The following is a 72089-nucleotide window of genomic DNA, read 5'->3' as shown; positions in this document are numbered from 1 at the left end:
TTAGGTTTAGCTTGGAGAGCAAGTTTAGTAGGTCTATAAATAGAATCTAGATTATTAGTTTTATTTGAGTGAGAGTCAAGAGGAGTCTCTTCTCCATGTAAGTTTGTTATGTTCGTGAAGTTCGTTTGATTATATGAAAAGAGTCGAGGGTTGTCACCCCAAATATCTTGTGTTTGTTTGTTCACTTGTTTGTTTGTTCGTTTGATCTGATTTTTTGCTTCGTCTGGGTCAACATGGAATATCTTATTCCAAGGTATTAGTAGTGTTTGGATCTGCTTAGTGAATATGATTTTGCCATATAATGCTACAGTGCAGGTTTATTATTTCAAAATCAAGCTCTGTGTATATGATCGAAGATTTGGATAAACTTGATGAAGCTAAAAAGTCAAATGGTATTCACAAACTTAAGGGGCAAGGAATTCTGTAGAAGCTTTGATTATATTCAATTAAATTTATAAATGAATGAAGATTTAGTTTCCTATTTAATATCCAAATCCATCATGTAATCTTAAAAGTATTTTGGGTTTCATAGATTATATCACATTGCCATATTGCAGGTCATTTTAAAATCCTGTCACATCGCACAGATGATTCTACTATTATTTTTTAATTGAAACATATGGAAACATGTCTTAATCTTTAATATCATTTAGAGTATTCTCAATCCGTTCCCTATCTCTATCCCTATAATTACACTAAAAACCACTACATTTCTCTCTCATGCTTAATTAAATAGTATTTTTTATACATTTATCATTACAGTTTTCTCTCTCCTTTACTCACAACCAATCCAACAAATATTAAAAATAAATAGGGAAAACAACGTTTCCCCAAATTTACAAAAAATCACTACATTTCTCTCTCCACCCTATAATTTACACTCACAACCACTCATCACCCCACCCTATAATTTACAAACTTCCCTCACATATTTATAGAGAATAGGATGAGAATGCTCTTAGTAAACTACAATTGAAATCATTGACCACCACAAACGTCAATTCATCAACGCAAATAAAACATAAGTTTAATTAGGTCCTATTAGGGACACCCATCACACATACGCCGCGTATTAGTGGGTTTTCTAGAAAACCCTACCAAATTTGTCTTATTATTATTTTTTTCTTTTTAGTCTTTTCTTTTGTTTATTATTATTGTTATTTATCATTATTATTTATTTATTATTTATTATTAATCAAAATTTGGTAAAGGGCGTTCGTTCCAGGCTTTCATACTTCGACACGGTTAGACCGGCGCCGTCGAATCGTTGGTTCGGCGTACCCGCTCACAGGCACTTGGTTGCTGAAACATACGGGGGTGTGTTATTCAACCTACACAACAGTGACACAGAATCTTATTTCTCGTTGAGAGTCGGTCCTGACTTAATTCCGAATCCAGTGGTTATATGCATCGCTAATTGGGGAGGTGATCACTGGATATATATCAAACTGGAAGGGGATTTCCCAATGCCGACGCTGGACCGTAATTGGGAAAGAAACGCGAAACCAGCAGGGTTTGAATGAGTACAAACAGATAAGCCAGTCTTGGTTCAGGATAGCCCCTACGATACATCTAGATACCTTGTTGTAATAGCATTTGTATCAACGTATATATATAGACACACACACACATATTTATACAAGACAATGTATTAATGTATATATATATATAGATGCACACACACATACATTGAAATTTGTTTGACAATGTTGGTTTAACAATAATACAAATAGCAACGCTTTCTCCTCCCATGCTGTCAATTTTCCCAAATAAAAATAATAATAATAATTGTATGTAATAACAATAATAATAACTAGTAATAATAATAAATAATAACTAACAAATAATAATAACAACTAATAATAATAACTAGGGTTAGGTTATAATAGAAAGTATAGTTTTTGTAGGAAGGATAATAAGTAATCTTATCCGTTGATTTTGAACATGAAGGGTTGAGATTAGTTTAGGGGGAAATCAAGTGTGAAAGAGGGGCGGGGAGGGGGGGGGGGGGGGGGCATACAAGGAATAACACATTTGTTGACTTTCTCTCTCCACATGCAAGGCACATGCCAAATTCCTCCATCATTTTTAAACGTCCATAACTTTTTATTACGACGTTTTTATTGAAAAACAAATTCACCATAATAACGAGTGTCTTTTTATCTTTTATATGAGTATCATATTGTAATATAAAAATTAAAAAAACAATTAGTGGGTTTTTTTTACAAATTGTGTTTTACCATATTGTGTTTTATAAAATTGTGTTATACAACAATATTTTTCATTGTGTTTTCTTTTCATAGTGTTTTTTACATTGTGTCATACAATTGTGTTTTTATCATTGTGATTTTTTTTTTCATAGTGTTTTTTTCCATCGTGTTTTTCATAGTGTTTTCCATTGTGTTTTTTGGACTTTTCCGGTGAGGTGGTGGCGGTGGGTGACGATTGTGGTGGCGGTGGGCGGTGGAGTGGTGGTAGGTTGTTGGAGATGAGTGAAGATGTAATTGGGTTTTATGTAAGTGGATTTTTGAAATTAATGTAAGTAGGTTTTGAGATTAAAGTTGGTGGGTTTTGATATTAAATTGTTAGACTAAAATACTCTCCTTCTTAGCCTTCTTAGGAAAATCAAACTTCTTATTTGAACCTAACCCATAATAACTAATAATAATAAATAATAACTAATAATAATAATAATAATAACAACAAATAATAAATAATGAGTTGGAGTATATTAGGCTCAAATTTTCAACTTACTCGATATGAACCAAGTGTACTCATCACTTAAACAAGACAAAACTATCAGGTTTTCACGTACTTACAGCGGTTCTTAATATTATTATTCAACACCGAACCTACAAAACCCCCATCTAAACATAAAAATAATACTAAACTTATGCTTAAGCTTAGTGACAACGTATGTGTTGAAGTGAAGACAACTATGATTGGTGGTGGTGGCTGATGGTCAAGACAGTTGGAGTTTGAAGAAATCGAGAGGAGTTTCGAGATGCGATAACGAAAGCAGCCAAGAAATTGAAAGTTCGTTTTGGCAATGTCAATTTTCCCAAATAAACCCTGCAACTGATTCAAGATACCGATATCGAAAGAAGCCAATAAATTGAAAGTTCGTTTGGAAATGTCAATTTTTCCAAATAAGTCCTGCAACTGAACGTCCTTTGTCAAATTTTGAATAATAATAAATAATAAATAAATAAATAATATTAATAATAATAATGATAAATAACAATAATAATAACAAAAGAAAAGAAGAAAAAAAGCAAAAAAACATAGTAACACAAATTTGGTGGGTTTTTTTAGAAAAACCCATCAATACGCCGCGTATAGCTCTATACGCGACGTATTAGTTAGTTTTTAGCAATTTAGAGGATGGCCGTAGAAAACCCTTTTAATTACTCTAAATATGTTAGAATATGTGTTTTCAACAGTTGGCAGGGGTATGGATTTGAACAATATAATGATTTTTTAATTATATTATTTAAAAAAAAAACTTTTTAGTATGAGTTCTAAATCTGATTTTCCATTTATCATAACCTTATATCGCAGTTCATTGTTATCTTCCATCGATAGAATCATTCCGTTCAATTGTTGTATCGTAACAATAATTTTCTCATAAATTTGTTTTCCTCAAATTTATTCTAATTACATAAAACTTATTTTTTATGTCAAATAATCCTTATATATATATATATATATATATAGGCAAAGTATAGAATGAAAACCCACTTGAGTTTTGAAAACCCGCGAAAACCCTATGTAACATCATTTTTTTTGTTTTATGTAATATATGTTGTAACATTTAATACAAAACATCAAAACATAAAAAAAAATTTGTTTTGCTATTTTTTAACATTTTTTTACTAATTTTTTATATGTTTTTAGAAGAGAGAAAAAGTTATATTTATGTTAACATTTTTTATTAACTTTAATTGTGGACCACAAGATTTAATTCTTAATTAAAAACATGTGGTTGAGAATGAGTTTCTAGAGTTTTCACAACTCAAGTGGGTTTTTATTTTAACCTAACCCTATATATATATATAGGGGTGGGTTATAGTAAAAATATATAGTTTTCTAAGAAGAGTAAGAATAGATCTAGGCCCTTGGATCTAGGATCTAGTGGTTGAGATTAGTAGTTTCCAAAATACCAAATAGTTTCCTAGGATTTAGGATTTAGTCCACATAGTTCTCTAAATAGGCTAACATAGTTTCCTAACTTTAAATTTCATGTACTTCCTACTCTTCCTACAAAATTATTTATTTTTATTTTAACCCTTTTCTATATATATATATATTATTTAGTTTATTTCAGAAGTTTTTTTAGAGCGATAAGTGCGAGAAATAAATCCAACCAATCACAATTTTTTCTTTTCTTTACCATTTTTTTTATTACAAGGGTATATTAGTAAAAAATGTTTTTTTATATTTTTGAAAAGTAGCAATATGTTACAGATTACTTTTTTTATATATAATTTATCAATTTTTCCAAATTACGTTTCAAATTTTGATAGCCTTCAACCAAATTCTAACAAATCCCCTTTTATCGATCATTCAATTAAACCCACATATTTCAATTCAATTGTGTAGCTTTATCCCCAATTAAAACAATATATTTGATCATAAAAAATCCAATTTCGTTTATTCTATTTGCACAGATTGACTAAATTTTCACATATACTTTAATTTAGTGGAGTTCATTCTTCTAAGTTCTCCATTAAATATCACAGCATGTTAAATACTAACAATATACATTATAACCATACACACTATGTACATGGGTTGTAAATTCAATCATAATCTTAGATACTTGAATTATAAAAAACTTGTTTTACCAACTAAGGAAAGAAATTTGGTACATGTAAACTAAAATACATAACACACATATTACAAAATACAAATTACAATATCAGAATTCTAACTAATTACATTAATAAAAGAATAATCCCAAATCCACAAAAGAGTTTGTGCTAAAACGTTGTATAAATGTTCCTGTGGTTTAATGAAGCACATCAAAAGTTTAAAAATATCGTAATTATCAAACAAATTTTAACATATAACAATTGTAAACATCAACCAAATTTATATATGTAAAATGGTAAATACCAAACTACAAACTCATATTTTAAATTCATCAAGTTAACCAAAAAACTTTCAAACAATCTAGTATAGAAATTCATAAAAAGGTCACAAACATTTTACCAACTAGTTTTACCTTATAACAAAATATAATGCTAAAAAAACGAGTTAAAGCCATCAAACTAATATCTTATTAGTTGACTGCTCATAGTTCAACCAAACATTCATTTTAGACGCTAAAACCTCCTTAACATGTGATCTTTCCATGCTTAAATTTGAAAGTATAGTCTTGGCCGCAAAATATACTCTTAAATCATATCGTATGCTTTTAGACGTCATCCTTCAACTTCCGTTTAATAGGATTTTTTTAGCAAAGCCTCCTCTCTTTTTGTTAGGAAGACTTTTCGAATATGCCAAATGTCTTTTATTCTGTTTTTTAAAACAAAAAATAATAATAATAATAATAAACACCTAACATAAACAAGTCACGATATCAAACACCGCTGCACAAAAAAGTCAACCATAAACGCTGATAAACATGTTATATACTATCCTATATATACCTACACAACTATTCCATTTCCTCACCCTTCCTACACTTATATTCTACCATTCCTACATACTACATAGTAACAAAACATATACACAAGCTATATCCAATATCTACATAAATTTAAAATACATTACCTAGATTCCTACATAAATTTTAACATCCCTACAAACGATAAAACCAATATACAAAATACAACATACATGCATCCATGACCAACAAGATAAGTTCACATCTTTTGCAATATGATAATAATATTTACATACTTTTCATGCATACATTAAATAGTCCTACACAGCAACAAAACACATACATACTTTTCATGCATACATTAGATAGTCCTACACAGCAACAAAACACATACACAAATCTAATAGATTCCTACATAAATTTAGCATCCCTACACATGGACCGAGCATCAGAACCATGACTAGTTAATATGTATATTGCATACTCCTACACAACAACAAAACAAATACACACAATCTAACAGATTCATACATAAATTTTGGCATCCGTACACAAGGACTGAACACCATAACCACATCAAATTAATACACATATTGCGTAATCCTACACAGCAGCAAAACACATACACATAATCTAACATATTCGTACATAAATTTTAGCATCCCTACACATGGACGAACATCAGAACCACAACCAATTAACACATATATGGCATAATCCTACACAGCAGCAAAACAGTTACACATAATCTATAATATTTCTACATACACTTTAACATACATACACATGGACTGTACATCACAACCACAACAATTACATCTTTTAGATCACCTATATAACATCTTTTAGATTACCTATATATTAAATATTAAATTTTAATAGTCATATAGTAAACACTCTTTACACAAAAATAGATTCCCCACCATAACCTACAACTCCAGTAAACCCTCATCCATAAAAGCTGATACTGTTTATATTAGCGTATCTAATTTACCTACCCAATTTACAGATAATCCCTACACAGCCAACAAACATACCCATACATATCATATCGTTACATTAACTATACATTGTCGGCTCTTGTAGATAATCCTACAAACCCTACACATATATGATTACAATACCATAAATTATTACATTAAATAGTGTAGCCGGATGAAAACCTAAGATTTTTCCCCTGATTCCTTTTTTTTTAAAATCCCTAGTTTTTCCCCAAATAATTAAATTCAACAACAGAGTTTATATTTTGATTATGAATTTGGTATATTGATTCCTAAAACACATATGTATTGAGTTATAACAAAAAGAAAAGGAAAATGAAAAAAATAACACTATACTAACCTTTGTATACATACGCAATTACTGAATCGGAGATTAAGATTCTAATGATTCTGGAAATCTATTGGATTGGTGATTGAAGATTTGTAGAATTTAAATATTGTTGTTGATGGTGGGAGAACTGATATGGAAATCGATTAGTGAGGATGTTGAAGAGAATTAATTAGGGCATAAAAGGAGGAACCGGTTATGTACGCTTTAATTGGTTAAGCCTACACCAAAAGACTAATCTATCCTTTTTACTTAAAAACATGTTAAAATATTGTGTTGGTAATTACACATATGCCACTTCTAATATACATCATTGGTTACATATAATCAATGATCAAGATTTACTTCTCGCACTTCTCGCTATAATTTCACTTCTCGCATGAACCATCCTCTGTATATATACATATATATATATATATATATATATAGGGGATGGTTTAGGCAAGAAGCCATCTTAGTGTGGGAAGCGTGAGAAATCAATATGAACAACTAGTTTATTATATATTTTAAATATTTAAAAATAAATTAAAAGGTTTTAATAGCAAAACCTTCTCTTTTCAATTAATACAACTAATAAGTACGTTCATTTCTCTTTTCAATTAGCATAACTAATCAAACTAAAATATTTAAAAATATATATATAAAGAATTCAATTATTTTGTAAACATTTCACTTATCTCTTGATTTTTATACTACACAAATACAATTATTCATACACTACAATTTCTTTTATCCCAATATATCAACATGTGATTTATATTTATAACCATTAACACATATTTTTTTCTCAATTAATATATTTACATAAACTAATAGATATTTACAATATGATGAATAATACAAAATAAATATCTTACATATTCTTGTATTATAATATAACAAAAAAATATTCAACCTACAATCCTACACAACCACATGCAACCTACACACACACACACAGATATATATATATATAAGCTACATATAAAATACATATATCCTACACATGTGTGTATTAAATATATAATAAAAATATACACCCTACACAAAAGCATAAACCTACATTTGTATTTCAGCATCGACAATTATATATAATCTACACAAAACTGCACAAAAGCTACACATGTGTATTTAGTATTAACAAACATTTGGATGTATTTTAAAATACACATGTATATGTTATATATTTTTTTGTGTAGCTTATATATATTTATTGATGTTGAAATTCATATGAATGCTAGATTTTTGTGTACATCATATGTTTTTTGTACAAAAACACAAGTGTAGGTTTTAAGTTTTTGCATATGTTGCATATTTTTGCTAAAATTTAATGTCCACATGTAGGATATATGTACTTTTGTGTAGTTTATATAATTATTCATGTTGAATTCTATATGTAGATTGCATGTTTTTATATATGTTATACGATTTTTTTGCTTAAAACTAGTGTAGGTTTTATGATTTATGTAACTAATATATTTTATTTTTGATATTTAATGGACGCATACATATGATATATATTTTTTGTTTATTCATCACAATGGTTTTGTAGTTATGTCAGCTAAGAAAACAAAATGTACCGATGACTATTAAAAAAATTACGCATTATATTGAATTGGAAAATTTGTTTTTAGATAGAAAGAAATGGTAGTATATGAATAAATTGTATATGTGTAGAATACAAATCAAGAAGTAAGAGAAATAAAATATAAAATAGATGAATTCTTTATATTTCTTAAAATATATTAATTTGATTAGTTATGTTAATTGGAGAGAGAAATTAATGGTTTTATTAGTTGTATTAATTGAAGTGAGAAGGTTTTAATGTTGCCATTAAAATATTTTCATTTATTTCTAAACATTTAAAACCTATAATAAACTAGTAGTTTATATTGATTTCTCGTAATAAGATCACTTCTCGTATGAAATTAAGTCTCTCTCTCTCTCTCTCTCTATACACACACACACACACACTTTTTTATATTTTATTAAATTATGTAAACGCATATCTTAAATTGACGATTTTGCTAATTTCCACCCTTGTGTACACGGGTCACTAAAGGGCGATACTTGCACCGTTAAATGAGGTTGTGTAAGACATTAATGAACGATTTTTGGTGTTCTTGTAGGGTGAAGAAATCATGGTTGTAAGAAGCGTGCCTAGGTGTCGATTACTCAACGAGAAATCCCCGAGTATTTCCCGCCTAGGCCGAGTACTCGTAACTCCTCAGTTAACGGAGCTGATAGCACCTAGCGACTTCTGCAACCATGGAAGAAATTAAGTACCTAAGTTCTGATAGTATTGATCTGACAGTGTTGGTGAAGATTTTGTTCCAACTTTGTAATCCCCGGATTTTGAACGGCTTAAAAATGTCTTGAATGCCAAACCATAAATTGGTTCTTAAAGTTGGTGTGCCAATAATGTTACTGAAGAATATTGACCAGAAGAACGGTATGTGCAATGGAACTAGACTTCCAGTTATTAATTTGGGCAGGAGTGTTATCAAAACAAAAGTAATTTTAGGTAATACTATCAGTTATCGCATTTATATTACTCGTAGTGGTCTAACGCCTTCAGATAAGAAACTTCTGTTTAAGTTCAAAAGAAGACAGTTTCCTATTTCAATTTGTTTTACAATGACCATTAACAAAAGTCAAGGCCATCTCGAACCAGAGTGGGAATATATTTGAGAGACTCGGTTTTTTACATATGGTCAACTATATGTGACTTTATCAAGAGTCAAGAGTAGAGAAGGTGTTAAAATGCTTATTTTGGATAACAAAGGTAAAGTTACAAATAAGACAACAAATATAGTGTATAAAGAAATATTTAGTAGTTTGTGAATTTTATATTTTAAACTTATAAACTATGTTTGTAAACATTGTACTATGTATCTTCTTTATTTTGTAGTTTATATTCTTCAGTAATTTCATTTTGTATGAACATTAATTGCAAGTAAATATCATGTTGTTGTCTCAGGAAATATATTGAAAATATGTTGTTGTTTGTATATGTGTTTATTGGATGATTTCTATAATACCACCTGTGCTGTACACGGGTCAATAACCTAGTGATCACTGAAGCATTAAACTTCATGTGTCTTTCAATTTATTCAAATAAAATTTCAATATTGTCCCCTCATCTTTACTAAACTTTTGTTAATTTAAAGAATAATTACAACTATGACTCTTAGTCTATTACCCATATATTATTTAGTCTCTTACCCATATATTATTTTTATTTTAATTTTTAACCCAACTTTCTCCCACATTTTTTAAACGATCATAACTTTTCATAAACTTATAATTTTCTAAAAAAATTGCACCATAAAAATGAATATTTTATTCTCTTTAATTTGAGTATGATATTACTATTGTTTTTTATGTTAAAAGAATAGCATTTAACATAGGGTGTTTGCGTTATGGTTTTGATGGTTTTTAAAATTAAACCATGTGCAACGGTTTTATGTCCTTGAAAACCAAAATTAAACCATTGAAAATTGAAACGGCTGGTCAGAAGTTAAAGAAAAAAACAAACTCCGAAGTCAAACTATTGACTGGTTTGAACTGTTTCAAGGTTTTAAACCAACCAATTAACACCCATAAACTTGTTACGCAATTACCAAGGTCTGTGTTACCTGGTGCATCGCGCGGGCACCCGTTTGGTATACAATATATGAGCATAGGGAATATATGCGACCCTCGTACATTTTTATATTGTAAATGGCTATTGTGAATACGATAATGCAAACATAGGAAAGGCTTGTGACCCTGATACGTGTTTACATATAATTGGCTCTATGTGACATGTGGAATGATGATGATGACGAGGACGATGATGGTGATGATGATGACGACCATCGTCTAAAGGTACTGTATGGTCTTTCGCAATGTCTAGAATGTATGAGTGAGCAGAGGAAATTAGGCATGTGACCGTTATACGTGTTCACTATGCGTAGGTAAACATAGGGAATGCATGTGATCTTTGTAGGTGTCTACTATAATTAGATATGTCGGATATGAGATATGATGAACGCATATGTTAAACGATGCATGCTAATATGATGTTACGGTTATGAATGTGGTTATGTTACAACATGATCTGATACGATATGGTAGCATAAATTACGTTTAATACTATGACCTTTGAAACTAGAACTCACTTAGTATAGTGGACTTATAATTTGCACATTAGGTTGATTGAACATATGTTTAGCTAGTGAGGAGTGCGTTGGCAAACCATCCGAGCTAGAGATTGGCATCCATTTATGCTGTTTCTAATGAACTTTGATTGCGTTTTAAAGACTATGTGTTATGTTTAATGTTTTGAGACTTTCTATAAATTCCACTGCTTACGTTTTAATTAAATTCTCAAGTATGAGAACTGTGTCTCATGATTAAATTCAATGAAAAAACGTCTCATGATTAAATTAAACGAAAAAACTTCCCTACTTGCGGCATTTCAAAATTTGTATACTTATATAGCATAATAGATTTGCTTACTCATGAGCCTAGTAAAACTTGGTGTGACATCCGTCAATTTTTCATTTCGAAAACAAAACTGTTCTTAATTTTTTGATGCACTTAGGATCCTCATTTATCATTTAAGCGATGAATTTTATGCCAATTATTTATGGTTGTGGTTTATTTTTATTATTTATAATGCCTCATGTGGTACGAACTCGACTCAATCGTTAATCCGTCATCTCATGCCTCAAACACATTTAATTAAAGTCGAAGGACCAATATTGCAAAATTTCAATAATTAATGAAACTACCAATCCTTAGTGACATGAGAGGAATTTATCTTTAGCCCTTCACGACGCACGAAGGAATAGCAGATACGCGAAAAATCTTTTATTCGACGCAGGTCTTCCGTTTGACCTATTTAACACCAAAATTGATATACGACGATTTCATATAGTATCCATAACTGGACCTCGTATAATATTCATAGCTAGACCTCATATAGTATCCTTAACTGAACCTCGTATAGTATCCATAGTTGGGACACATATAGCAAGTTAGAAGGTTTTGCCACCTAACTTACCATGTCACATGTAGGACCCGAAGGTCATACACAATTCTACACATTCACAACCTTACGCATATATAATATATACATACTTTCTATAATAACATTCACGTATCGCTAATTAAAGCAATAAAAATGCATTTAACTAACATATAAGTATGCACACAACCCCGAAAATAATTAACAGTGGAGAAAGAGGCTAGAACTCACCGGGATCCTGATGCGTTAAGCCTTAATTGTATTCCCCTACTTGAACTGACCAGGCTAGCTGTTTTAAACATACAACCATTAATTAACTGATCTACGAAATAACCTGGACTAATTGATTAGTTAACTAAATTAACTAACCGAGCTAATCGGAGTTAAGTAATTTATTAAATGCGATTAACTAATTACTCACCTAAACTAGCTTAATCGAGCTAACTAGCTTCATTGAGCTAACTGGGTAATTACATTAACTAGGTCAACTGAGTAAACCCCTTAAGCTAACTTCCATAATCGGTCAAACATGAATTTGACCATGATCTGACCGTTCGAGTTAAAGTCCAATATTACACTATAAGGGTTTTTGCGAACAGTGAAGGCTATTCATATAACCCAACGCACTTGTAACATCATAAAAATTTCGATTCAAATTTGGTAACTTACGAAAGATGTGGAACCCAAAATATTTTCAAAATATGTAATAGAGAATGTGAAATAAGGAAGTGAGTTTATCCCACATTGGTGAAATAAGAAATTAAATTTGTCCCATACTAAATAAAGAAGAAAGTAGAGTTATCCCACATTGGTGTAAAAAGAAAAATGCATTTGTTCACATTGATAAAAGAAAAAACTTATGAGCTCCTTATAAAGAGAATGGATCACAAGATGATATTCTTGTAAGATATTACACTTGGTGGTCTTAGCGGCCTGGGGGGGGGGGGGGCATCTGCCACTCACGCGCACGGGCCCGGGCGATGGCGCAATGTGGCACTTTGACGGAGCACTTTGCACTTCGCACACTCACATATAGAAGGACCAAAAATAAAAATTTATTTATCTGTACTCATATTGCTTTGTATTGATGCATCAACATATGAATTGTAGATTTTCACTATATTACATATCTTAAACTTATGTTTACTCACCAACTACTTGTTAGTTGATTCATTATTTTTATGCATGCTACAAGTACGTTTGATTGATAGTTGCACAAGTGAAGATCATATAGATGGACCTTTAGGTTTTCATAATAAAAGAATTTAGTTGTTTTGTTTGCCATGTTTTGTATATTTATTTTAATTTCTTTGCATGTGACAAATTATGAAATGAGATAAATTAATTACTATCACTTAAACAGTGTCATTGTGCTTTGAACAATTAATGTTACACCCCGATATATAATCCCTCTTTAGTCAGGGTGTGACACTTGGTATGTAAAAGTTGGGCTCGACCTAGTGCTAAAATTTAGGCTCTAGCTTGAGCTCTTCTAAGATCGACACGAGTCAAACGGCTTGATTCGCTTACAAAACAGACTGTGAGTGCTCGTGAACCCTCATTCGTGATTTATAGCAACTTAACACTTGTACATTGAAGGTATTTATACCACTCACTATATCAGATTGAATTATAACGAAATATACGGTTTGACTTTTATGACAAAAGATTGCTTAATATTTTGATTATTTTCAGACCAAGACTTTCAATTAATTTTTTTTTCAAGTAAATTTTTTTATCCTAATTATGCTGGTTAATTTAACATTGCAAGGTAGTGATTATATCGAAACAAAAGGTAAGCGAGCAACAATCTGTGCCGTTACTTCTTTTTGAATTGCAAAACCCAATCTTTTAAAAATGATATTCGTTAATTTTGAAGTCATAACATTATTATGGATGAACTGTTGAAAAATCATGATGATGTCTATTATTAATTAATGTGAAAAATCACATGGGTCTATTATTAAAAGCCATGATCTTGTCTCGTGGTAATTGTACGTGGGTGTGGCACCTCGATCTCACTATGAAACAAATGCAACTTTTAGTCAAATTATGTGTCTAACTGTCTATCATGAGCAGCAGGCATCATGCATTTTTATCGGCTATTTTTGAATCCACGATTACTAAGCCGATAAATAAGTAAACATTACTACAAGTTGCATGCTAAATTATAGCTAATTAAAATTAAAGAAAATGAGTTGCTAGTTGTTTGTTTTAGTTGCTTTTATTGTCTACAAATATATATATTCCAACTTTTCTTATTATGAAACCCAAAATAATAATCATAAAGCACGAATTGAATAAACACTTCAACAAAATAATAATTTAGCGAGGATGAGTTTGGTACAGTACCTGTATCTGTACTCGTATCTGTACCCGATTGCACCTGCACTGAAAATCAATCAAACGTGTACCAATACCGGTACCGAATTTTTCGGTATGGTACGAGTACGGGTGTTTTGGTACGGTACCCGTTTTTGTACCTTTTTGCCTTTTTATTTCCAAATCTTCGACGATCTTGAAACCAGTCCGGCCGGTACGAGTAATAAATAACCTGAATTAGTCTGGGTACCAGTAGAGTAGATCTATGTTACGGATACCAAATTAGTACAGGTACCAATGGTCTCCGATATAGTAATCAGATAGTATTGAAGAACGCTTATCCAGTTCCCGACTTTAAGTGATATGCCTGTTTCTTTGACTCTTGGATGTTATATTATTTAATATTGAAGAAACGTTTGACGCTTTTTCAATAATAATAATAATAATATGAGTAGAGTATTTCCTTTATATATTAAACATGAAGAATCACAATTAAATCCTTACACATTCGAAACAGATACAAAATACCAAACGTACTGTATCATACTCGTATTCGTACCCGATTGTACCTGCATCGAAATTCAACAAAAACGAGTATCTATATCTGTACCAAATAAGCTAAATTGGTACAGGTACTAACAGATAGTAATGTAAAAAGGTATATTTATGTGAAACGTTTTCAAATCTTCTTATTGGGCGCAATTTGAGTATTTTTAAAAGATTGATGTTTTCTGAAGCCACAACTGATCGACTAGAAATGTTTTTGTGTTCATGAGGTTCCTTTTTATGGAATATTACTTCTTTTTTCTTTTTTTTTTCTCTTCGGGTATGTTTGACAAAACTAGCTGGTGGCTATTAGTTGGAAGCTGGTGGCTGGTAGCTGGAAACTGATAACTGTATCTTTTTAGATATATTTAGGTGTTTGGCAGAGTAACCGGAGTTTTTAATAAAACTAGTTGGGCGCCCACGCAATGCGGCCGAGTGCGCGCGCAACCTGACATCAACCGCCTAATCAGTGTCGGTATGTGATTCACTTGATGATAGTGCACACATAACCTGAATACAGACGCGTAATTTGTGCAAAGGTAGTAAGCAACCGGTGGCGAAAATCAAGAAACAAAACTGAAATATACAGTAATTTCAAATAGATAATTTTTTAAACCAACCTCTTTTGACCTGAAACTCTTTCCGACCCGGCACCGTTTTAATCTAAAACATGTTATGCCTGGCCCCTTTCGACTCAAAACCGTACCGACACGATCCAAACTAAATTAACCCTTTTTGTGTCGACTCGTTCCGCCCCTAATTTGGTCTTACACGTGACTCGAGCTCGTCTGACTCGACTTGTTGTCAATCATAACCGGTAATTACGTAGTATACTAATTTTTTAAAGTTAATAAAATAATAGCAATATGATACTCAAATTGAAGAGAATAAAATGCTCTTTTTTATGAAGTAATTTGTTCAAAAAGTATTAATGTGTGAAAAAATTATAGTCTTTTAAAAAGTCATGGGGCAGTTAGTTTTGAATAAGGGTAATATATGTAACTATTATAAAAATTAACAAACGTTGATAAAAGTTCAAGTACCAAAATTGTAAATTTAATTGTAAAAGCTTCTAGCTTTTCTAAAACGCTACTACTAGTGTTTAAACATGAAGCTTTTTCTCCAAAGTTAAAAGCTTGAAGCTTCTTCCATCAAATAAAGTTTTTTTATTGAATATGAATTTTTTCTTAAAAGCTTGAAGCTAGAAGCTTCTAAAAGCTCTTTGCTAAACATACCCTTCGGATAACTCATATACTTTCTAATTGTATTCTCAAATCTATAATAACTTTGTTAATTACTAAACTTGACCGTGAATCTTACGGCTAGTTTTTTTTTTGCAGCACACTCTCACCAACTTGTTAGTGAATCTCACGTAACTATATAACCAATTTTTATGAAAGTAAAACCTTAATCTAGGTTGCTAGTTTGTAAACTCTAATTATTTTGTTGTAGTGTCCGCATTTTGAAAATGATTAAATAAAATAAAGTAAGTTTTATTTAATTAAATGTCGTGTGCCGTTATTTAATTCTATTAAATAATAATAGTATGAAAGCATACGTATAGGGTTGTTCGTGGACTTAAGGATGATTGTGGGCCTAAAGCCTATGGGTCTAGAGTATTTAAGTCTTAAACATTTAAACATTTCTAAAACCCTAATTATTCTCATTTCATTATCATCAGACACACAAACATACTCAACCTCTGCTCACACACACAAACATTCTTTCTTCTTATTCAAGATATAAGGGTTAACAGTTGATTTCCTATTCATTCATCAAGAAAGGCTCATCTAGGAATTTCTAAGTGAATCAAGATCTAAAGGAACCAACTCTATAAGGTATGTTATTTGGTTAAAGATTTATCTTTTTGCTCATCTTCATCCCATTCAATAGTTATAAAGTAGTAATGAACAAACAAGTCTTATAAGTTGAAAATGAAACGAATCTATATACCCGACTTAAATGAACTTTATTCGAACCAAGTAAGAGAGTTTGGATTTTGGTTTAAATAAGTTGACCAAATATAGATATTAAGTTCGGCTCGAGCGAGGTTATAAGACCCGATTCAAGTTAGATCAACTAAGAAGCAAGGGGCTTCGACTTGGATTTGGTTCGAACGGAAAATGAGAGGCTCAGCTGGAATGTTGGTTTGAGTGGGGAAGGCAAGACTCGACTCAAAAGGAGTCGAGTGGAATTGAAAGAGGAACTCGATCATTTGAGTCGACCGATAAACATGAAGACTCGATCCAAAATTTCCATCGAATGGACTTGTGAGACTCGACCCACAGTCGAGTCGAGTGGGAGAGTGAACTCGACTCAAATTCGATTTGAGTGCGATCTTTAGGCTCGATTACAATCGAGTCGAACGAGGGATCAGAAGTCGATCCAAATTTGAACAGAAGGGACTGTAGGAGGTCGACTTGATTGGTTTAAAGGGCATATGGGGATCGGCTCAAACTTCATTCGAGTGAGATTAGGGATGCTCGACTCAAATTGTGATTTAAATAAAAACATAAACCCAACCCGATCCCTATTTAAATGAGATCACGGAACTCAACCCGATTGTATCTAAATGGAACTTAGAACTCGATTTAAAATAAGATCAAGACGAAACCTTATACTCAACCCGAAACCCGACTCGCTAAGGAACCATAACTTATAGAGGCCTTTTTCATAATTTATAAAGATCGGTCTTGCTAAACTTACAAGATCGGATTCGTTAAAGTTACAAGCCGCTAAGGAAACGCTAACTATAAAGATCGGTTCCTTAAATAATAAAGTTAGGTTCATTAAACTAATAAAGATCAATTTCGTTAAAGTTATAAGTTCAGATCGCTAACTTGGGAATATTATAAGATATTTAAAATAAAGAATTAATATTGTAAATCATTAAACAGTTAGCCGTGCTCAATTGAAGGAGGGTATTACGATTAACTCGGAGAGGAACCGACTACATGTGAGTTCTAGCCCCTTTTCTGTGTTATGTTTTCGGGGCTGTGTGCATATTACTACGTGTTAGTTAATACACTTACCTTGAGTCGTAAGTGTATATTTGATGAATATTTGTGAATGTACGTTGAACGGTATAAAAAGATTAACGAGTATGCACGTAGATATGTATATATATATACACACACACACACATACATATATATAATAAAAGATATGTCACGAACGTATGGTTGTATGGTCGTAAAACGAGACATGTATGGTTTTATGATATCCGAGGTATGTAGGGTGCCGGACCCTTATAATATCTGAGGTATGTAGGTCGAAATGCTCTTTAAAACATAGAGGTAATTTGTAAGTATAGAAGTAATAAGTAAGATGGTATAAATTATGAAAGAATGTATGAATGTGTGTATGTATGTATGTATGAATGATAGATGAGCAGGTAAGCATTTAATATGTATCTCCGGACGCGTATTAACAAGTAAGTGAATGAATTGTATGTTAACTGATTGACTAGAACTCATTCAGCGTAGCTGACTTTTAGTATACATGCAGTTGAGTAGGAGGAGACAGATAGCTTGAGGAGGGACACGTGGCAATAAAGTGAAGACTGGCATCGATAGAAAGAAGATTTACGTATCGTTTATGTTTAATCGTTATGACTTTTGTTACTTTGTTTAAGACATGTGCTTGATGAGTTGTATGAATGCCTGACTTTTACGTTCCGCGAATGGTTTTAATTAACTTTGATTCTAGAACTATGTTAATGAGTAAATCCAACATGTCCAATTGTAGGGCCACCAGAATCGAGGCCTTACAAAATGTAAGTTTTATTGTAGTCTATTAAAGAGTGCCAACTAGTTAAAGGTTTATTTATATTATACATAAAAAAAGCCTTTCTAATATTTTAAAAGAAAGTATGGAGTGGCCCGTTTATAAGTCAATGGTAAGCGAAGCCCAAAGTTCGAATACTTTTCTTGAGCGAGGCCGGTACCACTCAACCCGGACCTCATTCAATTGCTTTCACGTGAATGTGCTACTTTTTTTCAATAACAAAGTGGTGAGCCATCGGTTTATACTTTGTACTGTTGTTTGTGTTAGATCATTCACATCTCATCCACTATATTTTGTTGTTAAGATTTTTATAATATAGAGAGTGGTTTAATATGTTGAGAGTTTGGGGAGAGACAAAATGAGTGAATTTTCTGTATGTTTGAAAACTTTCTATAGCATCCTATAAATTTTAAAGATATTTTGAAAATAGTTATGAGTAAAAGAGCGAGAAAATATAATGATAAAGGTATAAAAAAATATTATTTAATTAAAAGAAAAGGAAAAAATATAGTAACTTTTAATATACTTTTAAATTTGAAAATATGAGAAGGGATAAAAATGTTCTTTTAAAGTTAGTTGTTTGGAGGTTGATGGTTTAATTTCCACCGTGAATATTCTATTTAAATATATGTATAACTAGATTTTATCCCCCGTATTATGGTGGTTGTTTTAGATTATTCGTTTTTAATATTTATATATGTATATTTGGATTTTAATTTTAATTATTGTAAGAAAGTTAATAATTAATATACTTGAGGTTTGATGATAAAATGGTTTCACAAATAAATGATATGTTATAATCCGGTTTAAAAGCTATATGGGTTTGGTGATAATCCATTATCCGTTTATTTTCCTTATTATAAAATTCTTTCTTAATTATAAATAATATCTTTTATTAAATAAAATAGGATATTAATTTTTAGTATATCCCTATTTTATAGGATATTCATATCAAATATTTTATGAGATTAATTTTTAATATAATGAGATGTTATAACCTTTTTAAGAGCTATCTGGGTTTGGTGAGACCTCTACCTGTGAATTCGGATCAAATGTGTGAGAAACCTTTATTTACAAATAAAACAATCTGATGGCTTAAGAGAATGGTTGTTTACATTTTTCGTTTTTTAATATTTATTTTTTGGATTTTAATTTTTTTATTGTAAGAAAGTAATAATATACCTTGATGATGAAAAGTTTTATAAATAAATGATATGTTATAACCCGTTTAAAAGCTATTTAAATTTGGTGACCCATGACCCCCCACTTATAATTTTTACAATAAATTGTTTATTAATTATAAATAATATTTTTTTCTTTTTAAATTGGATATTAAATTTTAGTATACCCCTATTTTATAGAATTTTCATATCAAATAATTGGTAAGATTAATTTTAATTTAATAAGATGTTATAACCCGTTTAAGAGTTATCTGGTTTTGGTAAGACCCATACCCATGAATTTGGGTTAAATCAATGAGAGGCCTCTATTTAAAAATCAAGCAATCTGGTGGCTTCCATAAATGGTGGGAGCGACCAAATTACGATAGATAGGATTTTAGGGGTTTCGTTTATATATATTATAGATAGATATATATAGATTTTATATACATGAATTTTTAATTTAAACATGACATCAGCCAACTTAAAAGTTTACATTCTACCTTAACCTTATAGAACGAAATTTTACAACAGGGAATGTGACTGGGATTAGCATTACCTGACCCTAAGACAGCCCATTGCCATCCCTAATCTACATCTTTTGTCTAAAATGAAACTTAAACCCTCCCCATTTATGAAGGAACACTTTCTTTCAACAACTTTGTAAAAACCTAGACAAATCTCACATCGATTATGGATATGAGAGATTCTCGGTTCATAAGCAATGGTGGATTTAGTAGTAAAGTTGAGAGGTAGTGTGGGCTAAAAATATCTTGTTTAGGAGTAGTCAATACATAAACAAGGAAGAAAAAAATTGCACTAAAAATATACCACGTCAAGCAGGGCCGCTGACTTTCAAGGAGGGCATGGTTATTGATGACTCAACGACCTTCGACAAGACACCCTACTAGGCCCATTTTTTTTTAAATTATATATATTTTTATGAAAAACAATATGTATAGTTAATTTTTAAACTCAATTACACAACCACTAGCTTGTTCTAGTGGCAAAGAGGTATGATTTTCAATCAACCAAAATGTTGTGGTTTATAGTTTCACTTGATACATGTTTTAGCCTATTTATACAAAAAAGTGTTTACACAACCAAATCATAATCACGTAAACCCGATTAAAAATTAAATTGTTTAAAAACAACTAAAACCCTTTTACTTAAGGCTCAAATTTTTTTCGTCTCCGGCCCAGAAAATTTTAACAATTTTCAAAAACGGCCTCAACGTAAAAGAAATTGAGTAGTGAATGTTACTCTCGGTCTATGAGAGACCAGCCTTTGATAAGCTCCGCCTCAAAAAGGATGCAAAACGTGCTAGTATTAGTTTTACTGAAGTCATAAACATTAAAATATATATATAATCATATGATTAACAGGTTCAATACCAATATCTAAAACTATTTCTTTGTTTGCATCCATAGCTTTTTCAAATCCCTCATCTTTATACTTTTTAAAAAAACAAATAAGTTCATTTAGTTGTTTTATAGCATCATCAATACACATATATTTTGCTTGTAAGTTTTTACTAACTATATTAATAGCAAACAAAATGTCATACCAAATAACCATAGCTAATAAAAATTCAAAATTTTCAAAATGTTCGTAGCTAAATTTTTAGCATCACCATTAGTTTTAAGATCACCACTATCCTCATATAACTTCAATAATATTTCTCTTAACTGCGAAGCTTGAAACCTAATTACTTTAACACTATCTAATCGACTTTCCTAGCGTGTTTGTGATAATGGTTTAAGAGTTAAATTTTTTACATTATCTTGTAAAATTTTCCATCTTTTAGGGGATGACGAGAACAAAGAATAAACACGTTGTATTACACCAAAAAAATCCTCAACATTGTTACAAGAGATAGCCATATCAGAAATTACTAAATTTAAACTATGACAACCACATGGTGTGTAAAATGCTCTAGGTTAATATCTAACAATCGTTTTTGCACGCCTTGATTGTTAATATCTAACAATCGTTTTTCCCTTCATATTTTATCCATTATCATAACCTTGTCCTCTAATATCATTTACATCAAGTCCTAAATTATTAATTTATTCAATAATAGCATTGAAAAGGCCTTTACCGGTTGTATCATCTGCTATTAAAAATTCTAAAAAATATTCATTAACTTGAATTGGAGTTGAAGAAACATCTACACATCGTAAGACAATGGACATTTGTTCTTTGTGACTTATATCAGGGGTACAATCAAGTATAATTGAAAAGTATTTAGCTTCCTTAATTTTTTTTAATAATTTTAGTTATTATTTCATTTGCTAACAAATAAATCAGTTCGTTTTGCATTTTGTGCCCAAGGTAATGATTATAAATTTCATTATCTTTTATATGTCGAATATGCTCTTGCATTACTGGATCAAATTCTGCAATCATCTCAATAATAGCTAAAAAATTACGGTTGTTTTCCTGATAAATTTTTTCATTTTTCCCACGAAATGCTATATATTTTTTTTACCAAAACTCTTTACAACAGTAAGTATTCTTATTAGTACATTTCTCCAATGTTCTTTATCTTTATCTATTCGATCTTGAGTTTGTTTATCAATTGTTTTATTTTTCGCCAATCTTGTCTCTAAATCCATCCATGTTCTCATATTGATAATATGCACATTAATTATTTCATGTTCTTTTAATTTAGTACTAAGATTTCACCAATTGTTACTACTTTCGGATGCTAATTTACCTGTGCATTGATTAACATCGAATAATTTGCAACAAAAACAAAATGCTCTATCTAGTTCAATAGAATAAACCAACCATTTTCTTTCTATTTTTTCTCCATTCAGTAACTTTCGCATATAAAGAGAAGTATTGAAACTTCTTGAATATTCATCTTTTGTAAATTTGTAATCATAAATTTTAACTGGGCCTTTTTCTACAAGTAGATCCCTTAAATTACTATTCATATTATTCCATTGACTTGGGTCAACAATATTTGGAGGTTTATTAGCTTGATTCTCATTTGGAAATTGATCATCATTTATAGGTTCATAATCACTTGTTTGCTCATCAATTGTAGGTTCTGTTGGAATCGGTCTGCCCAAGACACATATTATAATTGATGTGGCTAGTACGTTATGATCCAAGTTGGGTCATACCCAATAACAAGCTAGACAAACACCAACCATATTTGTTTATATATGATATGATCATAAGTAAATAAATATTGACACTTATGTTATTTGAAAAGTGTTTCTAAATACAATGTACTTGTGAAATAAATAAATCATATGGATGATTTATACTTTGAGAGAGAGCATTCCATAGTGTTACTTAAGATGGTTAAGTAACAATATGTGAAAAATGTTACCTAGCATGTTGCCTATATTGTGTTATATTTATAACACAATATAAGTTTTATAACACAATATAAGTTATTAAACACAATGTAAGTTATATAACACAATATATGTTATATAACACAATATATTTTATTATTATTTCAAATATTAGTGGGTACATGCAAGGGTTTCCATTGGGCATCTTGGGTGGTGTCTTTTATGACCTCCCAACTCTCTCTCTCTCTCTTTGGAGAATAACACAATACACAAGACATAAAGAAAACTCTTCCTCTCTTGGAGATTTTCGGCCAAGGGAAGGAACCACAAGGAGGAAGATTTCAAGTGTAAAAATCCTAGCTAAGAGTCGTATTGTCGGAGGCTTGGGGTATGCTAGCTTGAGGAGCTTCCATATTCAAGTTCTTGCCCTTCATTCTTCATCTCCTTCATCCGGGTTTTGTTTACTTGAAAGGTAGTTCAACATGCATGTGCTTGTATGTATGTTTTCGTATTTGGATCCGGGCTTGGGTTTGCATGTGTAAAATTGGTTTTATTCATATCAAATTAACAAGATTTAAAACTTATCTCCGCTGCGTTTTTTTTCATAAAAGTAAGGTTTTATGACTTTGATAATCTTGTTAAAACCCAACAATAGCATCAAGAGCCGCTTATACGGATGCATGCTTCATTAGAACCAAAAATTTTCAGGTTTATGGTGGGTTTTACCATTTGGCCGAAAATTTTAGGGGTTTTGGTTACCCCTTGGTTTTTCAAGATTGTACTTTACATGCATGTGGTAATTTTGAAAAATTAAGTCATATGGATGATTGTTTATTTTGTTTGGACAAAACCCGAAACTTTCAGTTTGCCTATAATATGGCTGAAAGTTTTAAGGGGAAAGGGGAACCATTTTTGGTCATTGTGTTATTGCATATATGGATGTGTAATAGATGTTCATAACCTAGCCATGGCCTTATGTTTGGTTGAATGATTGTGTTGTGGTTGTTTGTTTATTCAAGTGGTTGTTTGTTCATTCAATATGGTTGTAATATTTTTTTTGGGTTGTGTAATCTATTTATTCATTCATTTGGTTTGTAATAATAAGTAGATGAGTTGCATTTTCTTTACTATAGAAAAATGTATTAGGATATATTTTTTATAAAGGAAGATGCAAGGAAAGAAACCCAAATAAAGTCATGGAAACCACAACACGGAGCGAACACTTGGATCATTTGGATGCGGGATCAAGTGGGAGTTCACCGACACAAGTTTATGTTCTTTTGGGTCCCTTAGGAGAGACTTTCTGGCACACTTGTTTCGGTCAACAAGTGTAGTCAATATTAGGTGGCTATGGTTATGAGCTTATGGTTGTGTGTTTTATGCTTGTGTGGTTGATTTACTTTCGTTTATGTTATTGCAATACGGATTGTTGACAACTTAAAATCAATAACTAGCATAAAATTGGTTCCCTAGAAATCGTTAGGTAATAAAATTGGTTTTATTAAAGGCTAATGATTTCATAATAAAATGGGTTTTATTAATAGGAACTTTGAAAATAGGTTTATCAACTAAGTACCATACATTTGAATGCATGCAAATGCAAGGTACATAAAATTGTTTTCCAATCTAGAATTTAGAAAACGAAAATCCCCTTTATAAAATAAGTCAAACACCATCCTTTTATACAGCACTCGAATCACTAGGGAACTCGATATGGGATAAAGGTCACCTAACCACATTGAAGGAAACTTGTGACTTTGAGGTAGGTTTACCATATTTGTGGGATAAAGGTCACCTAACCACTTGTATGTGTAAACTCACACGTGTGTGTAAGTAGGACAACTTAAATTGGAAACCATATGAATAGGGTCACCGAAGCATGGCGTACAATGGTGTTGATGGGATTAAACATGCCAACTAAACATAAGATGTTTAACCGATCCCATAAAACTAGAAGTTGCAAAGGGTTGCAATCATCAAACGTTGACTACCTTGTTAATTTAAATAGTAGGATAAAGGTCGCCTAACTACTATTTGAATGTAACGTTGGGTTCTAGATTTTAATCATTAAGTGTCTAGAAGACATAAAGGGTATTAACGATTAAAATTAATTATTGATATCGCAAATACTAAAATTGAGCTTTGTTAAATTTGTAGATGGTCGCAATCAACAATCCACATAACACTATTATCCCACCCGTTCATAACCTATCACTAAGAGCTATACTCGATAAGGACCGTCTAAACTATAACAACTTTATGGATTGGTATCGAAACTTGAGAATCATTCTCAAGCAAGAAAAGAAATCCTACGTTTTAGAGGATCCTATTCCCGATGAACCTAGCATTGACGAAGCCGATGACTATAACGATTGGGTAAAACAAAATGAAGATTCAGTGCAAGTTTCTTGCCTTATGTTGGGAACTATGATTCCCGAAATTCAAAAGGATTTTGAACTTCATGGGGCATACGATATGATCACCCAACTTAAGGAAATGTTCCTTACACAAGTTAGGGTGGAACGCTTCGAAACGGTTCGAGCGCTTCATGCATGTCGTATGGAAGAAACCCAATCGGTTTCCTCTTATGTGCTTAAGATGAAAAGCCACATTAATCGTCTCGAACGCTTAAATTGTCCCGTCTCAAAAGAGTTAGCCACAGATTTGATCCTGAATGTCCTAACCAAAAAGTTTGAGACTTATGTTATGAATTATAACATAAATGGATGGGACAAAAGCATTGGTGAGCTTCACCCAATGCTTAAGATGGCCGAGACGGGAATGGGTAAGAGGGTTTAATCTGTTCTCACGATCAGTGAAGGAGGAAATAGAAACAGGCATCACCCGGAACCCAAGGCAAATGTTGCCAAAGGTAAGGGACAAGTCAAGGGTAAGTTCAAGGGAAAGGCAAAAGCGGAACCACCCAAACCAAAAGAAAAGAAGCTAAAGGTTAGCGCGGAAGACCCATGCTTTGGTTGTGGGGAGACAAAATGAAGATTCAGTGCAAGTTTCTTGCCTTATGTTGGGAACTATGATTCCCGAAATTCAAAAGGATTTTGAACTTCATGGGGCATACGATATGATCACCCAACTTAAGGAAATGTTCCTTACACAAGTTAGGGTGGAACGCTTCGAAACGGTTCGAGCGCTTCATGCATGTCGTATGGAAGAAACCCAATCGGTTTCCTCTTATGTGCTTAAGATGAAAAGCCACATTAATCGTCTCGAACGCTTAAATTGTCCCGTCTCAAAAGAGTTAGCCACAGATTTGATCCTGAATGTCCTAACCAAAAAGTTTGAGACTTATGTTATGAATTATAACATAAATGGATGGGACAAAAGCATTGGTGAGCTTCACCCAATGCTTAAGATGGCCGAGACGGGAATGGGTAAGAGGGTTTAATCTGTTCTCACGATCAGTGAAGGAGGAAATAGAAACAGGCATCACCCGGAACCCAAGGCAAATGTTGCCAAAGGTAAGGGACAAGTCAAGGGTAAGTTCAAGGGAAAGGCAAAAGCGGAACCACCCAAACCAAAAGAAAAGAAGCTAAAGGTTAGCGCGGAAGACCCATGCTTTGGTTGTGGGGAGATAGGGCATTGGATGAGGAATTGTCCAGCCTATCTAAAAGAGTTGAAAGCTAAGAGGGATGCGGGGCAAACCTCGGGTATAACTTTCATGATTCATATTGATCTTAATATTGTTTCTTCTAACACATGGGTATTGGATACCGGATGTGAAACTCATATTTGCAATTTGTTGCAGGGGTTCAAAGGAAGTAATCAATATAAGAAAGGAGATACAAGTCTCTTCATGAGCAACGAAGCAAAGGTTGTTGTCGAAGCCCGAGGAGACTATATTTTGAAGCTTCCAAATGGTTTGGGAGTTATTTTGAATAACATTCTATATGATCCTAGTTTGACTAGGAATATAATCTCCGTTTCTTTGTTAAGACAATATGGTTATGATTTTAAATTTGTGGATGATTGTATTTGTGTTTTCATGAATGATGTCTTTTATTTTAAAGCGATGCCGTCTAATGGCATTTATGAATTAGTTCATGATAACACATCTTATGATAACACGTTGTACCAATCAAGCACCAAGAGACTCAAAATGGATTTGAGTAAGACTTATCTTTGGCATTGTCGCCTTGGTCATATAAACAAAGATCGCATACACACACTTCAAAAGAATGGTCTTTTGGAATCAAGTGAAGATGATTCATTTGATAAATGTGAGTCTTGTTTACTTGGAAAGATGACCGAGGAACCCTTTAGTGGAACAAACGAAAGGGCAAGAGACTTACTAGGTATCATACATTCGGATGTATGTGGTCCTTTTAAGGCAATGACAAGGAATGGTGAAAGATACTTCATTACCTTTATTGACGACTATAGTCGTTATGGGTATGTGTACTTGTTAAGACACAAAGATGAAGCTTTTGAAATGTTCAAAGTCTTCCAAAATGAAGTACAAAATCAACTCAATAAAACCATAAAGGTACTTCGTTCGAATAGAGGAAGTGAATACCTTAGTGATGCTTTCCAAGATCATCTTAGAAGTTGTGGGATCATCTCACAACTTACTCCGCCCGGAACACCACAACACAATGGTGTGTCTGAGAGGAGGAATCGAACTCTATTGGATATGGTTTGATCTATGATGGCTAGAAGCACATTGCCTCTATCATTTTGGGGTTTCGCTTTGCTCTCCGTGGCCCGTATTCTAAATATGACCCCAACCAAGAAATTAGACAAGACTCCTTTTGAAGTATGGCATGGAAGGGCTCCATCGTTATCATATTTAAAGGTATGGGGTTGTGAGGCTTATGTCAAGAACAACACCCAAAACAAACTTGCAAGTCGATCCACTAAGTGTATCTTTGTAGGATATCCCAAAGACTCTATGGGATATTATTTCTACAACCCAACCGAACAAAAGGTTACTGCCAAGGTTCATAGATATTTATGGGATATAAATATTTGACTGACCCCCTCTCAAATATTACTACATGGAATCTTTGTGATTGATCATAAGTAAATTTGAGTAAAGGAGAATATCATAGTATCCTCCGACCTGAGATACATATTGGGTCTTGATATTCACCAGATATTATACTTTGACTTAGTTCTTCGCTACTCTGAAACATGACAGTACATAAGTCTAAGATCAGGTATGGTACAAGGTGATTGTGAGAGACATATGTAGTCAAAAGGGGATTTGTCCCTCTTATTCGTTGAGAGTAGGATGTCTAAGGCCTGCTAAGTTAAATCAGCAGAGAATGATCACTCTGTGTCTATGGATTTAACATAACATCTGAGACAAAAGGATAAATGATAGTTTCACCTAAATCATTTCAAGTAAGGGACTTGAAGGGGATGATGTTATTGAATGGCACTTCGTCATGCGTATTAGGGGTGGTAAACCGTAGTTTGGCGGTATTTGCTACTTGCATCAATCTTCTATGTATCTTGTGCAAGTGGAAGATTGTTAGAATCGGTCTACCTAAGACACATATTATAATTGATTTGGCTAGTACGTTATGATCCAAGTCGGGTCATACCCAATAACAAGCTAGACAAACACTAACCATATTTGTTTATATATGATATAATCATAAGTAAATGAATATTGACACTTATGTTATTTGGAAAGGGTTTCTAAATACAATGTACTTGTGAAATGAATAAATCATATGGATGGTTTATACTTTGAGAGAGAGCATTCCATAGTGTTACTTAAGATAGTTAAATAACAATATGTGAAAAATGTTACCTAGCATGTTGCCTATATTGTGTTATATTTATAAAAAAATATAAGTTTTATAACACAATGTAAGTTATATAACACAATATATTTTATTATTATTTCAAATAGTAGTGGGTATATGCAAGGGTTTCTATTGGGCATCTTGGGTGGTGTCTTTTATGACCTCCCAACTCTCCCTGTCTTTGGAGAATAACACAATACACAAGACATAAAAAAAACTCTTCCTCTCTTTTCTCTCTTGGATATTTTCGGCCAAGGGAAGGAACCACAAGGAAGAAGATTTCAAGTGTAAAAATCCTAGATAAGAGGTGTATTGTCGGAGGCTTGGGGTATGCTAGCTTGAGGAGCTTCCATATTCAAGTTCTTGCCCTTCATTCTTCGTCTCCTTCATCCGGGTTTTGTTTACTTGAAAGGTAGTTCAACATGTATGAACTTATAGTGACATGCATGTGCTTGTAAGTATGTTTTTCGTATTTGGATCCGGGCTTGGGTTTTGCATGTGTAAAATCGGTTTTACTCATATCAAATTAACAAGATTTAAAACTTATTTCCGCTGCGTTTTTTTCATAAAAGCAAGGTTTCATGACTTTGATAATCTTGTTAAAACCCAATAGGTTCATTATTTATAGGTTGTTCTTGTTCGTCATTTGTAAGTTCAACATTTTTAGGTTCGTTATTTGTAGGTTGTTCGTCATCTATAAATTCGTTATTTATAGGATGATCGCCATTTGTAGGCTCATTGTTAGTAGTTTTTTGTGGATATGAAAAACTTAAAAATGTCTCCTTTTTGTGATTCAATTAAAGCCTCTCTTTTAAGTCTTTTTTGCATAACCAGATTCGTAAGTTCGGCTTCGATGTGACATTGAAACAAGTAGCAAATAACAATGGGCAAGGATTCAAGTAGGCAGATTCTAAATTTCTAAACTCTAATACAATTGTGCAAAAATTTAATTAGGGTGGATTCTAAATTTCTAATACAATTGGGCAAGAATTCAATTTGGGCAAATTATAAACTGCCAAATTAGTATATAGACAAAGGCATATGCTAATGATAAACTAACCTCAAATTGGCAGATTCTAATAGCAATTTAGTAAATCCACTTGAAGTCTTGAACCAGCAATCAAAATAAAAAAACTGCACAGTGCACAATTGAACCGTATGCAGCAGATAACACTCAGCCTCGGAACCAAAAATTGAAACCAAAATTTGCAATTGCCAGCTCAACCACTAATTAAAAATAGAAGAGTCCTGAGAATCAGAGAATCCTATTGTTGTATAAACTAGAAAAAGAAACTTACTTGGTATATAAAGATGAACATGAAGGAAATAGATGATTGATAGTATAGAGCTGTTAGAGATTAATGTTAGTGCATAATGTCAGTAGTTCATAGTCTAGTGTCTGTAATCGAGTCTGTAATGTTAATTATGTATTTATTGTGTTAGGCGAAGTTACTGATAAGTTCGCTTATCAGTCAAACTTGTTAGACAAGCGAAGTTAGCAACAACTTCTCCTGAACATATCAGGCGAAGTTGTCGTGTATTTATATGCTAGGTCACGGATTGTTTAGGGTTGGTTAAGTTATCGTATACAGACGTGTGTGAGTCGAGAGACGTGAGAACCAGAGAGTATTGAGTCTGTATTCAGTGATTATATCACGTGTTCGGTTATAATATAACGTGTGTTCGTTTATTCATATCGTGTGTTTGTTTAATTCGTGTTCTACGCTCGTAACGACCTACGCAGGGATTCCGCACCTGTGTAGATCGAGATATCCTGTGCAGATCCATCCAGGGAACCTACAATTGGTATTAGAGCTTATGGATATGAGGTCGACTGAAATGGCCACGGAATACGTATATTATGGATATGAGGTCGACTGAAATGGCCACGGAAGAATCATGCCTTATGACAAAAGCGAGCGAATCGGAGTCCGAATTGTGGCATAGGAGAATGGGGCACATTCATCTTCGGAAGATGAACCACATTGTCAAGAATGGACTTGTGCTGGGCGTTCCCTTGAAAAGTTTCAACTTTGAAGACAAATGTCTAGCGTGCAAGAAGGGAAAGCAGCACAAGAAATCCCATCACACCAAGAAGGTCAATTCTATTGTCAGTACTCTAGAATTGCTTCACATGGATCTCTTCGGTTCCGTGAATGCAAAAAGTCTAGGAGGTACTTCTTATTGCTTGGTGATCACTGATGATTACTCACGATATTCGTGGGTATATTTCCTGAAATCAAAAGATGAAACGGCTCAGATGGTGAAGAATTTGATTACCAAAGTTGAGAACGTTATGGATAAAAGGGTTAAGTTCATCAGGAGTGACAATGGAACGGAGTTCAAGAATTTTGAGATGGAGATCTTCTGCCTTCAGAAAGGGATTGAACACCAGTACAGCGCTCCGTATACTCCGCAACAGAATGGAGTGACTGAAAGGAATAATAGAACGTTAATTGAAGGAGCCAGAACTATGCTGGCTGATTCGAAGCTTCCTGTGGTGTTTTGGGCTGAAGCTGTTGCTACAGCCTGCTATATCCTTAATAGAGTCTTAACTGTTAAAAGACTTAATAAAACGTGTTATGAGCTTATGCATGGGAGGAAGCCCAACTTGAGTGGTCTTGAACCATTCGGGTCCCCTTGTCCGATTTTAAAGATAAATTCTAAATTTGGTGAAGTAGCCGATGAAGGAATCTTAGTCGGTTATGTTGTTGGGACTCCCAACAGACGTGTCTTTAATACATCGACCAGCAAGGTTGAGGTGGTGTGTAACACCGATATCACAAGTTACAAACCGCCAAAACCAAGCAACGGACCTGCTGAGTTTTTCGACTATGATAGACTTTTTAAGTCTTTTAACATACCGTATTTGGATAGTGCAGAAGAAGAAGAAAGGGTTGCTACGAAGATGATCCTTGATGAGGAAGAAAATCTGTTCCGACCACGAGAATTCATAAAGATCACCCTTTGGAGAATGTGATTGGTGATGTGTCCTCAGGTGTACAAACAAGACGTAGCTTGAATGAGCACACCTGTGTTTACACAAGCATTAAGGAGACAGGCATAATCAACGAATGCTTGTACACCTGCTTTATCAGCCAGATTGAACCAAAGAATTATCAAATGACTCTGAAGGACAGCTCGTGGGTCGAAGCAATGCAAGAAGAGCTGGCTCAATTCAAGAAAATGGAAGTTTGGACTTTGGTTGAAAAACCAAAGAATGTGCATGCGATAGGCACAAAATGGGTTTTTAAGTGCAAGAGAGATGAGAAAGGGATTATTATAAGAAACAAGGCAAGGCTAGTCGTTTAAGGTTTTAATCAACAAGAGGGGATTGATTATAATGAAGTGTTCGACCCTGTGGCAAGATTGGAAGCCATTAGATTGTTTTTGGCATTTGCTGCTTATAAGAAGATGAAGGTATTTCAGTTAGACGTGAAGAGTGCGTTCTTAAATGGTAAAGTCGATGAGGTTGTGTATGTTGAGCAACCTCAGGGTTTTCCTGACCCAGACTTTCCAGACCACGTGTACAAGTTAAGCAAGGCGTTGTATGGACTACATCAGGCACCTCGTGCCTGGTACTCAACTTTATCAGATTACTTGCTTGAAAATGGGTTTGAAAGAGGGAAGATAGATAGCACGTTGTTCTTCAAGAGAGAAGGAAGCGACTTCCTGCTGGTGCAAGTCTACGTGGATGACATTATCTTTGCTGCATCAAAAGTCTCCATGTGTCAGGAGTTTGAAGCCGTCATGAAGAAAAGGTTTGAAATGAGTGCTATGGGTGAACTAACTTTCTTTTTAGGATTGCAGGTTGATCAGAAGAAGGATGGGATGTTCATTCATCAGACCAAGTATGTCCATGATGTGCTCAAACGTTTCAAGATGGAGGACATCACTCCATTCGATACTCCAATCTGTGTCAACCATAAATTGGGTGCTGAGACAGACAATGACGCAGATGTGCACCCAACTCAGTATCGGGCTATTATAGGTTCTTTAATGTACTTAACTGCTTCTAGGCCTGATATTATGTTTGCAGTTTGTCTTTGTGCTCGTTTTCAGGCAAACCCAAAGGAATCTCACATGAAGGGTGTGAAGAGGATCTTGCGGTATCTCAAAGGCAAACCAAAGCTGGGGTTGTGGTACGCAAAAGGAGGAGACTTGGAGTTGGTCACTTACACAGATTCTGATTATGGAGGGTGCAATCAGAGTCGGAAGTCAACTACTGGAGGATATCAGTTTCTAGGAGGCAGATTAGTGTCCTGGCAATGCAAGAAGCAGACATCAGTCGCCATTTCAACATGTGAGGCAGAATACATGGCAGCATCCAACTGCTGCTCCTAGGTTCTGTGGATTCAACAACAGTTACGCGACTATGGTCTGAATTTCTCACTTACTCCAATTTGTATTGATAACACTGCTGCGATCTCAGTAACTAACAATCCCGTTAAGCACAGTAAAACTAAACATATTGACATACGTCATCATTTTATACGGGATTGTGCTGAGAAGAAACTGATTAAGCTCGAAAAGGTTGATACGCTAGATAATTTCGCTGATTTATTTACTAAAGCGTTTGACAAATCAAGATTTCAAAACCTTGTTGAGCTGAACGGGATGATCAATCCCGAGTAACCATGCTTTTTATCTTCGTTTAAAAAAAAAAAAAACGTCACTATCGCTTAAAACTATGTCGGTTACCTCAGTTTGATGGACATATCTTTGGATATGTTTGGTCCTCATTTCTACCTGTAGAATATGAGGATTGCCATTAACCAGACGACTGAAAGTAACCGGGGCGGTTTATGATGTGTTTTCATTCTTTCGCTGAAAATTAGTCAATCATACTTAGTTAGAAGGACACATACTAGTATGTGGTCGGTCCAGTTGATCCATTGGATCTTCAGGATTGCCGTTTACCTGAAGACTTTGACTTGATCGGGGCGATTGAAGTTAAATATTTTTAAGGGAAATGAAATTATTTTTCAAGTCTACTACTTCGTAAGAAGTTCGTTTGCTATGTTTAACAGAAAATTGATCCAACCTTGGAAAATGATACATATACTGATTCTGTGTGCTTAACTAGTGAAGTTATTAGGCTTAAAAGGCTTTAGAACAGTCATTGTATGTCATGGTAGCTTTTTATGGTGCGTAAAAGTAGATGTGATACAAACTAAATCTACTCGATTTTACGTGGAAACTCCTTAAGAGTTTTGCATGTCTTCATATATATCTTTCCGAATGATAGGCAGAAAAGCGATTACCCAGTCATACACGAGCCCGTAAGTGTTCTGATTCCCGTAAAGATAGTGTGTGAAGAAACTGCAGTGATCCAGATTCGGGACTTGCAGTTGTTTACTACTCTGAAGTCTATGTAAATGTTTATTCAAAAAAAAAAAAAAAAAAACCTTATGAGTTATTGAAACATTCTAGAGCTAACAATGTCAAGACTTCTCAATCATGGAGTAAGAAAGAGAACGGGAAGCAGATGAAGAGTACTTACAAACTTAATCAGACACTATGGGTTGAGGTCAATTCGGGGTGACTTGGGGAAAGCCAAATACGCTTTGAGAATAGATAGAAGGCATCATAATCTCTGAGTTGTTGCCCACTTAAATTTTGAGGCATAATTGAACCTAACTCGTATCACAGAAACGATGAAAACCATTTTAAGTTATTTACTATACTTACAACCTGTTTCTTTATGTCATAATACAGCTAAACACGGATCTATGTGACAGTCACGTAATTAGTATGATTCCTGTTCGGATCTTTTCTAAAACGTAGTAGTCCCTGTCGAGACTGAAATTTGATCCCTTGTACTTTAATTTTTAAAAGTTTTTCGTACTTAGGTAGTTTTATGATTTTATAACTGGTTACTTGGTCTTGATTGTATCTTTTAACTCTTTAAAGGAAGTTTTTAAAAGTTAATTGCAAAATGTTCAAAGTATAAGGTTTGGTTTTGTAAATAATAGGCGAAGTTGTTAAACAGGCAAACTTGTGCATAACTTCGCCTAGGCGAAGTTATCCTTAACTTCGCCTGTATAATCTCTGACCCTATATAAAGAATTTTTAAGGTCAAACTTTTCATAATTTTCAAAATCAGCGAACTTATCTCCTTAAACCCTAAGCGAACTTCTCGATCACTTTCGCGAAGTTATCTGTCGATTCGTCTGTGTTTATCTTTCTTCGATTTCAATCTGTATTCAAGGTGTGTATTATCGATACATCGTATAATCACTGTCTATTGATGTTAATCGATGGGTGTTTTTCGACTGTGTCGTGACCTCGGTCGGTTTGATATATTATACCCGACTTTCAAACAACTTCTAACGTAGTCGTTATCATGTTTATCATCTTGATATCCTTAAAATCATGTATTAAAGAGTCCACAATCATCCGAAACATCAAATTTCCTCGTATGAACGTCAAACTGTCTGACGATTCAGATTCAGGCGAACTTACAGTTTGGGCGAAGTTATCCGTAACTTCGCCTGAGGTTTAACTTCGCCTGATAATCAATTTTGCAACAGTATATGAGGCGATGTTGTGGTGAGGCGAAGTTATCATTAGCTTCGCCTGGACCTTTTTACTTATTAGTTATTAGACGAACTTAAAAATGAAGCGAAGTTGTTCCCAACTTCGCCCTACCTTTAACTTCGCCTATACAGACTCTATCACAACTTCGCTCATGGTAACAAGCGAACTTGTGTTATGCCTTAACGTTTATCTAACTTGGTTAGTTTGTTGCAGATATGGCTGCTGTGGCTGGTGCTGGAGGTGCTGGTGGCGATGATGGAGGAGATAATGAGAGACAATTCTTTCCGGGTCACAATATGTATATCACACTTGACCCAGACGCGAGTGGAGTGGATGATTACCGCGAAATCATCACATTTCTGCTTCGCTCGCGGATATTCCACGCCATTACGACAACTCTGCCGATTTCCTTGCCCAACATTGAGGATTTCTGGAAGACGGTGGAATATGACTGCCGCGTCGACCCCCCGGTGATGCGTGCAACGGTGAATGGTCAGGATGTTCAATTCTCGTCTGAACAAATCCGGGTGGCTCTGCAGTTCGGAGAGGAGACTAGGGATGATCCGACTGAGTTTGTTGCTCCTTTCCGTGATGGAGCGTTTCTCCGAATGGGCTATTCTGGTCCATTAGGCGATACTCAGAGAAGGAAAGGTTTCTTGCTCGATCAGTGGCGCTTCCTCATGCACGTAATGATTGTCTGCATGTCAGGGAGGAAGGCGGGCACTGACGGGATGGGCGCGACCTTGCAGTCGGCGATGACTGCTCTGACTTATAACAAGCGTTACAGCTTGAGTCAGATGGTCTTCTATGAGATTGATCGACAGCGAAGGGCGATGGGGCGTTAGAGATTCATCATGTATCCAAGATTTCTCCAAATGATCTTGAATCATGTTGCTCCCACGTTGCCTCAACGTCGCCCTATCAGATACGTGGAGAGTGTGAACAAGCGTATCTTTGCTCAATGTAGAACTTCGAGTGCTAGAAGCAAACCTGAACTGCGTCCTAGGCATACTCCACTGTTTGGGTATTTAATCAACCCGGAGTATGTTCCTGCTAATGGGGACGAGTTTAGGGATCCTCAACCACAACAGGCGGGAGCACCTCAAGCTGTACCTGTTGCGCCTGTTGTGTCAGCTGAAGAAGAAGTAGACCTTGACGCTGCTTTTGGCTGCCAAGGATTCTTTGACATGGATCGTATGCATCCAGCAGAAGAGATTCAGGTCTCGGCTGCAAGAGTTTCAACTGTGGAAGTGACTAGGGCAGCTACAACGGTGGCTGACTCAGATTTTGATGATGTAATTGATGAGGCAAGAAGGATGTTGGTGACACAAGAAAGAACGGTTGGGAAAAGGAAGAGAACTGCTGATGATGATATTGAGGCAGACTATGAAGAAGAAGTTCAGCAGTTGATTCGCAGATCTAGAAGAGAACGGGCAGGTATGGGTCCAGGAGCTAGAGAGACTTCAAGGATAGTACGTTTTGCTCCACTCGCCTTGTCCGGTATGACTCTTATTCCTTCTTCACTTCCATTTACAAGTTCAAGCGCCACCGATGTACCCGTGGTGGCTACAACATCATCTGTTGGCATCCCATCTATCACACTCCAGCTGATGACTCCTGATATTGTATCGTTGCGGCCTCCAACGCTTACTCCGTCGGAGGTTGTTGCACAGGTTATTGAGTCGACAGTGGTTCACACTGCAGGGTTGTCGGTCACGATACCACATGCGGTTACGTCCACAACTACTTCTGATGTCCCGGTTACATTTGAAATCCCACCTCAGTTCACTCAAGATTTATCACATATGAGGTTCGATTTCGATGCAACCTTATCAGACTCGGAAAGAATAGCGGCACTTGAACGGGTCGTGGCTGAGCAATCAAGGATAAATCTTATCCAGACCCAGGCTATTCAGCGCCTAGTAGCAGAAAATCAACTACAGTCGTCCCTCCTGGTTGAACATGGAAAAATTATAGATGCTATGAAGGAGTTCTTGGCATCTCAGGGGGAGACGAGCTGTAAAGGCGACGAGCTCAGGACAAAGAAGAAGAATGATAGAGACGATGATCCCAATGCATCGAAAGGTGCAGGTGGTGAGTTGCCAAGAACTACTCAAGCTCTTGGGACTTCCACAGCTCAGGGGGAGTCTGCAGGTGCAGCTGGTGGTGATGAGGTGGTGTTGGTAGATGACGAGGAGATGGGAGATGATGTGATCGATGCCTTGAAGGAGTTGGATGATGATATGTTAGATGTTGATGATATGTGTGATGATGATGTGCTGCCATTAGAAGAAATTGAGAAGATTGGTGCACAGATAGTGATAGAAGATGATGTTGAAGAAGGTGAAATTGTAGAGGAGAATGTTGAACACGAGCTTCCAACCGTTGAGAAGTCGAATGTATGTGAAGATACAGTAGTTGATGAAACAGAATGGGAGGAGCAGCCTAGATGGAAGGAAGGCTATGCTCATTGGTTTATCAAAACGAAGAAGCCAGTGGTACCTACAATGTTCAAGAAAAGCTATAATATTAAAGGGTACGCTGAGTCAAAGAAAGGCATTATCTGTTGGTTATATGATGAACAGCTAAAAGTGTTCGTGGTGAAAAGATATGATGGGATCCAATACTTTAAGAGGACGTTGAGATCTCTAAATACCTTACCTGAGTGTGAGGTAAAGGATTTGGCCAGATTGGGGTTGATTAATAGAAGTGATGATAATATGGCCAGAGTTATTGGGAAGATCGTGTGGAAAGAAAGTATTAAAGAAAAGAAGTTTGAGTTATTAAAGCCACAGAAAGGAAAGCTAGTGGAAGATAAGGAAAGAGGAATGAGAGCAGATGGCAAGCCATGGATGGTGATGAAGTACAAATCGATCCGATGCATTAAGGAGGTTCCAATGAAGACTATGCCTCAAGATGTGTTGAAGAATCTTAAGTGGTGGTATGTGGATTGCCAGACTGCTGAAGCCGTGATGGAAGACGAAGATGAACAAGAAGTGCTAAGAGTGTATGATCCGATGCATCTTGTTAATTTATCGAAAGCTGATCTGCAGGTGTTAAATGAAAAGAAGATATTTTATATTCCTGCTTGGAAAGACGAAGCAAGGAAATATCAGCGAGTAGTCACAGTATGCGTGAGAGAAGGAGTACATGCATGAAGACAAAGAGATTGAAGATTACAAGACAAGTGCTTAAAGATAAAGATATGAAGCTACTGCCAAGGGGGAGTCTGTTGGTGCATAATGTCAGTAGTTCATAGTCTAGTGTCTGTAATCGAGTCTGTAATGTTAATTATGTATTTATTGTGTTAGGCGAAGTTACTGACAAGTTCGCTTATCAGGCGAACTTGTTAGACAAGCGAAGTTAGCAACAACTTCGCCTGAACATATCAGGCGAAGTTGTCGTGTATTTATATGCCAGGTCACGGATTGTTTAGGGTTGGTTAAGTTATCGTATACAGACGTGTGTGAGTCGAGAGACGTGAGAACCAGAGAGTATTGAGTCTGTATTCAGTGATTATATCATGTGTTCGGTTATAATATAACGTGTGTTCGTTTATTCGTATCGTGTGTTTGTTTGATTCGTGTTCTACGCTCGTAACGACCTACGCAGGGATTCCGCACATGTGTAGATCGAGATATCCTGTGCAGATCCATCCAGGGAACCTACAATTAATGATGATTTCCGTTTTCCAATCCATAAATATCATGATCGGTGATAGCCGATTAAGTTCCTCCAATCTTGTTGAGGTGTTTCCATCTCGTCTTCTCAATTCCGATCTTCTAGCAAGCAGCGAACGGCAAAAAAGAAAAAAAACCCTAAAACCTAATATAATTTGGGGGGGGGGGCTCTATATTTTTGAAAGCTAAAGCCCTAACTTGGCCCAAGATACCTATTGGGCCGCCTTGTTATAATTTAAGTGGGGTTTAAATTTTAAAGTTTAATTGAAATATTGAAATTGGATTACTTTTGTAATTCAAATGAGGTTTAGACTGCTAGAGGTTAATTGAAGCTGAATCAGATCCACATAAACTTACATACATTTGCATAGTTACTATTTCAAGGCCATATTTGATATTTCTTTTTCAAAAAATTGAATTGAAGTAAAAGGTCAACTTTTAGGTTGAATCGGTCAATTGTTACTGTGTGGTAGCCTAAAAAATCAAAGATGCGTTGTATAGGTGAGTTTTTAACATTGACATAAATGCCACCAAATTTAGGGATCTAAATGGGTTTGAGTTAGCGTCGAGTTAAAAAAAACTTAGCTGATAAAAGCCTTCTAAGCAGAGGTTGACATGAAGGTGACAAAAGAATGAAACGGGCCAATGGCATCTGAGTAACATGGGATAGGAACTCTATTGTTGGATAGGGACTTTTTTTAGTCTTAACATGGGTTATAAAACAATTTTGGTGTTTACTTAAAATCATTTTGTGACAACTCATGTTATATTGCGCGGGTTAGTTTTCCTTATGTAATTGTTGGATGTTTCTGGAAATGTTTACGGTTTTCTTTCTTTGTCACTCACCTGCGTAACGTGCGGATACTAAATACTAGTTCTGATTACAATCTCAAGGAATTTAGTACACCAAACAACCTGTACGAAAAAAAATTAAAAATAACAATATCAAACTTTTAAATTTAACACTTTAATTATTATTTTTTGAAATCTAAATACAAATGCTTTCAAATCTTGCAAGGACTTAACTTATCAACTCATTTATTAAATAGGTTATATATTTAGGTTATAGACCATTTATTAAAGAATTCATGTTTTAACGGCTTGCTTAATAGTTGTTTTAACGGACCTAAAACCTATTTATATTTAAGTTTTATCATGTTTCACATCGTGTGGTCATAATGTTCTTTATAATTATAGATGTCTGATTTAACTTTAATTATATGTTAATTCTGGAGTTTGGTTTCTCTCATCTCTCAAATTTGCACCAAAATCTAACGAGACTCACAAGTTTATTCTTGGAATCAAAATGATTATATGTCAATTCTAGAATTTGGCTCTTGTTTTTTATGTTTTTGATGATTACGGTGATGATGTTAATGCTACTAGTGAATAGTGATGGGGTTCATGTTCGTAATGTTTTAAAAAACCTTTATTAAACCATTTTTTTATTTTCGTCGATTTCATTAACGTTTTCGAGCACTAGTTAAAAAACCTTTTTGAAAACTTTTTATTTGTAACGGTTCTCACAAAAAATTTTTACTCGATCAATAAGGGGGTGTCATATTGAAAATAAAGAGTTTTTTATTTATTTATGAAGATTTACTAAATTAAAAAACAAAAAAATATAATGAAAAGGAATTATTTTGATTTGTTGAGAGCCTACCATTTCTCTTTCTCTCCCCTTCCTCACCTCGAGTTCACTAACCCCCTTTCTCTCTCTCACCCCTCCCTCATTTTGAGTTAACTGACCTAATTTCTTCATGGAGATTTATGAAGCATGCATTGGTGGCGGTGTACCTGAACGGGTTTAACCTACCCGAATCAAAGCCGAATTGCACCCCTATCACCCTAAGGCCACTAGAGTCCCTTTTGTATTGAAATTTTCCTTGACACACACACAGTGGCGGAGCCGCCCTATGTTACCGGGTTCCCGAAGCTGGTCTTTTTTCGGTTTTATATATAACCTATAGTATCGAGCCATTAAGCGAACCCATTCTTTTTCGACGAGTGAACCTAGTATCTTTCTAAAAAAAGTATTCGAACCCATTAGTTATGAAATTTTAGTTAAAATTTTTAGTAATGAATATATTTTTTATAAAAAATAAAAAAAAATTTAGAAAATACTAACAGACATTATAAATGGGACAATAATAACCCATATATAGATTATACAAAAAGATCTAAATTATTCATAAAATTGTCCAGTAAACCCAACCCAATTAGAATTCTTAAACATAATACCTAAGTGAAATTAAATAAAAAAGCAAAAACAACATTCATCGCCTCAGCGGCCGATAAAAATAAGTTTCCATTGACCAAACGACCATCGCCTCGTCGCCTTTACCAGTTCGCCTCAAGGCTTCAATCATCGCCTTACCTGCCTCACTTCAACCAGATGATAGTGGTCGGTTGACTGACTCTTTCTTTGATGAGCCTTCAATCGATCTAGACCTCAAGATGAATCTTTCTTTGATTTTTACGTAATTAGATGGGTGACGACTATATATATATATATATATATATAATGTGTGTATTTGTTATATTGAAAATGAGTTCTTTTTTGAGTCGGATTGAAGATGCTGTGAATCGTTTCCAAAGCATGAATATGCGTAGAAAACAATTATAATATGTAATATTTTTTTTTATTAAATATGACTTTGGATCCGACCTGTTGGGGCCCAAAAACTTTGAAGCCAGAAAAAAATCAAGCACCAAAAAATGCCGAATCCACAGAAAAAAGTTTCTGGCTTCACTACTGCACTACATGTACTATAGACACTTTGTCAAATGTAGTCATAACTAAACTAATCGATATCTAATGCATTGTAGTGCATTTTCAAATGCAGTGTGCGTATGGCTACGTAATATAGTGCATGCAAAACTAAGATTGTGTAAGTATTAGTTAGCTTATATAAAGTGTAGGCGAAACAATAAAATATAGATTTGTCTCGATATATTATAGGGTTCACATAATAGGACATAATCCTAATAATTTTAAGTGTCACAAATATTATAATAGGACATTCATAAATTAATTAGTAGATTTTCTTGATATTTTATAGGGTTCACATAATATAAATAATAATTTTATGTGTCACAAATACTATAATAGGGCATTCATAAATTAATTATGAAATTTCAAAAGTTACACCTAGTTATAAGGAGACATTCATAAATTAATTGTGAAATTCCAAAGACCACCTAAATTATAAGATTTGTTGGTACAAAGTATCAGACATGACAAGGACCAGCCCAAATATTTTAATGGCCTAAGCAAGAAAGATAATTGTAGGCCTTTTTCAAAAAATTGTATACATTCATTTATTTATTTATTTATTTTTGTTTTCCAAATTTATGATTGGTTGCCTTTTTCGTACATAAAACTATAAAATCTAGAACTGAATATAATTTTTAAAATGAGTGTGGTATGTTATATATGTGTTGTGAAGAAAATAAGAAACAAATTAAAAATAACAGCTCAATGATATATTCAAACACTACTGATGGGAAATAGAAATGAGAAAAAAAAGTGCCACATAAAAGAATTGAACACTGGTGGGAAATAGAAATGAGAAAAAAAGTGCCAGATAAAAGAATCGAACAGTGGTAGGAAATAGAAATGAGAAAAAAAAAAGTGTCACATAAAAGAATCAAACACTGGTGTGAAAGGAGGAGGAGATTAAACAGAAGTGTTTTAACCACTAAATCAATGGATCAAATTACTTAATAACTCAATTATATACCTTTTATTATATGTTTTTCTCTACACATAAATATATAAATTCTTCAAGGGGTTACTCTATTGAATAGTAACAAAGTTTTGAAAAATGGCTACTCTATTGAAGAGTAACAAAATTTTGAAATTTTTTTAATCAGGTCACTCATAAAATATTTTATTCTAGTCAGGTAACTAAAGTTTATTTTTTATTTCAGTCCTAGATATTATGTTTGTTTATTTATTTTTAAATATATTAATATTGCATAATCTTTTTTAAAAAATTGAAAAAAATAGTAAAAGTTGAGAAAAATAATTTTAAATTACGAAAAATTGCAAAAAAAAAAACGAAAGAACAGAAAAACTGAAAAATTGCAAAAAGAATACGAAAAATCATGAAATATCACAATATAATGAATATGTTCATATTTTTTTTTGTTTTTCTGTATTGAAGCAATTAATAATTCTAATATTAAATATTTTAATATCACATAATTAAAAAATTGGTGGTTTCTTATGAAAAAACCGTAACATAAATTCTTTTACCTTTTCTTTTGCCATTTCTCGCATTTTAAAAATTATTTTTCTCAATTTTAAAAAAAATATTTTGCAATGTCAAACTATTTAAAAATTAAAAAGAAAACTAGATAACCTACCATCCATGTAAAATATCTAGGATTGGAACAAAAAAGAAATTTTAGTGACCTAATTTGAACAAAATATTTTATAAGTGACTTAACTGAAACAATTTCAAAACTTGATTACAATTATATAAAGTAACATCATTCTTAAATAGGATGTCTTATTTTATTTTTAATGCCTAAATCCCTAGCTTCACTTTCTATAATTATTGGCCGCCCTGATCATGGCTTGTATCATGGTTCAGAGTTCCTTAAAATATCAGCAACCTTGAGTTACACTTACACCTCTCAAACAAATTGGTCATACATAGTATCTTTCTAGTCACGCTATGATATATTTGGAGATCGAGCTGAATGTAATATTGGTTTAACAATCAAGTGGCTTCCATCTCTTTGATAACGAAAGGTTAAAAGCTACAGCATGTTATGACAACTAAATTGGGCCACCGGCAGTGAAAAAGTGTTAGAGTAATGATGTAAATCAAAAGAGTGCTTTGGTGTCTATTTCTCCAACATGCATGAAATAAGTGATCTTCAATCTAACACGTGTTCTCAGAACTACATTCTTTTGTCAATTTAACTTGTCAAAGAGAAGGCACAAATATAAATACAAAAGAAAGCCATCAAATTCCTTTCGGTCTAAATCTAGTCTAGAAAACACAACTTAAATTATATGTATTATGATTCCTTAATCATCGTGATATGATTGAAAGGCATTAAGTTAATGCTCTTTAAAGGTATTTCGTCACATAAGCACCTATAATGAATTATTCATGTTCCTTAACGTTCATTTAATCATTGCTATTTTAAGCGACATATGACAACATTAAAGAAATGCTTAATTATGCACCTTCACGTCCCGGTAATACTCGGGGGCTGGTGTAGGGCTTTACCCTCCCCTATACAATGCCCATTTAATGCCTGTTACGCATAGGCTAATATATATAATTAACGAATACTTATTAAATTACCTATATCTAACATTTTATGTTTTGTTTAAAAAAATAATATTATAATATTGTTTAAAAATGCTGACTATGATAAAATGTAAGGCGACTTACGGATCTATGAGAATAATAAAGCCAGCGCGCGAGGCGACTTACGGATCTATGAGAATAATAAAGCCTGCGCGCGAGGCGACTTACGAGCTATGAGAATAATAAAGCCTGCGCGCGGGGCGACTTACGAGCTGTAAAAATAACGAAGCTTGCGCGCGAGGCGACTTACGAGCTGCGAGAATAATAAAAGCCTGCGCGCGAGGCGACTTACGGATCTATGAGAATAATAAAGCCTGTGCGCGGGGCGACTTACGAGCTGTAAAAATAACGAAGCTTGCGCGCGAGGCGACTTACGAGCTATAATATGATGATAATGACTGGCCCACAAGGGCCTCTCCTGCGCAGGATGACTATCCCGGCTTGTCTTCAAAATAATAATGAAGGCACAAATGGCCAGATAATAATAATGATGTCATAGGTGCTTGTGCGGCTCGTAGTCAAGTCTTTAAGCTTGGCGCGTGGCCTATGGGTTTATGAGGATTCCCAACCTTTAAGTTTGGCATGTAGCCATGTGGGATATTATGAGGATTCCCAACCTTTAAGTATGGCGCGTAGCCATGTGGGATATTATGAGGATTCCCAACCTTTAAGTATGGCGCGTAGCCTATGGGTTTATGAGGATTCCCAACCTTTAAGTATGGCGCGTAGCCACGTGGGATATTATGAGGATCCCCAACCTTTAAGAATGGCGCGTAGCCATGTGGGATATTATGAGGATTCCCAACCTTTAAGTATGGTGCGTAGCCATATGGGATATTATGAGGATTCCCAACCTTTAAGTATGGCGTGTAGCCATATGGGATATTATGAGGATTCCCAACCTTTAAGTATGGCGCGTAGCCATATGGGATATTATGAGGATTCCCAACCTTTAAGTATGGCGTGTAGCCATATGGGATATTATGAGGATTCCCAACCTTTAAGTATGGCGCGTAGCGGGATATTATGAGGATTCCCAACCTTTAAGTATGGCGCGCAGCCATATGAGTACAATCATGGTTGTTATTATCCTGATCTGGATTACTGTTCATTTGTTGTGTCGCTTACGCGCGGCCTGCGCAAGGTCTCCTTTATTCTCACGCGCAGATGTGGTGCGTGAGCGTGCATTGATGCGTGAGCATCTGATATGCATGAGCATACGTGAAGCCCAATAACATATGTGATGCATGAGCACATGAGATGCGTGAGCATGTGTGGTATGCGTGAGCAGGCGTAATGCGTGAGCATATACGCGAGAGCATGCGTAATGCGTGAGCATATGTGATGCGTGAGCATGCGCGATGCGTGGAGTAATCGCCGGGATCGCGCACGCGACCCGCTGTGGCGTGAAGTAATCGCCGGGAGCGCGCACGCAACCCACTGTGGCGTAGAGTCATCGCCGGGAGCGCGCATGCGACCCGCTGTGGCGTAGAGTAATCGCCGGGAGCGCGCATGCGGCCCGCTGTGGCGCGCATGATCTAGAGATTTTGAGTATCCACATCAGGTAGGTTTTATGTAAAACCAAAAGATCTGATAGGATTTATAGATCCATGAATATGAAGTGTGACTGTTGTTCAAACGAACCCAGATCTGAAAAAATCGTAACTAGATTTGGTATATTTCACTTAGAAAAAACACAGATCTAAGGGCTTTCCCCAAAAGTTCGGTGGTATTTCTTCCTGTGTATTTCTAGATCCGGAAGTATTTTTTAGATCTAAGGATTTTTGGATTTCCATAGAACATATCTGAAAGAAGAAACCGTAGACCCGAGATATTGATGAACAGATCGGAGGGCCGAGATGAGAAGCGAAGAGTGGTTCATTGCCGTCCCACGGATGGCGCCAATGTCGAAGCACGAGATGAATCTGACCTGATCCATGACGATCTTTCCACGGATTTCGAGATGAACGAACCACGTTTTGATCTTCTTCTCCGGCTGCTTGGGATCTGCAATGGCTTTTTGGGGGTGTGGAGGTGACCGCTAAGAAATCTCGAGGATCTCTTGTTTACAGACACAAAAATATGGTGGTGGCTCTTATTGAGAATGACCAACCCCTAATAAGGAGGTGGAGACCTCCTTATATAGGGAGCCTCATGGCCACTATCATGGTACCCTAATGGGCCTAGCCCAGTTAGGGTTACCTGGACAAAACCCCCTCAGCCCAATAACATTGTATTAGTCCATATAATAAAATAAGCCAAACATAATAAATTTAGGGTCGTAAAACCGGGTTTGGTACCATACCCCTACACTTGAGTTACACCTCTCAAACAAATTGGTCATACATAGTATCTTTCTCGTCACGCTATGATATATTTGGAGATCGAGCTGAATGTAATATTGGTTTAACAATCAAGTGGCTTCCATCTCTTTGATAACGAAAGGTTAAAAGCTACAACATGTTATGACAACTAAATTGGGCCACCGGCAGTGAAAAAGTGTCGAGTAATGATGTAAATCAAAAGAGTGCTTTGGTGTCTATTTCTCCAACATGCATGAAATAAGTGATCTTCAATCTAACACGTGTTCTCAGAGCTACATTCTTTTGTCAATTTAACTTGTCAAAGAGAAGGCACAAATATAAATACAAAAGAAAGCCATCAAATTCCTTTCGGTCTAAATCTAGTCTAGAAAACACAACTTAAATTATATGTATTATGATTCCTTAATCATCGTGATATGATTGAAAGGCATTAAGTTAATGCTCTTTAAAGGTATTTCGTCACATAAGCACCTATAATGAATTATTCATGTTCCTTAACGTTTATTTAATCATTGCTATTTTAAGCGACATATGACAACATTAAAGAAATGCTTAATTATGCACCTTCACGTCCCGGTAATACTCGGGGGCTGGTGTAGGGCTTTACCCTCCCCTATACAATGCCCATTTAATGCCTGTTACGCATAGGCTAATATATATAATTAACGAATACTTATTAAATTACCTATATCTAACATTTTATGTTTTGTTTAAAAAAATAATATTATAATATTGTTTAAAAATGCTGACTATGATAAAATGTAAGGAGTTAGAGCATATTATGCAACGAATTAGATAAAACATGATGAATAAAAGTTTGCTAACGCTCCTGTTTAACAGGATTCCTTTCAAATAGATTCTGTGTCTAGTCATGTTTTGTTAATCACACTGAACAACAGGAGTACTTTTTTACATTGACCCGTGAGTTTACACAGTGATGTTGTGTTTTCTGTATTAAATCTTATGATGCAGTTTCGGAAGCGATCAATGGCTTGAGAGACTCATGATTAATCAAAAGACGATAAATTGAACCGAAGTTCCAAGAACAATGTTCTTATAATAATAAACTTAATTAAAAACTTAGAAACTAAACAACCAGGATCCCTACTTATGCTAAACAAGGAAACAATAAACTAGGAAATGAGATAAACGTAAATAATAAAAGATATTAAAAATCAAAATTCACATATGGAGATAATTCTGTGTCATACTCCCCGTCTTCGAAAAAACTCTTCCTCGAGTTTTGCTTTAGGATCACATAGCCACCTGGATCGAAAGGAACATCAACGCGCTCCTTATTTATTAACTTCATCACATGCCCCAACAATTCAACTTTGCAAAACGCCTTGCGCGACTCCTAATTTGAACAAAATATTTTATAAGTGACTTAACTGAAACAATTTCAAAACTTGATTACAATTATATAAAGTAACATCATTCTTAAATAGGAGGTCTTATTTTATTTTTAATGCCTAAATCCCTAGCTTCACTTTCTATAATTATTGGCCGCCCTGATCATGGCTTGTATCATGGTTCAGAGTTCCTTAAAATATCAGCAACCTTGATGTCGAAGCACGAGATGAATCTGACCTGATCCATGACGATGTTTCCACGGATTTCGAGATGAACGAACCACGTTTTGATCTTCTTCTGCTGCTTGGGATCTGCAATGGCTTTTTGGGGGTGTGGAGGTGACCGCTAAGAAATCTCGAGGATCTCTTGTTTACAGACACACAAATATGGTGGTGGCTCTTATTGAGAATGACCAACCCCTAATAAGGAGGTGGAGACCTCCTTATATAGGGAGCCTCATGGCCACCATCATGGTACCCTAATGGGCCTAGCCCAGAGGGTTACCTCCACAAAACCCCCTCAGCCCAATAACATTGTATTAGTCCATATAATAAAATAAGCCAAACATAATAAATTTAGGGTCGTAAAACCGGGTTTGGTACCATACCCCTACAAGCCCCCCAATTCCAGCGTTGCTCCTAGGTGCGCAAGCGTTTAGGTGGAGCGCTGGACTTTATGAGGTGTGTTAGGACATGAGGCGGTTCTTTCCCTTTTCTTCGGCCTTATCTTTATTGTCTTTGAGTTTTGGGAGGTTTTCCTCATGATGGTGACGAGCTGTAAAAATAATGAAGCTTGCGCGCGAGGCGACTTACGAGCTATAGAATAATAAAGCTTGCGCGCGAGGCGACTTACGAGTTATAGAATAATAAAGCCTGAGCGCGAGGCGACTTACGGGTCTGTGAGAATAATAAAGCCTGCGCGTGAGGCGACTTACGGGCTATGAGAATAATAAAGCCTGCGCGCGGGGCGACTTACGAGCTGTAAAAATAACGAAGCTTGCGCGCGAGGCGACTTACGAGCTGCGAGAATAATAAAAGCCAGCGCGCGAGGCGACTTACGGATCTATGAGAATAATAAAGCCTGCGCGCGAGGCGACTTACGAGCTATGAGAATAATAAAGCCTGCGCGCGGGGCGACTTACGAGCTGTAAAAATAACGAAGCTTGCGCGCGAGGCGACTTACGAGCTGCGAGAATAATAAAAGCCTGCGCGCGAGGCGACTTACGGATCTATGAGAATAATAAAGCTTGTGCGCGGGGCGACTTACGGGCTGTAAAAATAACGAAGCTTGCGCGCGAGGCGACTTACGAGCTATAATATGATGATAATGACTGGCCCACAAGGGCCTCTCCAGCGCAGGATGACTATCCCGGCTTGTCTTCAAAATAATAATGAAGGCACAAATGGCCAGATAATAATAATGATGTCATAGGTGCTTGTGCGGCTCGTAGTCAAGTCTTTAAGCTTGGCGCGTGGCCTATGGGTTTATGAGGATTCCCAACCTTTAAGTTTGGCATGTAGCCATGTGGGATATTATGAGGATTCCCTACCTTTAAGTATGGCGCGTAGCCATGTGGGATATTATGAGGATTCCCAACCTTTAAGTATGGCGCGTAGCCTATGGGTTTATGAGGATTCCCAACCTTTAAGTATGGCGCGTAGCCACGTGGGATATTATGAGGATCCCCAACCTTTAAGTATGGCGCGTAGCCATGTGGGATATTATGAGGATTCCCAACCTTTAAGTATGGTGCGTAGCCATATGGGATATTATGAGGATTCCCAACCTTTAAGTATGGTGCGTAGCCATATGGGATATTATGAGGATTCCCAACCTTTAAGTATGGCGCGTAGCCATATGGGATATTATGAGGATTCCCAACCTTTAAGTATGGCGCGTAGCCATATGGGATATTATGAGGATTCCCAACCTTTAAGTATGGCGCGCAGCCATATGAGTACAATCATGGTTGTTCTTATCCTGATCTGGATTACTGTTCATTTGTTGTGTCGCTTACGCGCGGCCTGCGCAAGGTCTCCTTTATTCTCACGCGCAGATGTGGTGCGTGAGCGTGCATTGATGCGTGAGCATCTGATATGCATGAGCATACGTGAAGCCCAATAACATATGTGATGCATGAGCACATGAGATGCGTGAGCATGTGTGGTAGGCGTGAGCATGCGTAATGCGTGAGCATATGTGATACGCGAGAGCATGCGTAATGCGTGAGCATATGTGATGCGTGAGCATACGTGGTATGCGTGAGCATGCGCGATGCGTGGAGTAATCGCCGGGATCGCGCACGCGACCCGCTGTGGCGTGAAGTAATCGCCGGGAGCGCGCACGCGACCCACTGTGGCGTAGAGTCATCGCCGGGAGCGCGCATGCGACCCGCTGTGGCGTAGAGTAATCGCCGGGAGCGCGCATGCGGCCCGCTGTGGCGCGCATGATCTAGAGATTTTGAGTATCCACATCAGGTAGGTTTTATGTAAAACCAAAAGATCTGATAGGATTTATAGATCCATGAATATGAAGTGTGACTGTTGTTCAAACGAACCCAGATCTGAAAAAATCGTAACTAGATTTGGTATATTTCACTTAGAAAAAACACAGATCTAAGGGCTTTCCCCAAAAGTTCGGTGGTATTTCTTCCTGTGTATTTCTAGATCCGGAAGTATTTTTTAGATCTAAGGATTTTTGGATTTCCATAGAACATATCTGAAAGAAGAAACCGTAGACCCGAGATATTGATGAACAGATCGGAGGGCCGAGATGAGAAGCGAATAGTGGTTCATTGCCGTCCCACGGATGGCGCCAATGTCGAAGCACGAGATGAATCTGACCTGATCCATGACGATGTTTCCACGGATTTCGAGATGAACGAACCACGTTTTGATCTTCTTCTCCGGCTACTTGGGATCTGCAATGGCTTTTTGGGGGTGTGGAGGTGACCGCTAAGAAATCTCGAGGATCTCTTGTTTACAGACACAAAAATATGGTGGTGGCTCTTATTGAGAATGACCAACCCCTAATAAGGAGGTGGAGACCTCCTTATATAGGGAGCCTCATGGCCACCATCATGGTACCCTAATGGGCCTAGCCCAGTTAGGGTTACCTGGACAAAACCCCCTCAGCCCAATAACATTGTATTAGTCCATATAATAAAATAAGCCAAACATAATAAATTTAGGGTCGTAAAACCGGGTTTGGTACCATACCCCTACACTTGAGTTACACCTCTCAAACAAATTGGTCATACATAGTATCTTTCTCGTCACGCTATGATATATTTGGAGATCGAGCTGAATGTAATATTGGTTTAACAATCAAGTGGCTTCCATCTCTTTGATAACGAAAGGTTAAAAGCTACAACATGTTATGACAACTAAATTGGGCCACCGGCAGTGAAAAAGTGTCGAGTAATGATGTAAATCAAAAGAGTGCTTTGGTGTCTATTTCTCCAACATGCATGAAATAAGTGATCTTCAATCTAACACGTGTTCTCAGAGCTACATTCTTTTGTCAATTTAACTTGTCAAAGAGAAGGCACAAATATAAATACAAAAGAAAGCCATCAAATTCCTTTCGGTCTAAATCTAGTCTAGAAAACACAACTTAAATTATATGTATTATGATTCCTTAATCATCGTGATATGATTGAAAGGCATTAAGTTAATGCTCTTTAAAGGTATTTCGTCACATAAGCACCTATAATGAATTATTCATGTTCCTTAACGTTTATTTAATCATTGCTATTTTAAGCGACATATGACAACATTAAAGAAATGCTTAATTATGCACCTTCACGTCCCGGTAATACTCGGGGGCTGGTGTAGGGCTTTACCCTCCCCTATACAATGCCCATTTAATGCCTGTTACGCATAGGCTAATATATATAATTAACGAATACTTATTAAATTACCTATATCTAACATTTTATGTTTTGTTTAAAAAAATAATATTATAATATTGTTTAAAAATGCTGACTATGATAAAATGTAAGGAGTTAGAGCATATTATGCAACGAATTAGATAAAACATGATGAATAAAAGTTTGCTAACGCTGCTGTTTAACAGGATTCCTTTAAAATAGATTCTGTGTCTAGTCATGTTTTGTTAATCACACTGAACAACAGGAGTACTTTTTTACATTGACCCGTGAGTTTACACAGTGATGTTGTGTTTTCTGTATTAAATCTTATGATGCAGTTTCGGAAGCGATCAATGGCTTGAGAGACTCATGATTAATCAAAAGACGATAAATTGAACCGAAGTTCCAAGAACAATGTTCTTATAATAATAAACTTAATTAAAAACTTAGAAACTAAACAACCAGGATCCCTACTTATGCTAAACAAGGAAACAATAAACTAGGAAATGAGATAAACGTAAATAATAAAAGATATTAAAAATCAAAATTCACATATGGAGATAATTCTGTGTCATACTCCCCGTCTTCGAAAAAACTCTTCCTCGAGTTTTGCTTTAGGATCACATAGCCACCTGGATCGAAAGGAACATCAACGCGCTCCTTATTTATTAACTTCATCACATGCCCCAACAATTCAACTTTGCAAAACGCCTTGCGCGACTCTGAGCGTATAATGTAGCATTAGAACGGTTCCTGTTTGCTCTCGACTTTACCCTCTCAACTAATTGAAATCCTCCGACATACTTTCCTTCGTTTGAATATTTTTTCCATCTTGAAAGTCCATAATTATCAGTTGATTAGGCTATCACCATTAAATTGAAATCCCGACAATTGAGGGTCAATAAACGAACCCATATCTTTTGGTGAAAAATATGGACTGTCAATGAGGGCAGCCGGAATATCAGTCCCCACCGTGGGGATTACCCCGAACAGAGTTTGAGACCCAATAGCAGTTGCTGCACCGTCTAGAACCACTGATGGAACACCACCATCAGCCGCCATACGAGTTGACGTACCACCGTTAATGGCTGTTTCTCTCCTTAAAACCGCATATATCGGTTCGTCTTCTTGAATAGTAATTCCGCTAATAACCTTTTGAACAGACGAATATTCTCCTCATCGAAATCACTTCCGCCTTCATCAAACTTAGGCTCATCTTGCGACTCGCCTTCGGTATATGTCGGCTCATAGAACTGTTGTGGATGACGGCTAAACGAATGCTCCTCTCCGTCGTTACCTTCGTCCCTGACGACGGTGCTCGACTTTGTTTTTGTCTTGCGCATCTCCCTTTGTAACTCCAGATAACAAACTCGTTTTTGTAGTCGTTCGATCTTTTTAAGATCCCGCGGGTTGGGATGGATTCCACTGCTGCCTCTTGCGGCGACTCTGCTAGTAGAATATCAATCTCTACCGGGGGCACGTGAATCAAACATAATTCTGTCGTTGCCTCTGGCGGCGAATCTACGAGCAAGAAAGTATTCATCATCACGTCGAGCCATTTGAGAACCAAAAGCTCTAATACCAACTGATGCAGTTTCGGAAGCGATTAATGGCTTGAGAGACTCATGATTAATCAAAAGACGATAAATTGAACTGAAGTTCCAAGAACAACGTTCTTATAATAATAAACTTAATCAAAAACTTAGAAACTAAACAACCAGGATCCCTACTTATACTAAACATAGAAACGAGATAAACGTAAATAACAAAAGATATTAAAAATCAAAATTCACATATAAAGATAATTCTGCATCATTTTACCAAGGGAAGTGAGAGAAATGGTGTTAATTAGGTGCTTGATCCGTAACTATAAGAAACCATATGGATGGTCCTCATTGTTCGCTTACATGTAACGTGATGTTGAGTTTTACTTCTGTTTAAGGCTCGTGTGGGGTCAGCATGAGGGAAGGAGAAGCTGAGACCAAATTCTAAATGGGTTGGGTTAAATTAATTTTTTATTTCTTGTTGGCTAAGGTTCTGTTTGTTTTTGCTTAAAAGGTCTACAAGGGATTACGTCTACGGGGCGCAGACATAAGATTCTGAAGACTGTCTGTTTTTTTTAGAAAAAAAAGATCTGAAAAATGCTTTTATGATCTGAAAAAGTAAGTTATTGCTCAACTTTTTCACGCTTCTTCACACTTCTTCACATCCTATCAACACCCAATGTCCAACACCACCACCACCCACCGTACGCCACCACCATCATCGTCCACCACCACCCACCGTCCGCCACCACCACCACCATCCACCACCAACACCACCCACCAACACCACTGTCCACCACCACCACCACCCACCGTCGGCCACAACCACCGTCCACTACCACCATCCATCGTCCGCCACCCACCACCACCACCACCCACCGTCACCGACCACCACCACCGTCCATCACCACCACCACCCATCGTCGCCCACAATCATCGTCCACTACCACCACCCACGACCCACTTTCCACCACCACCCACTGTCGGCCTCCACCACCGTCCACCACCCACCACAACTGTCCATCACCACCACCCACCGTCCGCCACCACCACCACCCACCATCACCGTCCATTACCACCCCTACCGTCCACACCCACCACAACTGTCCATCACCATCACCCACCGTTCACCGCCACCGTTCACCGCCTACTGCAATCGTCCATCACTAATCGTCCAGCACCACCCACTTCCACAGTTCGTACGCCACCACCAATTATTTTAGAAGTCTACAGACGTTAAATAAATTCTATCTAATGTGATATGTATGATAGGCAACTAATTTTCAACTTATTTAGACGATATCCAGTTTATAAAACAAACAATGTTATATTTTCATATTGCAAACCTTCAGACCACATATTCAGTTGCAGACATGAAATCAGCTTGCAGACAGTTTTTGTCTTCAAAAACAAATAATACCTAAGACGGCGAATCTCAAGAACGACATTCACTCCAATGTGAGGAGGATGTAGCATCCTGAAACTTTCGAACCAAATTTGACAGCATAATAAAGATGAGGTATCAAAAATATTCTCAAGATAAATAATGGAAAAAATTAAGGAAATAAAAGCATTCCATATTGAAGAAATAGATTCATCCCACATTGGAAGAGAAAAGAAAGTGGAATCATTCCACATAAGTATAAATATGAAAGAGAAATTCTTCTCACATTGTTAAATTACAAAACTTAGGAGCTATTTATAAGGAAAAGAGTTTCCATAATAATATTCTTATATGAAAAGATGCACCGGTGGTCCTAGCGGAAGGAGTGAAGCACCCGATGTATACGTGCACGGGCATGGGCACTGGCTCAGGCGAAATATGGTGCTTTGATGGCGCACTTCGCACTTCGCACGCTGGCATCGTCGCAAGCCGCTTGAGAGTTGCCTTAGTATTTTTGGAAAGTTAAAGGATTAAAAATGAAAATTCAGATATTTTAACACAACGCACTATGCGGTGGGCTTAACCAACGAACCATCGCACTAGGCAATGGAACTGGGAAAAGACCGAGACAGGGGCAGTGTCGCGCTACGCGAGGACCGACCCATCACTCCATCGTGATACATGACGAGGGCTAGATGACGCGTGTCCCACCACCTGGCGACATGTGGAACGTGTGGCAGGCCGCGTGTCAACACGTGGCAGCCTATTGTGATAATGAGTCAGTGCTACACGATGGCCCATGAAAAAGGCCATCACGATATGTGATGGGTCACGAAATTTGCCTATAAAGGAAGGGGATCGCAGCATGTTCATTTTTCACACACCAAAACACCTTTAGTCACACACACACACTAAACCTCGGGAAGTGTGTTGAGATATATAGTACATGCTAAACCCCGAAGTTCTGATGGTTTAAGCTTTAGAACGCGATATAAAGTAGACGTGCTGCCTGATCAGTCTTAGGCATTTAACTCCCAATACCCGTGTAAGGTAGGGGTTCCAATTAAGTATTATTTTATTATTATTAATGGTTTAGACCATAGTTCAGGGTATAGCCGGAATCTTGATTACATTTAAGCATAATATTACTTTTCATAAGCAGAGGTTATAGTCAAAATATTGTTTCTTCATGATTAAGAAGAGTAAGCTTTTACATACAAGAGTCAAAATGGTATTTTCTTTATGATTAAGAAATATATTATTCATGTACAAAGGTTATAGTTAAAATTAATGTTTCTTTTTGAAGAAGGAACCCAATATAGATGTTTCTTCACGAAGTAGAAACGTAACATTAATTGGAAAATAAACAATAGGACTAAAGGTCCAAATGTTTTACTTAAACAAATAAATTATCAAGGTTTAAAGCTATACAAAACAGACAAAAGGTTTGAAGCTAGATCAATTGATATAGATATTTATAGAAAGGTTATTCCCGTACTATAGGTTCGAGATAACGATCAGAAGCAGAAATCAGTAACATAAACTGATCATAAACAGAAAGGTGAATACGCCCTAAACTTTTACAAACTCTTTAAGAGCAAAATATTTGCATAGGATCTTTGAATCCTTAAAACCTTGTGCTACAATAATAAGAATCGAACACTCTGATTAATAGTATACATGTGTCTGGATCCATTCATACGTGGTGACTCAGCATTTTCCTAAGGCTATGCAAATCATTAACATGTCTCTGGAAGCTTTATGAGGAATGATTTGTGTATATGATTAATTGTACATGTACTTAGGGTAATTTTATCCCAATTGAGTTGGATACTTAATGAGTTGTCACAAAGGTATTATTGTTGATTTCACCATGGTATTGAAAAGATTTTACAACAGAGTCAGCGTCATTCCAGCTGTGTGCTGACGTATTTTCCAACCCATTTAACAGGGAATCAAAAAGGTTAGATCAGAAAACAAGACATGATAGAAGATTGGAGATATAGTCATTAGATGCTATCTGATGGTTTAAATACTTTTTGCAGAATATTATAATCATATTTTCAAAGACATGTATTTTAAATTATCAAACAGCTATTTAAATCCCGAGTTTTCAATATAATAATATTTTATTTAAAGACTTCAGCTAAAATAACTTAACTCCGATACATTTACAGAACCGGTACCAGCTAACGGGGTGTCAAGCCTTGGCCCTAAGTTAAGGTATGACACTAAATTGCTTAAGTTGATTGAGTTTCTAATATTTCAATTCTACCCAAAGTTGATATGCTACATCTATTTTCATTATTCCAATATAATTAAAATTTAGGTTAGTTTTGCATTATATACAAAGAATGTTTCACTTCTTTCCAAAAGTGAGTGCTACATTCATGTCTGACGTAACTAACATGTGCCTAATTAAAATAATTGTTTCAAGTTCTGCTCAAAGGTGATTTGTCATAATTATTTTACACGCATACTTAAATGATTTCAATTCTACCCAAAGGTGATCTATCTTTATTTAAGTAGAACGTTTAATTAACTTAGTCTATTAGTTTGATGTCAATAATAGGCATATCACGTCTTTAAAGAAATATGATGATCCTCACATTAATGATCATTCATTAATCTTACGATCATATTTTAATCTGCCTTACTTTAATACCTCATATCATTACTCTCTGTAACTCTTTTTAATAAATTAGCATCTCATCCAAGTCATCCACTCTAATTTCAAAACCCAATATAAGTTTTGTTTCATAAAGAGTTTCAATAACATTTAGCTCCTCCAGTTTTATGATTATCCCCCAAGACATAATATGACAATCGTGCCGCTCTTTCTAATATGGTATGAGTCAAACAGAATGTCTCATGATAATTAAGAACCCATTAAAATAAATACTATCACTAGAGTTACTAGATTCAATTTTCCAAAGACTAATCAAAAGAACTCCTAAGATGCATGCATTCGTTCAAAATTTTAACTACAAGGTTAAATGGCATTCGTAAATACATCACAACGTATAATAGCATAACCCATAATATTAAAGGTTTACACATGAAAATAAGTACACTTTTCTAATGCATTATGTACTAACTTTTCACTAGTACAATCTAATACCTTATGAATCAACTATAACACTCAGAAATACCAAAGGAAAATGAGCGTGTTGATCAGCAACGTAGGTACAAGAAAAGAAATGTATGACACTGGAAAATAAGATGTTATACACTTCACTACCACTAAAACCTAAAAAAGGGTAGTTCTAAGGTCCATTAACAAAATACAAGTACTACTTCCAGCTTTAAGTTCTCCAATGAGAAAACTCACTACACAATTATGCCATTATTCTAGGCATAAGCAACGAGACTGTCCATAATTCGTAAGAACAACTGCCTAAAATAGGTAGTTATATATTAATGATACTTAATCTGCTAATCTAATATTCCAATTAACATGTGATGGGTTGAGTCTAGTTCTATGTGTGTTCTTACCATAATTCAACAAATAACTAACATGAGTTTTAGTGATAAATTTAAATGTTAAGGCTATTAGAGCCTTAATAATCTGCCTTCTAGTTACATTTTATGATACCATACAGATTTTAGAGACTAAACAGAATTTAGTATCAATACTTGAACTACATTATGACAGTTATGAGGTTTGCATAGCCAGCATAAAGTCATTCTTACCTTAAAATATCATATTAATTGTTATCAATATATGGATTGAAACATTTATAAAATAAAACTGGTTGATACTATATACTTTTGTTATCATGTAAATAAGAATTTAACAATAGAAAATTGAGACCTATAAAATTCATCAATTAAAACCAGATTTCATGACAAATCATGACATAGTTAATGAGGATGATTTTTTTTTCATCTAATCTCATTCTCGGTGATTTTAATTCATGTGTTAGATGCCCTAAACATTAATAGGCTTAAGGAATAAATACGGGCCCACCAGAAATTATATTTCACTTCTATTCGTGGAACTTATTCCAAACGGAATATTTAGACAAAATTTACTATATAAAGACTACCTACTTGTATCTAATTTGTCTTCTATGGAAAAGAGATCCATTCAAAAAACACTCGGTCTATAAATCAATAAAAATCCATGTATGGGTTAATGAAAATATCAGAATGTGATGAAATCTTTGTATAATTATTGTCATCAAAAATCAAATGGATCAATGTACTTACCTTAAGATGAGTGGGAAAAACTAAAAACAAACATATCCTTATATAGATGACATTATTCTGACAAGTATACGTCAAAGAAGTGTTAATACATACTTTGATATGATGGATCTCAGAGATATCCTTTACATGATAGATATCATAACATACCGAGATAGACCCAAAGGGACATTAGTTTCGTTTCATAAGTTTTACCTTAAATGGGTCCTTCGAATGTAACAAACAATATTGCTCTCCTTTAGATGATATATAATAGGATTAATGAGATTATTTCTTCATGCTTCATTAATTAGAAGTTTTATGATGGTCAAGTCTACACTCGTTCAGATATTACTCACATTGCAGCACACTAGATCTGTCTAGATTAATGTGAAACATCTAAAAAAAGAGTATTACAATATCTTAAAAGGAAAAGAGAGATTATAATTAAAGAAGAAGTGAGAACACAAACCAGTTAATTACTTTAACTGTGTTATATTCAAAGATAACTAAAAGTCAATTTCGAGATATATTCTTATGTCAGTGGACAAATGTATATCATGGAGGAGTCAGTAATGAATTGATAACAACCTAAGCTATAATGACATAATATGTTTCAAATAACATAACAATAGTCACTAAATGTTGTTTAAAATTTTTCAATAAAATCATAAATTTGTTTACTCCATGTCAATAACATATTAAGAGTTACTGTGATAATCAGCTACCATGTTTTCTCGAATAGTAACAATTAGAGAAGTGATGCATTAAATTTCGATATGAAATTAATTATTCATGAACTAATTTAGGAAACTAAAATTTTATATTGAATACATTCAGGATATGTTAATGGATCTAATAACTAAAGGTCTATCGACCAAAAGTATTATGTAAGAGCTTATAATCATGGCGGGCGTATTGATGACCATGTACAACTGCATATCATATTATGAACGATTAACTATTGACTTTTCTTCACTCCTTTTAATGTTGTATATCTCTAAATATGTTCTGCTGGCGTAATGACATATAGATATACAAATCACACGTCTGATGGGCTTTCTTACAAATTTTGATCATAACTACTTAGATTTTAAATCAGGACTGCAGTATGATTAATGGAGGTTTTGAACTAATGTTCAATTCAATGACTATATTTCTCTGCTCCATATTTGGTTTAAAGCTAAAATGAGTATTAACTTCTGATCAAATTTATCTAATACTCATAGTAAATGATTACTCGGCTAAGTAGGAGAATACTAGATCAAAAATATTAATTGTATTTAATAAAGTGGCCATTATAATCATTTATATTATATTAGATCAAATAATAAATTATACCTTATAATGTATTAGCTTGGTAATTGTTGATGACCGCATTACCCTTACTTGATAATAAAGGGTTTTCACTTGGGTGTATATAAGGAGATAATTAGAAAGATTAACAAGTCACATACATGAAATCACACACTCCACCCCCCCCCCCCCCCCAAATAAACGGTTCTCACAAAAAACCTATAATCCCCCTCATACTATACACCCTAAAGAGGAACTCGACCAAGCTGGCAATCATGTCGTCTAAGTCATACTCCTATGTTATTGATACCCTCTTTGTCGTAACATATAAGCATATAATTATAGGTTTATCATATCATCATGTTTTTACATTACTAACATGAAGAACTTATCAACATTTAAACTAAATTGAATTGCCAAAAAATGTTTTACAAACTACACTTAAATTAAAAAATATACACTAAACACAACAAATCAGTGACAATAAATTCATTCAACTCCTAATTATATTTGTTAGAATCATCACAAGTCTTAAACAGGGAATTGAACCAATGTTAAAATATGTTTTTAATCTCAAGTCATTTAAAACTTAAACAACATAAAAAGTTTTATTAAAAGGACTCTTTAAACCTGTCCTTGTGTTTGAGAAACTCGTATTAGTATTACTATTTAGGGTTAAGTTATTCTAAGTTGTCTTCTAAATCTAAGAAGAGCATAAAACACAATTGACCATAAATTTAACATAATGCTGAACAAAATACAACACAATGCTCAGTAATATAACACAATGTCGATAAAAAAATACACAATTACAAAAATAAACCAAAAAACACAATAATAAATAAAAAGACACAATGATCTGAATAAAAGTTCTAAAATATACAAGTTAGAAATTGAAGCGAAAACCTAAAATCTAATATCGTAAGGTTCGATAAGACAGTTCTAATGCCGTTAGTTTGAGTTCATTGGGAGTCTATTTGACACCCTTGCTACGAATTCCAAGTTTTAGTATTTGAACCAAACCCTTACTATTTATCGTCTTTAGTATCTTTGATTAGGTATTTAGGTTATACTTGCCTATTTTCAGTTTAGTATTTGTAATACTAGCTCCATGCAAAATGGAGAAGTACATAAGTGTTAAAAATACATTACGTTGTTTGATCTAAGGAGGAAGAGATTATGTTTAACTGATTACGAATTGTTGGATTGTTTAAAGAAGCACCAAACAAGGCGATGTCGGCTGGTTACTGTCAGAAGAAGCAAAAGACAAATAGAACAACATACAATCGACATATAAAAGGGACCAAACCATTTATTCGTTACATAACATAGAAATCTTTCATGAGTAGTATGGGTTCACGAATCCCATTTTCTTGGCTAAATTAGCCATTGGTTTAGCATTGATCACGATGTCCATTATTTATTTTATATTAAAAGCTTTGTTTTAAGCTGCTTGCTGCAATGTTTTTAAAGGAAACCCGCATTACCACCTTCTTCCCATAGCGAAACTAACATGTCAGCTTCTTCTTCCCACATATTGAACCCTGGAAAACCGGTCTCTAGATCCCATTCAGTCTCATCATAACCAACTCCAGTTGTTTTTAAACAATTCAAGCTTAGGCATTCATCTTCTCTCTCGTCCACATTCCTTTCATTTCCCTCAAGATTTTCAACTTCAATTTCGGCAAACCATTTGTCTATCTGATCTTCATCAGGAATGCTCAAAACCCCATTTGAATTCGTGGCTTCACCCTGCGAAAAAGGATTGATGTTGAACAATTCATCATCTTGAAACACTAACCAGTTGTTCACCTCCAACTCGTCGCTAATAACATTACCATCAACTTCAACTTGACTTTCATTCATATAGCTTGTGATAGCATTTGAACAATCCTCCATGTTCTTACCGACTAGTTTCTCTATCTCCATTGGTGGGATGGATATTTTGATGGTTGATGAGGTTGAAGGTGACTTATTATTCTTAAAAAACTTATCCTGGTTATATTTTTTTGCGACACTGCGGCTTACACGACCAGTTCTTCTTTTCTTTTGATCAACCAAGTTTGCTATATTTATTTGTGCTTTTTTCTTGTTTTTGGTTGTGAAGAAACGATAACTCTGGCGACTCAAACGAGAGTTCCAGTGGTTTTTTATCTCATTATCCGTTCGACCGGGTAGATAGCTAGCTATCATTGACCACCTGTATAAGAAATTCAAGGAACGTAACCTTTTAGAAACCAAAGCATTGATAGATGGTATTATAAAATAACAATAGCACATACAAACTAATAGATATAAATGTATTATGCGATCCTAATTTTAATGGTCGATATATTACTGGAAAACAAACACCTCATTCTCTTATCTTCTTTTCATTTAGTAGTATTTCTTTTTTTTCTTTTTATCAGGGTCAGCGCAACCATGAAGTGGAGGTCTAAAATGAAACTGAAAATCGAGGCCATTTTAAAATTTTAATATTGTAATCCCTCTTTGTTTATAGGGATTTAGAACTGACAACAATCAACTAAAATTCTTAATTAGCAGAAAAATATAAGTGAATATTGACCTTTTCAAAAATATTATTTATAGTAGGCAAGAATCTAAACACTTTAATTCTATGGATTTTGATTAGATAGTGTAAAGTACATAAATCAATAGTATACCTCTCAAATCTGCAAATGTGTGTTTGCCTCAATAAGTCTAACTCACTTGGTTGCACCAACTTTCAAAGTCAAAGTATGTTTGTGAATAACAAAATAATATAATATATAGTGAAGTTGAAAATTTTAACCTATTTTAATCAATATATTATTTCAGGGGTATAGAATAATCCAAACGAAGTAACAAACTGACTAATACGTTGGCAGAAAAGAAACTAGGGATGCTCAATTTAACATATGTATGTATAGTATTTATAAAGAAAATGAGGCCTTTACAAATTAAGGCTCAAAGCAATGGTTTTAGTTGGCTTACTCATGAGTCGGGCCCTTTTTATATACACTTCAGTTTACAGAGGTGACTTAAGCAGAATAGCATAAAACAACAATTCTAATAATTTCTACAATTACTGTTTAATATAATGAAAATAAATATAACAAAACATTAATACATACATGTAATGAAACGTTAATAAATGAATATAATAAACTTAAAAATCATAAAGTATTGTAATTTAACGTAAATTAATAATTTGTAACACATTTGTAAATTTTCACTTTTTTTCTAAAAAGATATTTTACATATTGTAACAGTACTAGAAGTTGCGCACCAGATATAAAATGTGAGTTTTGACAAGCAATAACTAGATTCCATGGATGTATACATCAAAATTATCAAGTAGCCATATACAAATTTAAAGTTTAGACCATATATTTAATGCTAGAAGCCAAGGTCATCTATACTCTATGGATTATAGTCCTTCACCAAACTCTCTGATCACTGTACGAAAATTCCTTACGGTTGACGGGGGCACCTGCTCGCCTCCATCAGTACCGAATCAAAGAAAGTGTGTTTTAAGGATATACAGGGATGTTTTTTGCCATCTGGCCCTAGGTGGGCATTGGTGGAGAAAGATTGGGAAGAGATAAGGGAATTAAGCAACTACTTTTAAGTGTGGATATTATTAGGTACCTTTAAATTGTAATAATTGTTTCCTTTGTATGCGACCAGACACATTTTTAAACATTTTTCGATTTCTTTACGATAGATGATCTAACTCTTTGCAACGCTATGGATCTCACAATGGCTATTTAATTAAATTATTTTTATTAATTAATTACATATAAAAATAACTAAGATAATGTAACACCCGTTAACTCCGGTTTGAAGAACTAAAGCTTGTAAAGTATGTATAACTCTCGGGACTTATCTGACGTTTCTCGGAAGCCTTCACGTTATCCCGGTACGTTAAAGAACCTAACCATTCCTTCCATTTTGCCTTACACTTGAATCTATAAGGACTAGAGTGTAATATCTTAAGTTATAACATAAAAAATAAAATAAAATAAAACCCTAAACCTAGCAGCTGCAGCGATCGGCCAAGAGGCAGCCCCCCCCCCCCCTTCATTGCTTCGACTTTTTGATCGATTCCAAGTTCCTAGAGGTAGTTCAAGGTATGTACTACAATCCCTTACACTCTTTTTGCTCACCCCTAATCGTTTTGATGCTCAATTTTGCCGAAACTTTTCGTTGGGCAGATTTCGGCTAGAGTGCAATTGACCCACTTCCCGTGGATAAAAATTAGAGTTTCCAGTGTAGAAAGATCCCCAGGTATGGAATTTACATCATATTAAAATTTCATGGTCATTGGAGGTGTTTAGGTCGGTCAATCGATTTTAGTTCGAAAACTAGGGTTTATCGGGGGAAGAATTGCAAATTGTTGAGTTTGATGCGTTAGTTGATCGGGTGACCGACCTATTCAGTTTGTGCAGCCCTAGGAAGGTTTGAGGGCTGTGGAAAAATTATTTTTTTGGTGCTCGGGGCTGTCGTGGTTAGTGCTTAGTCAATCGAGTCGGTGGTGCGCAAATTTTCGTTTAAATGTTAAAGTATGTGTTGTAAAAAGGAACCGTCAACCCTATCAACCCGGGTGACATAATTATGATGAATGAAAAGAGTTAAGACGGAATTTGGTCCATTCGGGGCTGATTCGGTTAACAAATGGGTTTAAGAATTATTTCACGCGCATTCGACCCGATTTGACTATCTTTGGGCCTTGGGCCAAGTTGTTGGGCCTTGGGCCAAGTGTTGGGCATTGGGCCAAGTATTGGGTCTTGGGCCGAGTTGTTGGGCCTTGGGCCAAAGTGTTGGGCTTGTACGGCCCATTAGGCTAGAGTGTTCCTACAGTCTAGTTTAGTAACGCGTTATGTATAATTTACAGGCCCTTGCTTGTGATTGTGCCCTTAGGAACTTCCTAGCTCGTTGCAAGTATTCGATCGATCTCAGGTGAGTTCATGATGCTCTTTTTACTCATTTTACTTTTGGGCTAGCATGCGCACCTAAATGTTTTCTTACTTGATGAAATGTTTTTAAAATGATTTTATATAGGCTTGCTAGTATATGGTAAGCCTTGGATGTTAAATATATATATATGTATATACATTATTTCTTGGCCTCTATTTGGCGATGTTGTAGTCGTTTCGACTACTGATGTTGTGTATGCCTACTTCGTGTTTGCATGCACTGATGTTATGTGTTTGGGTTGTACGTTTGCTCGACCCTGATGTTATACGTGGATGTTATATATATATACTGTTATGTATATAGGGATGTTATTGAATAGATGTTTACATATACATTTGTATATGCATGTATGAGGATGTTTAAGTTCGATAATGATGATTAGATGGATGTACCCTTTTACTTTTAGAAAACCTTTGGTATGGCCATCATGATTTTACTACTGATATCTTTTACTTAAAACTTGAACTCACTCATCTCAAGCTGATTTTGTGTGCATGTTAGTGTAAGTTTCAGGATTTGGAAGAGGATGCCTTATCGCTTGGACGTGCACGGAGCTACTTGGATGGTGAAGGGCATACTGGAAGGAAGAATTGTTTATTAATATTTTATTTCAAGGAAACTTATAAAAGTCATACTTATTTTGGTTCTTGGGGGAAATTCCTGGGTTTCGGGAACTTATTTCATTTTTCATGTTTTCCGCAAAATTTATACTCTGATACGTTTGTTTTAATGGACGAAACGGTTTTTAAGTTTATTTAATTTTACGAGTGTTTGAATGATTACCAACTGTGGGGTTCACGGGGTTCGGGGCCTTACAGGGCCTTACAGATAAGATGCTCCACGTCTTGCTAAAAGTTTCTAAAATCCAATTATCTTCAATGAAATCTCTCATTGTCGTTATGCAAGATCCCAACTAGTTAAAAGCTACATATTTTTTAAAAAATAAGTGAATCTTTCGTTAAATTTTCCAAATATGTACCACACAATCATTTAAATGTCAATAAGATATGTGGCTGAGATTAAATCTAATTAAAAAATAAACCATAAGAAAGAATAAAGATATGTGATGATTAAACTAGTATAAGCTTTAGTTACACATATATAAAAAGTTGATTCGGTGTATAAAAATATATTGCAACTTTTACCTACTTGTAACCTACATATTACATATTTTAAAAAAAAATTCAAAAAAAAATTGTTGCGTTGAGTTCTTTCGAAAAAGAACAAAGATATTTGATTATTACACTAGTATAAACGTTAGCTACACATATATAAAAAGTCGATTTGGTTTATAAAAATATATTATAATTTTTTTACCTATAACCTACATATTACATATATGTTAAAAGAAATTAAAAAAAAGAATTTTTTCATTAAGTTATTTCGAGTTTTTAAAAACTTAAAGTGGTTTTTAAAATAAATCAACACTGTATAGTCTATTAAACAAGACCTTTTATTATTGTTATGTCAACAGTCCCAATTAGTTTACCTTTTTTAAAAGCTTTTTTTAATATAAAAAATTTGTAAAGAAATGTAATATGCCCTAAGGGGAAAACGGACGTGAAGGAGAGAAGGCTGAGGTAAAAGAGAGAGCCTCTACCAACTTTTATGAGATCGAGGGATAGTAACAGCATATATGCATGTCTGATAAAGAGTGGTTTGACGAGGTCCTCTAAGCCCAAAATTAGAAATACATGTGTGTACTCCATACACGTGCCTTTTGAGTGCTTATACTTCCTAGGTCACTCTCATAGCTTTCACTAACAAAGCTATACTTCCTATGTCACTTTCATAGTTTCTTTCTTAATTAGCATCCGCCTGTTGGTGTTGACATAAAAGGACAGGAACACAAGCTAGAGAAGTGAATGGAGGTTTTAACAAACCTGTTTCCAAATTCTTTATGCAACATGAAAATCATTTCATCCTCTTCCGCGCTCATATTACCTCTTTTCAAGTCTCCTCTTATGTAGTTTATCCATCGCAGTCTACAACTTTTTCCGCACCTCAGCAACCCTTTCAAGATTTTAAGGATAACACAAAAGCATTACGAGATGCAATTAAATTTATAAGCATTAGAAAAGCATTAGAGCATTCCCATCAATCCTTTCAACATACATATTTTTTAATATTATTTGTGAGCGGATGTGAGTTGAAGAATAGAAAAAATAATTTAAAAAAGGAACAAAAAATGTACTTGATTGAGTACATGGATATACGCAAGTGAGAAGTGAAAGGTTTTTAGAAAACAAGAGACAAATGTATAGAAAATGATATCTTTTAGTAAAATGATAGATACGGGGTGGGGTATGTATTGTGAATACTGAATAGTCATTTTAGCTGGCATAGAAATAAAAGTAGTGTATGAAAGTTAAGCGTGTGTGTATATATAAACGTACCAGCATTTTTAGGCAAGGATTTCCAAGAACCTTCCCCATTGGATTGAATGTACTTTGTCAGTATTTCATCTTCTTCGGCTGTCCATCTCCCCTTCTTGAGCCCAACCATTTCGCAACAAGGAGATCTTCCCATTATGAATAAACAGCCTTTGTATATGCTTGTTGAAAGGGGGGGGGGGGGGGGGGGGGGTGTTTGTGTGTGTGTGTGAGAGAGAGAGAGAGAGAAAGAAAAGAGGTGTTGTACACAGATTTTATTTTGGTTGGTAGAATATATAGTTGTATAAAATAAGAAAGAAAATGGTCTTGAATCTTGAGGGTAGAGTTCTAGTGTGTTACACGTGATTTGGGATTACTGATTAGTTACTTCCCCCGTCTGTATCACTGCTTTTGTTTTTTTCCAAAAGCTCCTTTATTAGTGCACGTTAACTTGTAAAAAGCTATATATACAGTAGTATTATATTTATGTAAATATACGTGAAACATATTTCTCACGTTTTGCAGATGATGCGGACAATGCACTGCCAAGCAGCTCAGGGAATAAGGTCCTGGGTACTTGGGTTTGGGTGCTCTATTAGGCTGAGGGGTGTGGGGGGCGCGAGAGGGGGCGCGAGTGGGGGCGCCAGCCAATAATATTGTGACGTGTGGCAGAGAGAGAAACTTGATAAGATGGGTGTTGGTAGTGGTGCTCGCGCCCCGGGCCATGGTGTGGAGGGGCGCGAGAGGGGGCGCGAGCGGTTTATTTTTTTATTTTTTTATAAATGTATTAAAAAAACGTATTATTAAAAAAACAAGAAATTATTTAAAAAAACACACATTAATTAAAAAAACACATTAATATCTAAAAAAAATTAAAGTACTAAAAAAAACATTATTCTTATTCTTCGGCTTGGTCTTCTTCGATCAACCTCTTCCGGATACGTTCCTTTTGTTTTTCCATCAGCATTTGGTCGACCGGATTTAGGTTACTGAAGTCTCTTGTAAGGAAGTCCAAATCTCTCATTCTTTTTTTTTCCTTTTTGTCATTAGAGACCACCTCCATGATTTTGTTGAATTTATTGAGGGATTCAACAAGATCCGGTGCCGACCATAAATCGTCGTAACTGTAATCTGAATCTAGGTTTGGGTACCAATTTCCAGCCATGTAATCTGATATTGGTATGTGATATTGGTTTTGGGTGTGGTATGTGAGAAGGGTTTTGGGTGTGGTATGTATTGGTTTAGGAATATATATGTGATATATAGAGGAAAAAAATTTTTTTTTTTTTTAATATACATTAATATGAGCCAACGGCTCTATTTACGGAACCCAAGATGCCTTCACGCTCCCCCCAGCCGCTACCCCTCTTGCGCCTGCCTCTTTTTCCGCGCTCGCGCCCCTCTCGCGCCTCGGTGGTGTGGTGCTCGCGCCCCGGGGCGCGAGCTGCTGTCCTCTTGCGCCCTTCCTAGCGCTCCACACCCCTCAGCCTTAGGCTGAGGGGTGTGGGGCTTCAGCGCGGGCGCGAGAGCCCCTCCGCTCGCGCCCCCAGGCGCGAGCACCACTCCACCGGGGCGCGAGAGGGGCGCGAGCACGGAATTCAAAGCAGGCGTAAGGTGGTTCGCGGGACCTGTAGGCGTAAAGGGACATGGGGAGACGTGAAATAGCCGTTGGGAGTACATAAATGAGCCGTTGGGCTCTTTAATTTAATTAAAAAAAAAGTATTCTTCCTATATATAAACCCAATATCACCTAAAACAATTACCACACCCAAAATCACATAAAACAATTACCACAACTTCAAAAAAAAACCCAAAATCAACCCATCTTCCAAACTTTTTTTTAAAAACATGTCTGGAAATTGGTACCCAAACCTAGATTCAGGTTATAGTTACGACGATTTATGGTCGTCACCAGACCAATCGATGTTTTTTTCGGGGTCGCAAGAAACATCCGGCTTTCAACCATCCAACATACAACCGGTTGATCGAAGAAGACCAAGCCGAAGAATAAGAATAATGTTTTTTTAGTACTTTAATTTTTTTTTATTTTTAGATATTAATGTGTTTTTTTTAATGTGTGTTTTTTTTAATAATTTATGAGTTTTTTTAATAATACGTTTTTTGAATATATTTATAAAAAAATAAAAAAAAATCCCCTGGAGCCCCTGCTGGAGCCCCTCCACACCAGGGCCAGGGGCTCCAGCGGGGGCTCCAACACCCATCTTATCCAGTTTCTCTCTCTGCCACACGTCACAATATTATTGGCTGTAGCCCCCACTCGCGCCCCCGTTAGAGCCCCCTACACCCCTCAGCCTTAGCAGGTAGTTCAACGTAAACTGTAAGTCTATTAACTTCAACACTGGAACGTGATATGACCTATTTTGAATAGAGATGCATGATATTTGTAGTATTTGTAGGGCTAACACACACTCTTTAAAAGTTGTGAAAGCCCATAGGAGTACCCACCCATGGCAACGTCAGCACCTTTTGAGGGCGTTAAAGTTAAAGATGGCTAAACACCATTACGCAGGGGCGCTAAGACAAAGACGCTAGTCCTATCACAGGTGTTAAAGAGAAGGAGAGATGTCGGCCATTAAAAAGAATAGCCATGAGGGTGTCACTCTTGGCCTTCCATAACATTCAGTCTTAAATAACGTAATGATTCATGAAATGTTACAAATGTTGCCAAAAACACTAAGAATTTTGTTTGGTTAAATGTAATAGAATGAAGGAGCAATGGAATGGGAGAATGAATGAAATGGACAAGGTAATGAAATGGATCATTATCATTCCTTTGTTTTGTTTGTATACCTATATGAATGAAATGAAGTATTACTTTATATTGTTTGGTAACCAAAAAAATTATAGGAATAAAATAGAAATAATAAAAACATTCCTATCTCAAAATAAATTTATTTTACCATAAAAAAAGAAACAGAAAAAGAAAAAGAAACTACATTGGCGACGGTGGTGATAGCTTCGATGACGAATATAGTCGTGGCGATGGCGACGGTGGTGGTGGTGGCGGTCAGGCGGTAGCGGCAATGGTTGTGGTGGTGGTGGTGATGGTGGGGTGGCGGTGGACAAGTTGTGGTAGCATTGGTAGTGATGGCGAAAATGATGGTGGCGGTCAAGTGGTGGTGGTCAGGCAGCGACAGTGGTGCTGGCAGTGATGGCCAGGCGGTGAAAATGGTTGCAATGGTTACGACAACGATGGTTGTAGCATCCTAGAAAAATCCCATATTTATTTTGGGATAAATATGTCAAATCTGAAAGATGAGTGATTAAAAAGTATTCTCAATAGAAGTAATGGAAATTTATGAGATAAGAAAAATAAAGCATCTCATGTTAAGCAAGTGGGAAAATCCATCCCACATGGAAAAATTGAAGAAATTGGAAGTATTCCACATGGGTATAAATAGGAAAGATAACTTTCATCCCACATTGAAAAATTATAAAATTTGGTAGCTCATTATAAGGAATGGAGTTTCGATAGTAATATTCTTATGTGGCTAACCACTTTCAGTAGTCCCAGTGGAGGGTCCGATGCACCCGACGCACACGTGCACGCGCACGGGCTCTGGCACGGGCACATTCGAATGGTGTAATGTGGCGTTTTGATGGCAATAAGTTTTGAACGGATTCGCGCTATGCGAAGAAAAAAATTAAGATTACTTTTCGCTACGTGAAGTAACTCTTTTGCATGAGTGACACGTGTGGACACGTGGCACCACGACAGGCCATGTGGCAAGCCGCCTGATGACTCAGCAAATACTAGGTCGGTTCGCATCGCGGTTGTAACTGTTGTCCTTCCAGCTACACGAAATAGCATAAAATCAGCTATAAATGGGAGGGTTACCGGCTTATCCATTTCACACTAAACACACATCACATTCACTCACTTTGTCTCGGGAAGCGTGTCGTGTATCATAGTGCACGCTAAGCCTCGAAGTTCTGATGGTTTAAGCTCTAGAAAGCGATAGAGAATAGAAGTGCTGCTCGATCAATCTTAGGCATCTAACTCCGAATACCTGTGTGAGGTAGGGGTTCCACTTAAGTATTATTTTATTATTATACTATTATAATGGCTTAGACCATAGTCAGGGGTATAGCACGAACCTTGATCATAGTTACGCATAGTATAACTTTTCATAAGCTAAGGTTATAGTTAAGTATTGTTTCTTCATGATTAAGAAACGTAAGCATTTATATACAACGGATATAGTTAAAATAGTATTTCTTGATGATTAAGAAATATAATATTCATATACAAAGGTTATAGTTACAGTAATGTTTCTTCTTGAAGAAGAAACTCAGTATAGATGTTTCTTCTTGAAGAAGAAACATAGCGTATGATTAATAAATATACAAAGGGACTAAAGGTCCAAATATTTATAGAAACAAATGATTTGT

At 35.3% G+C, this 72089-nt stretch overlaps 1 protein-coding gene across 1 annotated transcript; it reads right to left on the bottom strand.

The window, feature by feature from the left end:
* Positions 1–61812: 61812 nt before the first annotated feature.
* Positions 61813–67833, bottom strand: LOC143636280 (transcription factor MYB11-like). Its single transcript, XM_077103919.1, has 3 exons — positions 67701–67833; positions 67188–67317; positions 61813–62545 (listed from the first exon to the last, which is right to left on the bottom strand). Exons 1-3 carry the CDS (start codon positions 67831–67833, stop codon positions 61813–61815), a joined length of 996 nt encoding a protein of 331 aa, XP_076960034.1.
* Positions 67834–72089: the final 4256 nt, after the last annotated feature.

This window comes from Bidens hawaiensis, unplaced genomic scaffold (assembly GCF_021521415.1).
Source record: "Bidens hawaiensis isolate Kalapana, Puna unplaced genomic scaffold, B.hawaiensis_p1.1 tig00007857_1, whole genome shotgun sequence".
NCBI classification, from domain to species: domain Eukaryota; kingdom Viridiplantae; phylum Streptophyta; class Magnoliopsida; order Asterales; family Asteraceae; genus Bidens; species Bidens hawaiensis.
Note: the sequence above shows the minus strand (reverse complement) of the source record. Positions and strands in the feature narration are given on the sequence as shown.

Bases quoted from the DNA above. Each gene is read 5' to 3' on its own strand.
- LOC143636280 (XM_077103919.1), bottom strand. From the start codon at position 67,833: ATGGGAAGATCTCCTTGTTGCGAAATGGTTGGGCTCAAGAAGGGGAGA. The intron at 67,318-67,700 runs GTACGTTTATAT...AAATCTTGAAAG, and splicing joins ATCCTTGCCTAAAAATGCTG to GGTTGCTGAGGTGCGGAAAA. The intron at 62,546-67,187 runs GTTTGTTAAAAC...TTTCTTATACAG, and splicing joins CATAAAGAATTTGGAAACAG to GTGGTCAATGATAGCTAGCT.